The sequence below is a fragment of the Sceloporus occidentalis genome, unplaced genomic scaffold (genome assembly GCF_023333645.1).
Source record: "Sceloporus occidentalis isolate IW3139 unplaced genomic scaffold, rSceOcc1.0.p SCAF_18, whole genome shotgun sequence".
Taxonomy (NCBI): Eukaryota; Metazoa; Chordata; class Lepidosauria; order Squamata; family Phrynosomatidae; genus Sceloporus; species Sceloporus occidentalis.
The window spans coordinates 9,763,163-9,835,251 of NW_028316998.1; the positions used below are offsets into that span (position 1 = coordinate 9,763,163).

Genomic DNA, 72,089 nt, shown 5'->3' on the forward strand with positions numbered 1-72,089 from the left:
GGACATGGCACACAAACTTGTTGGGGCATCAGTGTTCAGTGTACTAGATGCACAGTCTGGGTACTGGCAACTACGTTTAGATGAGAACAGCAGTCGCCTCACCACGTTTAACTCCCCGGTTGGACGATGGAGATTTACAAGAGTACCTTTTGGTGTAGCATCTGCTCAAGAAATGTTCCAGAAAAAATCACACAAGCTAATTTCAGGCCTGCAGGGTGTGGAAGTCATAATTGATGATTTATTGGTCTATGGCAAAGACCGTGCGGAACATGACAAGAACCTGATTGCTTTTCTTAAGAGATGTCGTGAGAAGAATATGAAGCTCAACCCGAACAAACTGCAGATTGGTGTTGAGGAGGTAAGCTACTTTGGGCATATCATCAGTAAAGATGGTTTAAAACCTGATCCCAACAAGATACAAGCAATCATTAAAATGCAAGCACCAACTTCCAGAAAAGAACTAGAAACAGCACTGGGCATTTTCAATTATCTGTCAAAGTTTTCGCAGGGTTTAGCCCAACAAACAGCACCTCTACGAACTCTACTGAAGAAAAATGCATGCTGGTCTTGGGATGCTAATATGCAAACAACGTTTGAGAAAATAAAGGCCACCATAAGCAAACAGCCCGGACCCACCTTGAAATATTTTGATGTAAACTGTGATACTGTTCTTCAAGTAGACGCATCACAATTTGGGTTGGGTGCAGTACTGACACAAAGAGGTCACCCAGTGGCCTATGCCTCGAGGGCACTTACGGCAGCTCAATCCAACTATGCCCAAATTGAAAAGGAAATGCTAGCCATTGTCAACGGATGTGAAAAATTTCATCAATATATCTATGGGCGTCCAGTATTAGTGGAAACGGACCACAAGCCTTTAGAACACATAATGCTGAAACCACTAAACTTAGTCCCTCCACGCCTACAGAGAATGGTAATGAAGCTGCAACCATATGACCTTACTGTCAAATACAGACCAGGGAAAGAAATCCCAATGGCAGACACGCTATCCAGAGTGTTTCCAGCAGGACATGACGCACGGGATGAACCTGATCTGGAGGAACAAGTGCACACAGTCTTAGTCAATGTACCCGTCTCAGATGTCAGATTGGAAAGTATTCAAAAGGAAACGTTACTGGACAAGCAACTAGAAAAACTTTGCCGGGTCATGTGCAATGGTTGGCCGGAGAAGCGCAAAAAACTACCACCAGAATTACAGGAATTCTGGCCTGTGAGACATGAATTGTCAAATAACGAGGGCATTATCTTCATGGGTGAACGTATACTCATTCCTAGAAGTCAACGGAAAGTGGTTTTGGAACAAATTCACCAAGGACACTTAGGCATGGCTCTGTGCAAACGACGGGCACGGGAATTGGTTTATTGGCCTAACATAGACTCTGACATTGAGAGGTTTGTGAAGATTTGTGAAACCTGCAACGAATTTCAACGACGAAACACAAAAGAACCCCTCATCCCCTGGAGTATCCCTTCTCGTGCTTGGCAACGACTGGCTACTGATATTTTTCATACTGAAGGAAATGACTACCTGATTATTGTTGACTATTACAGTAAATACTTTGAAATAGTACAACTGAAGGATCTGAAGTCCTCCTCTGTAATTTCGGCTTTCAAATCAATACTAGCCAGGCATGGTGTATGTGAAGAACTTGTCTCTGACAATGGTCCACAATTCTCCAGCGCTGAATTTCAATCGTTTCTCCACGAATGGGGCATCAAGCACAGTCCCGTTAGTCCACATCTACCACAGGCTAACGGACTAGCTGAAAAATATGTAGGCATTGCCAAATCCATTCTAAGGAAAGCACAATCGTCCGGGCAGGATGTTCATTTGGGTCTTCTGAACTATCGTGCAACACCTCTGGAGGGCTTATGTTCTCCTGCACAGTTACTTATGGGCAGAGCACTGAGAACTACAGTGCCAATTTCTCCAAAGAAACTTCAGCCTCAGAACCTTGCACACGAGCATGTAGCTGCGCAACGAAACAAAATAATTTCCAAACAAAAGCAATATTATAACCAATCAGCCAAATCTCTGACACCACTTGCCACAGGACAAGCTGTAAGACACAGAGTAGATGGAAAAACTTGGGAACCTGCACGTATAGTACGAGTATTGGAAACCCCAAGGTCATATGTAATCGAGAATCGGCTGGGTCAGGAACTCAGACGAAACAGATGTCATCTACGTCGTGACTTTTCAAGTTCTACTACATGTACCTCAAATGATGCTGCAGCTTCCAGCACACCCGCCTTAACAGACAAGCTTGACTCGTATTCTGAGGACAACACTGAACCAAATAAAACTACCGACTCCCTGGGTTTAGCATGTTCTACGGCTCCAGAAAGAGAGAATGCTCTGAACACTCCTATGGAATCAAGGGACACCTACTCGAGTTACGGTCGCAGATTGAAACCTAAAATATGGGAGGACTTTGTTACACATTAAATGAGTAAATGTTTGAGGGGGAAGATGTGATGTAATGTTATGTTGATTTGTGACACTGTTAATGTTGTTAATTTCCAAACTCTAAAGTTCTACCTTAAATACTAATATATGGTCTACCTTAAGTCCTGTTATGCAACTAGGAGGGGGCAGGAGAGAGAGAGGAAGAGAGAGCATGGAATAAAGGAGTTTCTGCCCGATCTGTCTGTCTTTATTGTACATACAACACAACACCCAGACACATACATGCTACTCTGTTACCCTCTGAAACCTCGGTCTGTACTCAATGCAGCTTGCAGTGAGGGATGCCACACTACTACATGCAACGTTATGTGGTGTTTCACAAATATATACTGTACCTAAGGCAGTTTAAGTTTGCTAGCATTGCATTTGAGAACCATATGACTAAATTTTGTTGGTGGGACTTTTATGTGACAGAGCTGTATCTTTTAAAATATAGCACCAGTAAGCAGAAATGCTCTTGGAGCCTATAAGTTCTTAAGTTTAAATCTGGTTTACTTGTCTTGTGAGTAGTTAAATATTTTTTTTTATTGTTTTGTATAAAGGATCTTCTAGGTTCTTTGAAAAATGTCACACATTTTTATTTTATAAGTGATTATTTTGTTTACAGTGGGTAGCTGTGAACCAGAACCGAGGGATCAAAGAAGGGTTTTGTTTCTTATTGTTTTGAGCATTAGATAAAAAAGGTTAATATAGCATTGAAGGAAGCTATTGGAGTCTGAATATACAGAATACTGGGAAGCAAGCCAACATATTTTCAGGAGCATAATGTGTCCAGTCACGCTGTTAGTTAATGTAATTATCACAGACCCTTAGCTCTCGAGAACTTCTACCCAGACTTTTCTTTTTTACCAATGGGATAGAAGGAAGTACCCAAGATAATGCGTCTTCCACATAAAGTTCAAATTATTATTAGAAACACTGTTATTGTGTTCATGATTGATGAAGATATTTGCTTAAGGAGCATATCCCATGGTTGCCAATGCGTTGCTCTGTCTTTCAATTTTTCCCTAATTCTTTCATAGTCTTTCTTTCGACCATCTATTTAGATTTCCTCCACGTTCCCAAAACCCTTATTTCTCCCAGTTTATCCTTTTCCCTCTTCCTCTGTATTTCTCACCCCCCCGTTCCCACCTTTCCAATTTCTTTACAATGTCATTGTTTGTCAGTTTGTCATAGGAGCAGAGAGGAGAAGGTAAATTATATATATATATATATATATATATATATATATCCCGTGGGTGGCTGTATTTCACATGATTTGTAAAATTCACAGTCGTTTAGTCGTATATAAGCAATAACTATTAGGGGATATGCAATTAATACAACTTCATAAACTGTTGAACGATAAAATGTTTACAGTTTACAGTTAAATATATATATATCCAATCCCATGTGAACTATGCTTGGTATTCATAAAGACTAAATAACATCTAAATTACAATCTTTTCTTCTGAAGAATAGATGTCTTATCTTTTGCTATGTTGACTCAAAAGGTATCAACTTCAAATAAAACTTCATTTCTTGTTCGTACAGCACTATTTTCCTTTTCACAATGCAAAACTAAGTATTATGTTTATTAAAGAGTTAACACCTTAACACTCAACCGCAGTGAATGTGTGCATGTGTCATTATCGCATTCCTGTTTAGTTCCCAATGTAAATACTGCATTTTGTTATAAGAAAAAAGATTTCCTTATATGATTATTTTAGTGAAACATTAGTTGTTTAAGTGTGTTCTCAGCCATATTGATGAGTTTAAAACTATTACTGTTGCTTTAATTAAATTCAGTTAGTATTCTCCATTGTACCTTTTGTAACAGACAGGTCTTTAATCTATAATTTATATGGAAGTAGTTAAAGTAGTTGAGCCAAAACTTCTCACGCTGGCATAGAGAATTGTTTCGCTGAGGAAGTACATCAAAACAAGACATAAATAGAAACATTGTGTGGGCGCGAGACAACTTGCTTTTAAATAATACCATCAGTAGAAGGCTTGTATTATAATCTAATACACTTAGGGCTGAGCAAACTGTGACCCTCCAGCTCCAGCTGTCTACAAATCCCAACATTCTGAGCTAGCCATTGGCTCTTTCAGGGCAACGAGGGTTGTGGTCAATATTACCTGGAAAGGTGCTGATTGCACAATTATTCTAGCGTTCTTTTTTTATTTGATCTCACCTACATTTAAGAAGAAAACATTAAAGCAAACCCAAATTTGGAAAAACAAAAATCTGTTCAGGTAGGATGGATCAACTTTCATAGAGAGCCTTTCCCTAAATAATGCTTGGTCTAGATCTTAAAGGGACACTCCAGCCATCATATGCAATTTAATGCATAGGATAGCTGTGTGGTCCCTTTACATTTCCATGGTGTTGCTTTTGGAGATGAATCTCCCCATATAAGTTTGTCCCTTGTGAGTGTTTTTGTTTTGTTTGTTCTTGTGGGATGCATATTCTTCTTCAGCGGGACTTTCAGCGACAGTAAACTGTCCCTTTAAATTTAAAAGGAGAACTTTAAAATATTGGTTTGGGATATTTGTCTTTATTAGTGAGTCATAAATGGGTCTCTATTTCGTGTAGAATGTACCTTGAACAACTGTTTTGCCGCTGGTGCTTGACCCATCGCTGATCAGTTGCTTTCTTAAATATAGTGTTAAAACTTAAAGCAAATCGTAATTTGCTACACATTCCATTACATTTATTTTCCAATCGTTGCCTAAGAATTGAACTAAAATGTTTATTCCCAGTTAGGTCGCTAAAGATCCTTAACTTATTTTTCAATGCCCAATTTAACACATCACTTGAGGGTTCCATGCTATTCTTTTTTTTCCTCTTCTTCTTTCATGGTCACAAGACAACAAGTCCAGTTATATTTAATAAAATGTTATGAAACACAATAGGAGGTTTGTTATAATCATGTAGGACTGAAGGGAAGCTCTTGCTTTGGCCAAATATATAATTTTCTAATTCAGTATACTAAATAAAGGTTTATAAAAAAGATACAATATTATATAGAAAGACTATATTGTGGTTTTATACTAGTATCTCTATAATAGTTTTTTACACATATAATAATATTACTTTTTAATACATATAATATGTTTTATAATATGATGCGGACATTAGGTCAGTATTAAGGATTTGGACGGTTATGCCTTCCTGTTAAATGTTTTCTCCCCTTTTATTATGTTACTATCTCTCATCGCAACCAATTTGCTCTGGCTGCCTTTGTGTAAGGGTGCTAAGAAAAGAAGGGGAGACAATAGAAGGATAGGAAATTCATACTTTTTGATAATATTAAAAATTGTAACTTTTTTTTCCTACACATTGAAAACCAGGGCCATATAATATGGTTTATGAATAGAATAATATATAATATTTTTTTATCTGTGTCAAGAAAGCATTTTTATTTTTTTTTTTAATTCAAACAAAAAGAAATACTAGACTAAGCTTATACCTATTATTATATAAGCATTCACACTATTCTATTGAAATGTGTGAGCTAAAGCAAATTCTTCATTTTGGCACCCATCATAACTTACGGTTTATTATACATTGAACGATAAGATGCGTGATTTTTGACAAGTATAATCAATCAGCCAGGAAGATTCAGTGTTATTTCAACAGTATGTTTGTAAAATTTGAAAATAATTGTGTTCAGAGCTGGTAGAAAATATGAATCAAGTATAAAATTGTGGGGGGTTTTTTATTAATATCTTAAACCACAGACATTTATAAGGCATAGTGTGTAAAATACTGTGTGGATGAATGCAAAGAAGTAATTTTGAAAGTATGAAACATAGAAACATCCGTTAAAATGTGTATATATACTACATCTGTTTTTCTTTTTCCCATACTTGATTATAATTTGCGTTTTACTTACTGGAGTATGTTCACTAAAGTAGGCGTTTGCTGATGAGTCTGTATCTTGCCAACTCCATGATGCATTATATATTGTCAACCATTGTCTATTACAGTGGAAAGACATGGGGTACGCTCACTAAAGTGAGAGTTTGCAGTTGAGTTTGTACCTCACCAGCTTAACTATGCGTTATACAGGGTCAACCAAGCTATTCTTGATAGAAGCAGTACTTTCTTGGGAGCTCTTATATTTATGGGGGCACCACCTTGTTTTGTGCTCCTGTCTCATCGTATACATGTAATGGAGGGACTTGCAGAATAAGTTATGGTCACTTTCATGGTAGAAAGCTATGTAGCCTATGGCCACAGTGATCAAATGGAGAGGTGGCAAAACACTAGACCAAAATAGTTTGGAGGTGGGTAAGGTAGTCCTCTGATTTTTCAGAATACGAAGATGGGTGAGCTTATAGAAGGAGTGATTAGTGTAGGAGACATCATATTTCGATGTGATAGACATGACTAGTAATTTTGTAAAACAGTATGTAACTTAACAACAAAGTTTAATAATGCATGCCTCTGAATTGTTGATTTTTAACAGATAAACTCCAGTACCCCCTATACCCCTGGATGCATTTCTTGAATAAGTGTGTGGAGATCTGTAAGGTTCTTCTAAACGGATATTAACAGAATGGCTTCAGTGATAGATTACATCCTCTCTTAGAATGTTCATGTCCAGTCTTAAATATTAAAACATTTAATTAGATATTATTTTTTGTCTTTAAGTGTAATGTGATTTATGCTTAATATCTGCTAAATGGAAGGGGTTTCGGCTTCGCTATTGCAATCTATGAGTATGAGGTAATTCTTTTTGGCAAGCAAAATCGTTGTTGACCTATATTAGTTGCTTTTTTTGCAATTCAGTAATTTATAATTGATTCATAAGACTTAAATGGGTAGAAGGATAATGCCAATTTATGACATTATTAATTGTATTATTAATCATATTCATGCATCGATTGGAAATAATCAGGTTATGGAATAATAAATATGTGCGTAAGTAAACCTAAGAATTTCAGCTAAACTTATGTTTCTGATAATTGAACCCTTCCGTTGGATTCTAAGGAGATCACTCCAAGATATCACCTGATTGTTATTGACAAAACTATTCTGATATGAAATATATACAACAATCAATAATAATAATGTTTTCCTCCTGATCCATCTTCAGATGTTTTATGTTTACGTATCACATTCTTAAATGGTTCATTATTTTATTTCTCAAATATTACTATTTAAACCGTCAATCATGAAAACACTGCAATGGTATGCGCGTCGTAATATTATTAATGGTTCAGCAGGTTTCCAGGCTTGTTATGCATAAATGCAAATGTTTGAATCACAAATGAGACCTTTCTAGCTGCTAGGCAACCACCCATCACACACGTGTAATTACATGATTAAAAGTGTGTTGAATGACAGGCGTGGGGTTAATTGCACCCTTGAAGCCCCAGTGGTAGCATAAATGGGGGAATTCATGGCAAGGATGGATATTTGGAGTAGGTGATGTGGGTGTTAAAAGGAACCATGTTGTATGGCGTGAGGACATGCAGTGAAATGGATTACAAAAATGCTGTTTGTGAATGGTTAAGACCGTATTATCATCTGACACATTTTCCTCCGTTTCAATGTTGAGATGAAGGTGGTATGAGCTTTCAATTTCCTATATTTATGATCAAGGACCCAAATGTATCACAGGGGTATAAAGTAAATTATTGACTAATTTATATAAAGTGATATAATATATAAAAGGTATTGTAAGGCCTAACTACATATTTAAATTGTTTTTGTATCTATCATTGCTAGTGAATTTTCTTTATGGTTCTGTTTATTGCATTGATGTAGAGATGCATTGGCATTTTCCGCTATCAGAAGATGAAATAGAGTTCCCAGAGTGTTTTTTCCTAAAATGGAATTTTGGTCTAAATGGAATAAACTAAAAACATTCTTAATGTTTTTCATTTCAATAAGAAAGCCCTTTATCATTTTAGGATACTCCATATTCGTTATGAACTCCCGGCTGCGTGCTTTGGGTGGGAGGATAAACAACATACGAGCAAATGAACTTCCAAAGGAGAAAAGTAGATCGGAGGTGGTCTGCAATGTATGCTTCTTGGATGGATCACAGGAGAGCTTCAGAGTTAATGTAAGTGTCATCTCTTTTGTCAAATCGAATTCCACCCCCCCCCCCTTGATATTAACATATTTGAAAAGGTCAAAAATTTTATGAGCAGCTGAACAGAAAAAAAAAAAACCTGGTTCAGGGAGAAATCTAGAAAGTTCTATTTTTTTCTAATGTCTCAGAGATGATTCAGACAAAGTAATAAAAAAACATCTTGTTTCTATGTTGAGGTGTAGAATCTGAGTCACAGATCATTTAAGTACCAGAACCTTATGGAGTACACCCTCCTTGTTTGACTTACTACTGCAATGCGGCAAAAGACATTTGACGAAGATACAATGTACCAAGTTTAGTCTGTAAAATATTGTGTTTTACATAATAACTATTCTGTGTCTGTCTCAGAATTAGAACTAGGAGCCTACCTGTTCACCATACTGTCATACTGACTCATCTTGTGATTTTCTGATCACGCAATGTTTGACTTTGAGGTCAGTTCAATAAATTAGTATTTCTTTTATTGATCATATATTATGTGGTATAAAGATACATTTTATTGTGATGTGTGCTGACAAATGTTTTCCAATTTACATGAACCCACTATTGTCTAAAATAGAAGAAAACTGTGTTCAGGGCGTCTGAGAACATCAGACAACCTTTTTAATTGCTTCACTTAGACCTGGTATCGGTAAGATAGCTGAATGTTCAGAACATTTAGAAATATCACTGTAAATCATTAATCTTGTTCATTAAGGCATGTTCTAGGCAGCCAGTAGAAAACGTGATGTAGTCTCCAGTAACATATGATCTTTCACACATCATAATATCCTTTTATGTACGAATTGAACCTACTTAGTGCCTTTGGTAATCAGCTATAATGGTGAAACCCTTGACACTAGTGATGATCACTATTGAGATGAATTTGCGAATTGAAAGGCATGGGTGTTTTAATGGAAACAACTATTGTGATGAGTAGATCTCTTGCTATACAAAGTTAATTTTATGAATAGACTTTGTAACCAGACTCAGTCAGTTACTGGTCTCGTTAAGTGACCCTATGTTACTAGTCAGTCATTGATCTTGATTATAAACCAATCACTACCTTGCTTTCATCTTAGCTGGAGACATATGAACAGCTTTGGAGGTAGAGTTGCAAGAATATAGGAACATTTGGGTGCTATGCTGCTGGAATATGAAATATGAAATACCACTAACCTAATTATATAGGGCTGCAGTGTACAAATGTGAGTTTAACTAAATCTGCTTATTTTTGCCAGTGAACATTAAGACAGTAAGTACTCAAATCAGGCATGGATACAGCCATCAGATCTAAGTGTAAATACATCACAAATATGTGTCAACTTTAAATACCAAACTGACACTTGAGGATTACATTAACATTAAGAAAAAATGTCAATATTATTCTTCTACTCTCTTTTGGATACAAAACATTGGACATCCTTGTCTGTGTGTGGGTGTGATTGTCTAAACTGGGCCAGTGATTGAGGCTTTTGTAACGTAAGCAGAGGGTGTGCATTTATTATGCAGGTCATGGCCAAGTTGCAGGAAGATGATCTGCTTTGGCTTTGGCACCATGGTGTGAGCAGGTTGAACTTGCGGCTTTCTCCTTCATTTCATTGTATGTGTGCTGGTGAATACATTTCAGATTGCTGCTTTGTTTTTGTTACACATCATAATGTGCTTTTCAGAGGTGGGTAAAGCCATAACATGAACCTAATGTGCTCTGGTTAATGATTAATAAACTATTAATGTACACTTTGCAGGTTTTATTATGTGTACGTGAGGTAGGAACCTGAAGGGTTTTCTTTCAGTAAATTTAAATGAATAGTACAGTAGACTTTGCTGGTCTTTGTCTAGAATTTAGCATTGCTAGATTAGTCTGGATGCTTTAATTGATGCTACTGGTCAACCTTTTACCTTAACAATATTTATCGGCTTTATAGGTAAATATCGAATAGATGCCTTGGGCTCTAATTTCTGCCATAAATCTTCTCTGGATATGCTGGCAAGTCTCTTTTTTATTTAGTCTCTTTTCTACATAGTGGCTTTATGACGGTGTGTTTCTCTCATTTGGCTTTTCATTGTTTTTTTGCCTTCTGTTTGAAGCTACATATGATCTGTTAATGAAGTCCCTTTAATTTGATGAGAGTTGCATATAAGCTAGATTTGGTGGGGTTTTATACATCATATTTATTTGTCTATCATTTGATCTGTCTGTTTTCCATTGTATATTGAACATCTAGTCCCAAAATTTTTTATTTTTAATGAATGTTAGAGTCCCCAATGTATTTTTCTACACAGATCAGCCATAACATTATGACACTTGCCTAATATTGAGTAGGTCCCCCTTTTGCTGCCAAAACAGCGAGGCATGGACTCCACTAGACCTCTGAAGGTGTGCTGTGGTATCTGGCACCAAGATGTTAACAGCAGATTCTTTAAGTCCTATAAGTTGCAAGGTGGGGCCTCCATGGATGCATCCTGGTGCCAAGTGTTCTCCAGGTAAGCGTTGCACACGGCCATTCACGTGATGTAAAAGAAAACATGATTCATCTTACCAGGCCACCGTATTCATTGTAGGCACTTTCGGCAGTGGAGAGGGGTTGGCATGGACACCCTGTCTGGTCTGTGGCTATGCAGCCCCATACACAACAAACTACGATGCACTGTGTGTTCTGACACCTTTCTATCACAACTAGCATTAACATTTTCAGCAATTTGAGCTACAGTGGTATGTCTGTTGGATTTGACCACGCAGGCCAGCCTTCGCCCCCCATGTGCATTAATGAGCCTTGGCTGCCCATGACCCTGTCGCCGGTTCACTGCCAGAACTGACCACTGGAGACTGGAAACACCCCATAAGTGCTGCAGTTTTGGAGATGCTCTGACCGGGTCATCTAGTCATCACAATTTGGCCCTTCTTAAGGTCGCTCAGATCCTTACATTTTTCCTCCTAACACATCTACTTTGAGCACAAATGTTTACTTGGTCATAATATTATGGCTGATTGGTGAACATACAAATAGGTGCATACAGTGTATAGTGATTGGAGTTCTTCCATCTCACAATGCCCAGTAGCACTACTTTTGTCCCTGAAGCAGCAGCCAATCACATTAGCGTGAACGCAAAACATTAGCGTTAAGATAACATGTGTGATTCCCTAGAAGATGCGCACCAGGCCCTACCTTTATCTATTAGTGCATAAGAACTATTTAGCAACTAAAACAAAATGGTGTTGTTGTACAGTTATGCAATATACTTCAAGGTGGTGTTCCATGAACTACCGTATTTGCTCGATTATAAGATGACCCTGATTATAAGATGACCCCCCAAAATATGAATGTTACCGTATTTGCTCGATTTATAAGACGACCCTGATTATAAGACGACCCCCCAAAATCTGAATATTAACTTAGGAAAAAAAGAAAAAGCCTGAATATAAGACGACCCTAAAGGAAAAAAGTTTTACCAGTAAATGTTAATTCATTAACTTTTTTTTTTAAATAAAAGCTATGATTGAGAAAAATATTTTTTTTTGTTTTTATTTCCTTGTATTTTCCAACCTGTCCCCCAGTTACGCACATCTGCCCCCAGGCTTGCCACACCAATATGGCACTGTGGCCCATGATATGCCTTTTAACCCTCTATATGCCACTGTGCCCCATGGTATGCCTTTTGACCCCCTATGTGCCACTCTGCCTCCAGAAATGCCTTATACCCCTATATCCCATTCTGGCATTTAGGGGATTAAAAGGCATATTATGGGGCAGAGTGGCATATAGGGAGGTATAAGGCATTTCAGGACGCAGAGTGCTCTATTAAATGCCCCCTTAACGCCACTCTGCCTCTTGAAATGCCTTATACCTCCCTATATGCCACTCTGCCCCATAATATGCCTTTTAACCCCCTAAGTGCCAGAGTGGCATATAGGGGTATAAGGTGTCACGGTCAGGACTACTTGCCAAGCCGTGACTGTGTGGAGGGCGTGGGCATGAAGGGGTTAATAGCACCAGGCCTCTGGATTTACTAACTTGACCCCTTAACAAGGCATAAGCTATACCAAATTAACCCCCAAATCCTGCCTGTATCCCCCAGGTAGTCTGCCACCACTCACGATTTTGATACCGGATTCGTGAGAAATCAGAATTAGAACCTTTATCTCTATATATATATATCAACCCACCCCGGGCAACCAACATATATATATATCCTGTAAAACTTAACAATATGGTAACGTGTTATCCTCTCTTATGGTTCGTGGATATCGATACTAGAGCCCAAAGACAGACTTGGATTATGAATATTTAAATAACAAAAAGACAAAGATTACACAGTGCCAGAATTACAAAAAACAAGACATACAAAATAAAAATAAAACGGCAAACAGTTCTTAAAAACAATAGGACTTAAACACAGGACCCTCACTCACGAGTTTCTCCAATAAGTAGGCCTGTGGGAACTCCTTAAGTCCAGATGGTTTCTTATGATGTTGTTCTGATCACAGAATATCGTGGAGTTCTGCTTTGAGGTCGCTGCTTTGTCCCTAAATCAGACTTTTGCAAGCAAACGCCCCTCTGACCACATGACTGATTATATGACACCATCCCCAAGAATCGGGTCCCATCTTTGATGTGCCAATAAGTTATGGTGGGGTAAAGGTGATGGAAACCCCCCACTTAAGATAGGAATGGAATTCCTATAACTCAGGGTCCTTATCTGTTAGGCCATGAATCACCACAGGGGTCCTTTGGGAAGATGACACCTCTAGCCAGAACAGATACAGAGGGCATTCACAAAGAAACACATTAAATTAACCTCAGATTAACTCATTGAATGCTTAAACAAAGAAACTAACCACCTCTGCTGGGTTACCCTTCCATGCATCCACTACGTTATATGACATTCCAGAAATGCCCTATGCCCCCATTTAACACACACACACACACACTTACCGGTGCTTCCAATTTCCTGCTGTATTGCCGGGGCAGCGGGTTGACGTCTCCTTCCGCTGCAGCCGGAAGGAGGTGGAGTTGGCAGCAGGGGTTTGTCTGCGTCCGTCGCGGATACCTCTGATCTCTGACAGTCGGGGAAGGTATCCGCGACGGACGCAGACAACCCCCGCTGCTAGCCACACCTTCTTCCGGCTGCAGCGGACGTTGTCTACGCGGATCGCGTAGATGTCAACCTGCTGCCCCGCAATACAGCAGGAAGCACCGGTAAGTGTGTGTGTGGGGGGGGGAGACAGGAGGATCCAGGTCCCCTGCAGCGGTGCGGGGGATCTGGATCTTAGTCTCATTAATCAGACCTCTATTTGAGGTCTGATTATAAGACGACCCCGATTAGAAGACGAGGGGTATTTTTCAGAGCATTTGCTCTGAAAAAAACCTCGTCTTATAATCAAGCAAATACGGTAATCTGAACTGAGCTAAATGGAGTATTAGAAACATCTTTCCTAGTACTGTTGAATGGTGGAACCCTTCTCAGAGAGTTGCCATGTGACACAAAAGCAGGCACTGCCATATATGCTGAAAAAGCATCTTGAAAAGGGTGTTTTTAATGGTTATATGCATGTGCAAATTACAGATTTGCTAAGTTTTATTTGGTTAACATGACAGAGCATAAGCACTGCGTTATCTAAATGTATCAATAACTTGGAAAATGCCATTTGAGAGCTAGTTCCACGCTAATTCCATGTTATACCGTATAGCAGGGGTGTCCAACTAGCGGCCTTCCAGGACTGCATCTCCCATAATACTTAGCTAAGGGGCTGAAAGAGGAGTATAGGAGATGTAGTCCTGCAACAGCTGGAGGGCCGCAGGTTGGACACCCCTACCCTATAGATTTCCATAATTAACATTAGTTTAGATATTAAATTACATATTTTACCATGTTATGTGTGTTTTTTGCATGGGCAAAATACAGTGGCGTCGGCAGGGGGGGGCCAGAGGGGGCCATGGCCCCCCTAAATCATGCTGTGCCCCCCGGTGTGCCCCCCCAATTGAAACGCCGTCTTTTTTTTTTTTTTTTTTTTTATAGATCCGGAGGAGAGAGAGAGGCGCCGAGCGGTCGCTGAGGAATAAGTTCTCAGCGACCGTTCGGCGCCTCTCACTCTTTTCCGCGACCGCGAGGCCTCTGCCTTGGTCGCAGTGCCGGCATTTCAAGCCGAGCGCCGGTATATGATGTCATATCCGGCGCTCAGCAATGAAGCCGCGCACACTGCGGCAGAACCAGGAAGACAGAGACCTCGCGATCCCGCCGCTGGACTTCTACAAGCCCAAGGTAAGTGAACTTCAAAGGGGGGGGAGGAGGGTAGAGAGTGAAAAGAGGGAGAGAGGGGGTAGTTAGGATAGATTGGGAGGGAGAGGGGGTAGTTAGGATAGATTGGGAGGGAGAGGGGGTAGTTAGGATAGTTTGGGAGGGAGAGGGAGATATTAACATATATTGGCAGCAGGGGCTAATATTAATATTAATTGGCAGCGGGGTCTAGTATTTATATTCATATTGGCAGCAGGGTCTAGTATTTATATATATATATCGGCAGCAGGGGCTAATATTAATATATATTGGCTGCAGGGGCTAAGTTTATATATATATTGGCTGCAGGGACTAATAATATATATTGGCAGTAGGGGCTAATATTAATATATACTGGTAGCAGGGTCAAATATTAATATATATCGTCAGCAGGGTATAATTTTTATGTATATCGGCAGCAGGGTATAATATAAGTATATATCCGCAGCAGGGGCTAATATCAATATATATCCGCAGCAGGGGTTAATATTAATATATATCAGAAGCAGGGTGTAATATTTCTATATATTGTCATCAGCAGGGGCTAATATTACAGAATGAGAAATAACTGCCTAACGTGTGTGTGTATATGTGTGTATATATATATATATATATATATATATATATATATATATAGTGTATATGTACCGTTTTATAATTGGCCCCCATACTTTGGTTCCTGGCCCCCCATGTGCCCCCCCTAAATATGAAAGCTGGAGACGCCACTGGCAAAATATTTGACACTTTTTTTGCTGGCTCCATTAGTGGATGCCCAGTGACTCAGCGATGAGACGTGGTAAAGCTTACCCGCCAATGTCTTTTACATGTTGGCAACCAAACTGCATTCCTGAAGAATGTAGCTTTGCAAAGTGACTTCACTTGAGTAGTTTGGATTGGAAGTGTGTTGTATAGAATGAGTGGTGCATATTGCAAGCAGAAATTTCCTTGTGCAAAATATGTAAAATATGCATTTTCAAACAGTTGCAGTAAATTATCTCTGCTATATTATGCGCATCCAGATGGCTATGTTATAAGTGGTTCCCTCTAACATTTTGTGAACTGCTTTTCATTATACCCTATTGATGAATTGCTGGATTCTTAGAACATAAATTAAATTAGAATTTATTTCCTCTATATCCCTATTTTTTCAGTGTTTTTTTTTTCTGCTGTCCCCAGCAAGGTCACCTCTAAAAGATTTATGCTGAACAATCCCAAATAAGCTCTTGCTATAGTAAATCTTTTCTCAGCTTAAATTGTGTTAACAGTTTAGGTGCTGGTGTTTTTTTTTTTTTCTTTTTCATTTTTTTAAGGTAACGGTTCTCAAGAATGATTCATTTTTGATATTCCTGTAAATTTACAACCTTTTCTTACTAGGGATTTTCACTCATCAATACAGCATTGACAAGTGAATGTTTAATCATCTGATAAAATCCTTACCCAATTCCAGCTGCCGACCAAATCCCAGACCAATTCCAGCTGCTACTCCAATGATCTGCCCACACCATGGCCGTGTTGATAAGCCTGTTAGTCTGATCAGCATAAAGATGTAACTGATAACTCAGAAACGTAAGGCTTTTCATTGGAATATTGAGCTGGTCGATTTTAAAAGAATACTATGGGTATATATTCATAGTCTTTTTTTTCACTTCTCCCTGCCAGCTGGATGATGTAAGGGGGCAGCAGGGAATGTTACCCTAAGTCAGGCCTAGATCTGCTCGAAAGGTAAATATGGTATAATTATTTCCCTTTTCTGGGATATCTCTCACAACCTTTAATATTGCTAAATTCATTGAACCCCTTTACATCCAAGATTGACCATTTTTTCAATGTGTACATTAAGCGATGAATTCCCTCCTTATTGTTTTAATGAACCCATACCACTTATATTTTACTGTATATACATTGTGTATGTATGTATAATTTTCTATACAGTACATACAGTAATTAATGCTAAATCCATTGTACTGGGAACCCACCAGTAACGGTGCTTGCCAGAACAGCCTGATTTTTTTAAATCATAATGTTCCATGCCTTCATGAAGAGTAGGTGAGAGAAAACCCAATCTATGAACCGTTGCACACACCCTGAAAAAGGATATTATGATGCCTTCCCTTATGTTATAGAAGGCATGGCGCGCCATGATTTATTGGTGCAAAGCACCTTTTAAAAGTAGACTGTAGTGTAAATGGTCCACTTGCAGAGATCTTCATCAACCATAACTGCCTCTAAATTAACCCTAAAGACCCCACCAAGCATAACTGCCCCTAAATTAACCCTTAACACCCCATTAACCGTAACTGCCCCTAAATTAAACCCCACCTCCCCTAACTTTCAGCAGCCTAAATATAATTTTTTTACTTACTGTTAGGTGAGTTGCTTAGCCATGTGGATACTATCAGGAAAGGGGCGGGGCCAATCATCGGTGTGACTGCAGAGAGGGACTGTTAATCGGAAAGAGGCGGGGCCGATTGTCAGTGTCACTATAGGGAGGGACTGGGAAGTAGTAACTGCAATCAACAACTGTATAAGACGCACATAGTTTTTAGACCCAACATTTTTCGGAAAAAAAAGTGCGTCTTATACATGGGGAAATACGGTAATCGGCTGCAGACTGGACACCCTAAAAATGTCAACTCCTCCGGCACCAACTTTTTATTTTGCATTTGCAGTTGTAATGTGATATAGCACAGCCATAGCTTTAGGCTGTATTTTTACCCTGGTCTAAACGTGTGCTACTTCCTTGTATAAATGGTAGCTAGCCGAAGTTCTACCACAAATGCTTTCCATTTTCCGCTTGTAAACAGCCAAATGCAGACGAAAACTGCTGGTAAATATACTTCTTGGTTCTGTTTACGATAGTTTCTACATAGACAAAAGACATTTATTTGTGTCCCTTAATGCCACTATATCACCAAAAAACCTGGGATTTTATATTTCTATACTTGTCCCTAAACTAGTCGGTTCACCAAAATACCACAAAATATATTAATCTAAGTGTTCTAATTTTGAAAAATCCCACACATGCATAGTTTTTTTAAATGGTTTTTGGAAGTTACAAAGCACAAAATGGAACCATTGTTGTATATCTATACTCTGCCACCTCTCTTCTGAGATGATGCTCTACCATCATAAATCCCAATATTATAAAATATTATTATATAAATCGTAATTAAGAAATGTCATTCTAAAGATAACAGATAAAATAAACTCCCTCCCACTCTTCGGTCTGGTCAGGTCCCCAGTTCCCATCATTAGCTCCCCCATTCCCCTAATTATCTCCCTCCCACCCTCCACTCTGATCCAGTTCCCGTCATTAACTTCCCCGGTCCCCTCCCTAAATTATTTTAAATAAACAACAAAAATTATTTTTTTTTCGGCCAACTAATCGATTATGAAAATAATCATCAGTTGCAGCCCTAGTTGTATCATAAAGGAAAGTAGGGGCAGGTCCTTTACCGAGCTATGTTTCTAAGTATAAAAGTTTTGATTTACGAGTCCATTCAATCTGTATCAAAAAGAGAGCTTTTTTGTGAAACACTTTTATCTGATTCAAAAGATTGCAGTCTGCCATAATCTGCAGTGCTTTACAGTATGTATTGCCACCGCCACAGAATGAGGCTACAAATTAACAGCATTCATATTCTTTATGATATCATTATGAGTCATCTAGCATAAACCTACTACTTTTCAGCTTTGTGTGTTTTTAGCAATAAATGGTCTCTGTGCGTGGTTGCCATATGTTGGTGATGTGAATGGATATTAGCGCTGGCTACTTACTCAAAGGCCTTATTTGGCAGTCTCTCTATAACTTATGTCAAATGTAGGTTTGGCTTGAAACAGAATTGTTCTGCACAAGCACATAATATAAGCACATAGTAGAACAATGCATATTACAAGAAGTATATGTAAAACATACACGTATGGAATATTAAAGTGTTGGTCTTTATAAGAGACAGCTAGATATTCTAGACAGAGCTCATATCAGCCCACTAGGTTTCTATTCCAGTTTCCAGATCCTGAATATTTGATCCCCTGCTGATTTTGTACATTTGCCCACTGACAAATACACGATCAGTCTATAATTTTACTGGTAGGTTTATTTCAACAGTGAGAGACAGAATAACCATACCTGGGAACTCAACGGGTTTGACCCGCACATTGCTGGGTGAGCACTGCTTTTCCGGTTATCCGAATCCTCCGGGTCGCGGGAGCGGGGTCTTGACACACCCTGCTCCCGCCCATTTTTCCTTTAAACGGAGGTGTTTCCCACTGCCCTTCAGCGGGAACTCCCATTAACATAATCAGAACCGCCCACAGACGTCAGCGGGACCGCCCGCTGAAGTCAGTGTGCAGTCCTGGCCATATCCCGCAAGGGAAGGCTCCGGGTAGCTGGAGCCCAGAAGTACCCAGGTATGAGAATAACAACAAAAAATTCAGAATAATGCATTTCAAATAAGTTATAAATTGATTTATTATGGCATAAAAAATCCCCAAAAATATACAGACTAAAATAAAAATGGGAGTGTGGATTTTAATGGATTTATTCTGATGGAGAGCTAATAAGGGACAGCAAATATGGGGTTTTGTTGCACTGAGGTTTGGTTTGATTAGAGATTATCAGTAGATTTTCTGATGTACAAGAAGGGTAATGCCAATAAAATATACACTGCACCTGAAAGGAAATTTATATTTAGTTGCCACCCCAATACTTTCCAATTTAAAGGTAGAATTCTTAGATATATCCCATACTACTGCTGTAATTAATATATTGCCAAGCTATTCCATGAGCACTGTTTCAGAAGTTGCATCTAAGGGTTTGTTAGGAGTCATGAGAGGAGAGGATAGACTAGAAAGAAGATGGGTGGAAAGGAGATAGAGTAAAGAGATAAGAGAAAACAAGGAGCGGGGGGAGAAAGAAGCAAGAGTGGGCCCCTGGACAAGTCGGGGATCATCAAGGTCACATTATATAATATAGCATGTGCATGCTTCCCTGAACTTAAAGTAACTGTGTGTGTCTGTTTATGATGGGGAGGACACTTTGGCAGATGAAATAGACAGGGAAGATCGAGAAAGGAGAGAGTGGGAAATAGTGAAAAAAGACAGGAGGGAAAGGGTAGGAGGCAGAAAGCAGTGACAAGAAATAGAGAGGTATGGAAGAATAAAGAAAAAGAAAAGAGTATATAGAAAAGAGAGAGAAGAGGAAAAGCAGAGTAGAAGATGCATGAAGAGACGGAAGAGAAATTAAGTGGTAGAGAAGAGTTTAAAGAAATAAAGGAGAGAATACATAGAGGGGAAGGAAAAGAAAGATATAATTGTCACCACAGTTTTCAAATCTGCTTGATGCTGTGGCACAAGCATTCAAACATCACCACACCTACGCTGAATGCTGTCTCTCCTGAACCATTTTGCGTGTGTTTCATGGCTCTGCTAAGTGCAGCGATAAGCCACTTTCACTTTTCGGTACATTTCACTTTTTCCCAGTATCTCTGTCCTGCGGAATGAGGACTAAAAAGGCCTAACATTTCCTGCAACAAAAGAGGTGTATCTGCTACCCAGTGCATCTTTGTTGAAGAACTCTGCAGCTGAAACTGTACACTATTATGTGTGCTCACATGCATTATATGCCATGATTTCATTTTCCTTATTCCTTCTCAGTAAATATGAAATGGGAATCTATTCACATAACGGAGTTTAGCATGACTAAGTTCATTTTGTCAGGGACTGGGTCCATACAGACGACTGTAATGACCCAAAGATGGAGTTCAGGGCGACTGCAATCTCCCAGGTGGGCATCTAGGGTTGTGCGGCCACATACCAGGGCCCTGATATAGCAGCGGATGTCCAGAACAAAACAAAGTGATATCCTGCAGGCACCCTGGAGCATGCATGAGACATAGCTCTACAGACGAATGTGTAGGATGCTGCAGGCTGGGAGTATGGAAGCTAAGCATAGTAACAGCTGACACATAGCAAGCAAAGTGGAACAGAGCGAGCAAGGGACAGGTAGACCGAGCAAGAAACATAGCCAGACAGGACACAACAAAGGACAGGGAACAAGGACCACAAGGGATTGAGTGAGGAGCCGAGATCCTCGGACACTTCTCCTTTAAGCAAGGATAGGACATCTTAACTGGGACATGGGGAGGGGAGAGAGAAACCAAAATCCTCAGATGATTCAGGGAAAAGAGGGCAAAGTTACATAAGAGACAGACAAACATGAATACAGGAACTAGCCTAGGACTATGTGATAATAATTGGAGAGTCCGTCCCTTCATATGGCCATAGTATGCTTAGCCCACCACTATGCCAATATTCAATGGGTCCTAGCACTAAACCCTGCCTACTGAATTATTAATAAACTGAAACTAAACATTAAATCTAAACACAAAACCAAGAAGGACATACCTTTAGACTACTGACTGAGACAAACAAAAGGGTGGGGCACACCTTATAAAGGAAACAGAGCTGAAGCAAAGAGCAGAACTTGAATCAAGGAATCAGAAGCACAGAGCAGAGCTTATGGAAATCCAAGAATGGATTTCAGCAAAGGCTGTAGTGAGACAGGGAAAATCAGAGATATGTAGCTCTACAGCCTGGATGGACCCTGACACATTAATTCATACTACCTGCTTTGTGCACATTACGTTTGTCAATAACTGTACTTGGTGTGGAGAGATTTATTTAATATTAGGTTCACATTAAAGCTGAGATGGCCAGCAACCTATGGCAGAGCTAACATTCGTATCTAATGAATGTCCTCACCTTAACTTATCCCCCTCTTGCTTACTAACACTTCCTGAAGAACAACAGTCATCTACTTAATAACAGGATGGATTTAATGCAGGGTTAATCGTGCAGATCCTTTGAGAAGGAGGTACTTTCTTTTCCTGTGGTATAAATATAAGGTGGCTTTTAATATGGATATATTGTATATTTGAATATGTATACACCTTGACCCATTGCCAATACAGTCCCACCTCAAATCATGCCCCCACCCCACCTCATACGAAAATGTGCAATGTTGGTGAGTAAAGAGCTTTTAAGTGTATAGAGCCATAAAATGTAGGATTTGGGGAAGTGACAGATCTGCTTTAAAGATGCCAGTGCCTTCAGCCATAAGAGATGCAGTTGTGTGAAAAGAAAGTACACCCTCTTTGGGACATAATACACTCATCTGTTCCTTAGCAGGCCTAAAAATTAGTTTAGTTTAACCTCAAAAGAACAACAAGACATGATGTATTACACCGTGTCATGATTTATTCAATAAAAATGAAGCCAAAATGGAGAAGCCATTTGTGAAAAACATCTTATGATTTAACAGCTTGTAGAACCACCTTTTGCAGCAATAACATGAAGTCATTTCTTTCTATGTGACTTTCTCAGTCTCTTAAATTCTTGTGGTGGAATTTTCACCCACTCTTCTTTACAATGTTGCTTAAGTTCATTGAGGTTTGTGGGCATTTGTTTATGTACAGCTCTCTTAAGGAAAGCATTTCTATTGGCTTGAGGTCTGGACATTGTAACACCTTGATTTTTCTTAAGCCATTCTGTTGTAGATTTTCTGGTGTGCTTGGGTTCGTTGTCCTGTTCCAATTTCAGCCAAGATTTAGCCTCACATTTGACTTTAGAATACTTTGGTATGCAGAGGAGTTCATGGTCGCCTCAATGACTGCAAGGTCCCTAGGTCCTGTGGCTGAAAAAAAGCACAAATCATCAATCACCCCTCCACCACCTGGCATATCAGTTGGTATGAGGTGTTTGTGCTGATATGCTGTGTTTGTCAAAGATCTCCATTGTTTCAGAAATCTTGTGGTTTGTTCAGATTAAACTTTGCAAACCTAAGCCGTGCTGCCACATTCTTTTTTTTATTTTTATTTTTTTAGAGAGAGAAGAGGCTTTCTCCTGGTAACCCTTCCAAATAAACCATGCTTGTTCAGTCTTTTTTCTAATCGTAGAATGACCTTTAACATGCTAACTGAGGCCTGTAGAGTCTAAGATGTAACTCTTGTTTTTTTGGGGGGGAATTCCTATGAGCATTGCATGGTCTGACCTTAGGGTGAATTTGCTGTGACGTCCACTCCTGGGAAGATTGGCAACCGTCTTGAATGTTTTCCACTTTTGAATAATCTTTCTCACTGTAGAATGATGGACTTTACATTGTTTGGAAAATGCCTTATAACCCTTCCCAGATTGATGGGCAGCAACAATCGTTTCTCTAAGATCATTGCTGATGTATTTGCTCCTTGTCTTTGTGTTAATACACACCTGAATGCTCCAGAACTTTGGCTTTTATAAAGGTGGTCAAACTTGCTGATGATCAATTAATCAAGGGCATTTGATTAGCAGCAACTATCTGCTACTTAACATCTTAATTCCATGGAAGCAGTAGTGCTGTACTTAGTTTTTACACATGGCTTCTCCATGTTGGCTTTATTTTTATTGGATAAATCATGACACGGTGTAATATGTCATGTGTTGTTCATCTGAGGTTGTATGTAATTTTTAGACCTGCAGATGATTGTTATTATATCTTGAAATATAAAACCATAGAATTCAAAGAGGGTGTACTTTATTTTTCAAATGACTGTAGATAGCAGACAACCAGTTCAAATGAGCAGCTATGTATCTCCTACATTGCAGCACTCTGGACCTGGCAGTCAATGATTGCTGTGAGCATTTGTTCAAAATGCTTTTCTGCTAGAAAAAAGTCTGATCTTTGCCAACATGCAGGGATCCCCACCTACAAAACCAAATAATGTAAATGTAAAAAACAAACAAATGAAAAGACAAGAACAAGAAAAATGGGATGAATAACTTTTGTGAACTACATGTCTCATTATGCTCAGCCAGAATAGTTATGGGCGTTTTAGCTCTCAAATGGTTTCTTTAACATGATTAACTCGTGCTTATGTAGGAGCATCCTGTAATATTTTGTGTTTCTTTAAGAGGTGGTAGAAGTTTTTAAGAATATAATAATAGTTACTTTCACTATTTAGTTTGAAATTTATGGGGAAATAAAATTTTTTACTACTATATACATGTTGTGTGATTTATGGGTTGCTTCAAACCAGGTATTCATGGGTAGCGTAACTTGTCCTGTAAAAAATATATATATTTATATATATATGTTTCCTTAGTTAAAGTCTAAGCTGTTTCTATGGTTGTAACTATAACAAAAGTACACAATTTAGCCTAGCCTCCCACGGGGAAAAATGTGTCCCGATCAGCATGCAAAAGATGTATTTTTTTTTCTTTCGGTATATCATTGTGGAACTTTTTTTTTGTCTGATGCAGGTAACTGTCATGCCAGTGAAAAAATAGTAATTTAGAGAGAGTGTTATTTTGTTGTGTTGAGTAATGCCTCATTCTCCATTTTCTAAAGCTTTCTGTGTGTGACAGTGAAGTAAAAGTGTTTGCTCAACATTGCTTGAGCAGGAAAAAATACAGTGTTTTGTGATTTTTTTTAATTAGGTAAGCATAATATATTGTTTGACATGTTAACACTTTTTAGTTATATGCGATTTTTGTTTGTTTTCAAGTGTTTTGACAATGCTTTGAACACTCAATTTACACGTGGTCCTTGTCAATTTGTCAACAAATAAGAGAAGATGAATAATTTATATTTTTTTCAAAATTGGCAAAATAAATTCATATATTCATACCGAACAATGAAAAAATGTAGTTGATATTCAGACATATCTGCCACACATTTCAGCAAAAAATATTGCAATTGTTCAATATTTTAATGGCTAAAGAATTTATATTAGACTCTGCCCAATTCTTAACTGTTTGTTCTTTGTTTTCATAGGGAATTAACCAGTGGGTTCTCCATACCTTCTCCCTATAATGAATGGTGTTGAGTTGTAATGTGAACTTGGACTTGCATGTGAACTTGCATGACATTGAAACAAGGAATTCGAATGGACTATGCTATTACATAAAATATAATTTTCGTTAGTTGGGATTCCTTTGTTGTTAGAGATACCATCCTTCCCAGCTTGCCTGGGACAGTATTGAAATTGGTGCTCTGACTCTTGGACTTACCTCATTATGTTTCGAAAATTCCTGGGCATCCTTTACCAATCCTATTTTGCAAATAGTGTCAGAGGTGTGTGTTAGTGTGAGTGAGTGTGTGATAATAAGTATGTAAGTATACACTCTCCTCTTTTTTTCCCTCTCATTTATATTTTATTTTGAAGCACACATAACAAAAGTTATAGTGTGATAAAGGTAATGGACCCCCAACACACTTAAAATTAAGGGGATAGCAGAGGCATTATTACACACTTGTCTACACCCACCAGACAAGAGTTGTTTTTCCCTCAGAAATCTTGTAGTACTGCCACAAATTCAAGGGATTCTGAGTAAACACGTGCAAACAAGGTTAACAATTATCTCCTTTTGCCTTTAAATCCACTTTATACATCTCCTGGGAACAAATGTCCGTTGTACTAGACAGCCTTTACACAAAGCATGGGACAGAGGTGCACAACCCAGATAACTGCTCTTAGACAGATGTTTCTTCCTTAATGGGACTTAAAAGGATGAGGATGAGGTTGGATATGGGTTTGCTGTGTGAAGCTTGGAGCAATTTGAGAAGCACACACAACAGTTATGGTTGGGTAAAGGTTATGGAAAACTGCTAGCACACATGCACATACCTAGACAACCAAAGTGACACAACTAGACACACACAAATATACCCAAAGACACATACTATATAGACAAATACTAACCTACCCGGACACACATGGTAACATACCCAAAAGAAGACATGTTCACATGCTAACATTCCCCCAAGACAAATGTTCACACACATATGTAGACACACACTAAAATACCCATAGACACACGCTCACACAGCCATACTAACATACCCAAAAACACATGTTTACACACCTAGACACACACTCTAATACACCTAGACATACGCACTAGCATACCCAAACAGATACACCCACACAGAGACGCACACAATAAACTCCCTGATCCTGTGAAGTAGAGGACTGCATTGGGAGGCAGGTCCCGCGGGACCCGTCAAAAAGCTTGCCGGGGCGGTCATTGCGAGAGCGGGCAGGAGCCAGAAAAAAATCAACGGGAGAGGGATTAAAAAAGCCGTCCCGCGCAGGGCTGTACTCTGAAGCATCAGCCATACTTTGAAGCAGATTGGTGACATACTACCACGCTGCTTCTGCGGGGCCACACAATTATGCTACATGACCCTGCTCAACCCTGTCTACTCTTGTAAATTAACGTGATAGAGGTAAGTCCGGGTGTCTGGACTTACCTCTTTTATCCTTAGAACGCCCAGAGAGTACCACGGTCTGTTTTATGTAGTTACTGTCTGAGCTATTGAACTAGAATTAATCTAATGTAATATATAATAAACACCTAATTTGTGGCCTTAGCGTTTACAAGCCGTAAAAGCAGTATCCCATACTATATTTAGTCAAGTGAAATTCCATTTACACCTTTGAGGGGAAAAGGGGCAGCTGCCCTGGGCTTTGGCTTACCTTAGGGGACCATGGCAGCAGTTGCTTAGGTCCCCTCAACAGCAGCCAGGCTGTGCAGCCGTTGACAAACACCTTTCCACTAGTGATTTCTTATTTTTGGTCTATGCATCTCCTAAATATGCAGAGTGCATGGCCATGACATGATATCCCAGAGCCTGGCATCAAGCAGGGGCACAGAGTACAAAGAAACAATGGCTAGTAGAGAAGTCACATCTGTTGTATCTAGGATGAAGGGGTCTATGTCGTAGATATGTGTTTTGTGGGGGGGCATATTTGGGGAGTCTTGCCCTTGATCCCATTTTTATAATTATTTAAAGACAACCCTGACAATGGGCCGTATAGGATTTAGAGATTACCTGAAAGTATTCTCACAGGTACATTAATTAAAAATGGACTTTAGTGGTCTGGTCTGTAGTGTGAAATTGAGTTAAAAGTCCTGATATAATTTATGTTGCTTTCATTACCAATTCTGTAACATTTGCACCTGAACACGTGCGACCATTAATCTGTAAATAAAATGCAGGATTCATATTTTAAACTATATATTAAAAATGTATTTTACTATTGCATGGCAACTGTCTATCAGGACCATTGCTTGTTTCACATGACAATTAAGAATTTCCTTTACAAATAGGGAGTGTCCCAATAAAGGGAACTATTTTATGAGACTGATCACTCTTTGCAATAGTGACATAACCCCTTTTAGGGATGTATTAAAACGGAATATTTTATTTGTCAATATAGTAAGCCCCTTTGTGCAGAAGACCTGCTGTTTCATTTGACCATCCACATCCTAAAATCAACTATGACTACAATCTTAAAGCATTTCTTGGTAACCACGAGTTCATTACATTTATCTCTGCATGTTTATAACATGCCTCTTAAGTGGAAGAAGTTCTAAGGCAGGGAAAGACTGGGGATGATTTGGCAGGCCAAGTACAGCGGCTACCAAATGAAAGCTAGGTAACTGTGTGCAGTGGGGCATATTCAGCTGGCCCATTAGACATTTGCTCAACTATCCAAAGATTAATGGGAAAGGGATCCAACACCACAAATCACTCTCACACTGATATAAAGGGTAGCTGGCCTAGCAGTGGGAAGCACCAGCACGCTTAACTTTTTTTGAGACTAGGATCAGTGCTATAATTTTAAGACCCCCCACTTTTCAAGCTCATTTCAGGCCGGGATGGGCACATTTAAGCTACAGCGTATTATAATTATCTCATGTATTAAAAGTACAAATGACAATGTCTGACTGAATGAATGGGGAATGTATTATTATGGTGCATTTCAAATATAGTGAGAGAGATATACTGTATACAGTCATGTGAAAAAGAAAATACACCCTCTTTGAATACTATGATTTTAAATATCAGGAACGATCCATCATCTTTTCCTTAGCAGGTTTAAATATTAGGTAAATACAAGCAACCTCAGATAAACAATACGTGACATATTACTCAGTGTCAAGATTTATTCAACAAAAATAATGCCAAAATGGAGAAGCCATAGCATTTAAAGAAGGTGTACTTGCTTTTTCACATGGTGTATATATACACACACACAGTACTGTGTGACCTGCCTAATACTGTATACACAGTACTATATATAATATTGGTATAACCTAGTCAGCTAAGCACATAGTGGGAGTCCTTATGTTCTCAGTTTTTGAACCTCTTTTCTTATTTTCTTTATCTCTGAGTTGTTATACCTAATTGCCACCCAATTAGAGATTTTTTTTCTTCTGTTGTTTTAAAATGCTCTGTCAGTCATTGAAACCTTATAAATTAACAGCAGAAAACATAGCCAGATTTGTTTTGCCTTAATAGCTCATTCAAATAAGCAACCTGCATTTACTTGTAAGCACGAAATTAATTACCAGTGGTGAGCCACACTGTCATATAACATACCACCAGTTCTATGTGCTAAAGTCCATGACACATTTCCCATGACGGCTAATGTGACCATTAATTACACATTAAGGATTACACATAAGAAGTTATTCTAGGGCTATCTGATGAAATAAGTGCAATCATAACAATTTGCCAAATATTACTACTACCTACTTAGCTTTTTCATCTTCATCTACCTTGATCCTATTTGTTTATTTAGGAACAAGTTTGTTTATTAAATTGTGTTTGTCCTAGAAACAAGATAATGGGCAAGCTCTACTGGACATGGTCTACAACCACTTAAGCGTGAAAGAGCGAGAATATTTTGGATTACAGAACACCGAAGATTCAATGGACTCGCATGTAAGTGTGCCTTGCAACCATTTGAGAAGTAACTACCCAGTGTGTCCAGTTTATCTACCGATGCTACTTTTCATGCGCAGTAGGCATGTATTGAAACAGCTAATTTACCATAGGGGGATCTGTTAAAATCAACCTTTTATATTATTGAATTTATGTTTGTTTCCTATTTCATGAATTAACATATCCATTTGTCTGTAATTTCTGTATTACACAAAAAAATTTTTACTACTCTTACTTTATGGTTTATATTAGTTGTATAAAATACAAAGCATACATACTGCCTTCATAATGGAGAAAAGCCGAGTAAGAAGTCAATAAACCGTAAATACTTTAAATTGTCTTTTTGCAAAATTTGTCTTCAACCATTTTTTCTATAATATGTTTTTTTGCTTGTATTAATAGCAAGCAGAATTTTTGTTTGAAATCATATTTATATTTTTAACACAATATTTACTAGTAATAAAATATAAAAAAAAGCCCTACTTTTTGCAAGTATTTTCGACTGCTAAAAAACAAAACAAAAAACACATGTTCATCGACAGCCCCCATGTTGATTAATAACAAATACTTAGCTTTCTAAGGGCAAGATACCTTTTAGCTTGATGGGCAGTGTTCATTTCGTTAAATATTATTTTATGTTTCTATTGGAAGAGGTGGAAATGGTTTTGAACCCTTTTCAAAAAAAATTAGTTCTAGTTTTTAAAAAAATATATATATTTTTAATATTTTAATAATTTTTGTTTTTATTTATTTGTTTTCTCACTGCTGTTGGTCATAAAGAATTCAAGGATTATACCACTGTAAAGTTTAAATGTAGTTTTGATTAAAGAAAATGGAGCTCATGATGACTATACGAAAATACGTGTCACGCCTTAATCTCCCTTAATAAACCTACTTTCTAACAGGCTTTCCTGCTAGTGGCACAAACAGGGTACAGTTGGGTTCATTGGTTGACCTGGCCATAAGGAGAAAAATTATTGTGAGTGAATTGCTGAACTTTCTGACTGAATGGATGTATTATTTGTTTTCTGGTTATATAGTTGAATACCGCCGCTTTTCCGCTGGTATGATAAATTAGGTCTTTTGACATATTTCAGTACCACTTCCTTGCTTTGTCTTTTAAATGTGTGGGTTCTTTTTTATTGACCGCAGCCGAAGTGTATTGTATGAACTATTAGTCTGATATAGAAAAAGGGAACATAAAAACAAAGAAAAATGTATTACAGCTAATGGAGTTCAATATGCCAGCAGATTGCAGTACTAATAAAATTATTAGAAACCAGAACACCTAACATGGTCCAGAATCCTCAATGCTGCTCTTTTGTTATTATATATATATATACACGCATCCAACTTTAGTTTTTGTTGTTTTCTTTATATAGAGATGGCTTGAACCAAATAAACCTATTCGGAAACAACTGAAAGGTATGTCTTTCTACTTACAAATGATACGAGTAAAATAATGCATGGCTAGCATGAAGCTATTCTGCCAGAAGAGGAGAGAGCTCCAAGTAGCCTGACTTGGGAAGTTCCCAGGTATGTCAGTACCTTCTACACTGGGACATCAGTGTCCATCTACCATAAATGAGATTGGCTTCTATTATTTCTGCTGGATGGGGGGCTCCTTTGTCCAAAGCCCTTCACACAACTAATCACTTCATATAAAAGTTAGCCTCAATGAATATTTAATTGACACAAAGGCACACAGGTTCCTGTGGGGTTTAATGCATAATAATAATACAAGTTATGATAGGTGAGGTCCCTTTAAATTTTTCTTTGCTGCCTCTGTGAATGCTGCTGGTTGTGTAGGTCCATGTGTGTGTCTGTGTGGGTGTATTATTTTTATAAATTATCTTTGTTAATTTACTGTGGTTTTTTTTATTACATGTTTTATTTTCCCTTACCATTAAAGGAGGATTTCCTTGCTCCCTTGTCTTTCGAGTTCGTTTCTTCATACCTGACCCCAACACATTACAGCAAGATCAAACCAGGTACTGTAATGTCTATTTAGTGTGTATATAATATATATTTATGTGAACCCATATCCTATTACTATAAGATCCAAAATAAATGTTAAAGTCCTGAGGTGTCCATCTCAAGGTTGGAATCCCTAACATGGCCCCGACGCGGTCATCTTCATTAATAATAATGAAGCCTTGGACCAGCTTCTGCGGTGGGCCCATAGCTCAGTTGTACATGAGACAAGTCATGGACCCAAGTAAAAATTGAAGCACAGCTGTTAATGGGACCCAGGGGACAGCTGCTATGGGCAAAGTAAGCAAGGGCTCTGGATTTTTGGTGAATTGAGGTGGATAACAGATGGAGAGAATCTGGTTTACCATGTAAGTTAGGTCTGAGCAGAGCATGGGATCTCACCACTATTGCCAATTATATCTCAGCCAAATTTAGATCCAGCTGTGCAAGTCAGTTAGGAAACTATGAAACGTATTAGCCTTTTTAGTAGAAAAATAAATTGTAGACCTAAATGTACAACTATGAGAATGAGAGCTTAAGGGATGCAAAGTATTCACTGGCAAGTTGATCTTCTGCAGGCTGCAGTAAGGTAATAGGGGGCCACTGATAATTCCGAGCATTCTGACTACATTTTTGTACAGCCAAGGGCTGAGATAGATGACTTTGCATCTCTTTAGAAGTACTGTTTCACATACTCTGCAATATTAAACACTTTTATAACTTAATGTAAGTCTTTAAAAGTGTGAATTTTTAGTCATAATTTTTGCTGGAACTCTTACTTGTCAAGTGATTGGTTGCTGCTGTAACAACTGAAAAAGAGCTTCTTAAATGTTTTCTGTGTTTTGTGTGATTAAACCTTTATCTGTTAGGGTTTATTTGCTTAATATATTGGCGTGCGCATTTGATGGTTTCCTTTAGTGGAACAGCATCCTTAGTGCAGATTATTTTAAAAACTGGATATACAACATTTTATTTAAAGAACTATATAACGCATGTGCTAATAAGCTTTATGGTTATATGTTTCCGGCTTCTACATTTAAAGCAGCTCCTATATTTTTTCTTCTTAATATGTATGATTTTTGTGTTTATATGTTTTTATTTTCTCTTGCAGGCATTTATACTTCTTGCAGCTAAAAAGTGATATTCTTGATGGGAGGTGAGAACTTTTTGTTCTTTGTTTTTATATGTGAATTCAACAGGTTAGAAACACACAGTTTTTCCACTTCCCTTTTCCTGTGATGACCCGTGGAACATGAATGTGCTTCAAATGATTTGTATTGTTAAAAATTTGAACTAAAGCATAAGAAATTCCATCCCAAATATACATATTCTGAATCTTATATATACGTATAATTATGATACAACCTAGCTAGTTTTGAACAGATGGTCCTTCAGAGACTAAATATTGACTTTATGCATAAGGTTTGCTTCCTTCAAATTCAAATATAGATATTTTCTATAACTGGAACAGTAGATTAGATGACATGTTATATCTGCCTATTTGATTCATCAATGAACAGAACATTTTAATTTTTTTTTATTACTACTGGTGTTGTTATTTCTAATTAACACTGATAAAAAATTGTAACTAGCAACACGACAAGCTTAATTTTATATGTATGTATGTATATATAAAAAGTATTACCGTATTGGCTCGGATATAGACCGCCCCTGTATATAGGCCGCACCCTAAAAGTTTGGTGCTTTTTTAAAGAAAAAGGGTTTTTTTCTTTAAAAAAGCACCAAAAAAACTGTCTCCCCGCCCCTGAGATATGCTGCCACTGTCCTCCCCCCCCGAGATATGCTGCCACTGTCCTCCTCCCCCCCGAGATATGCTGCCACTGTCCTCCTCCCCCCGAGATATGCTGCCACTGTCCTCCTCCCCCCCCCGAGATATGCTGCCACTGTCCTCCTCCCCCCCCCCCGAGATATGCTGCCACTGTCCCCCCCCGAGATATGCTGCCACTCTGCCCCCCCGACTTACGCGTAAACAACATCCGCTGAGTGCCGGCACCGGAAGTTGTATACGCGTATTGCGTAGATGTCCCCTGCCGGCCCCGCAAGACACCCGGGAGTCTGCTCTGGTAAGTCTTGGGGGAGAGGTAAAACGCATCGTGCGGACGGTCACCGGCTGCAGCGATGCGGGTAAACAACCTCCGCAGCCGGTGACCGTCCGCACGATGCGCTTAGACAACCTCCCGTGCCGGCACCCCCCCCCCCCCGTGGAAAGTGCTGGCAGGGGAGGCTGTCTGAGCATATCGGAGAGTAGGATGCAGGTCCCCTGCACCGCTGCGGGGGATCTGTATCCTAACCCCGCTGGACTGCATGTCCCGGGCATCGGGCGCTAGACCGCAAATATAGGCCGCACCCCCACTTTAAAGACTTAAAGTGGGGGAAAAAAGTGCGGCTTATATTCGAGCCAATACGGTATATGTGAAGTTAAATTCATCTTTTGAAATGATACATGTGATTTTGATGTAAAATATGAAATATTTATTGTCACTTAGGTTAGCGTGCCCGCTGAACTCTGCTGTTGTGCTGGCCTCCTATGCTGTACAATGTAAGTAGTTTTATAGTGGTAAATTGGGAAGCCTTGATTTTTTTAAAGTGACTTTTGCACCTTAGGCGGAACACAGGGAAGCACCACCAGCTGCCCCCTCAACACCATCCTTTAATGGTGCGTGGCTCTGGGCAGAATTGAGTCAGTAAGGGAGTCCTGACCCTGGGTTGGCTCGGGTGATTAGTGATCTCCCTATTAGCAGGCCCGCTGAACAGGGATGCTACAGAAAACATTTTTTAAGTAAATTTATGTCTCAGAGACATGAGCAAACAATCTTATCATATTTTTGTTGATTTTCCATGTGCCAAAAGATAACATTCTGGCAATCTCAACAGTAGGGTGGAGAAGTGGCCACCAATTTTGGGTAATGACAATTGCCCTGACTCATTTTTTAATGTTGGCAGACACTGTCAAAGTAACTTTTTTTACTTATATATCTCACTTAAGAAAAGAGTGAGTGTGCTTAGCATGGCTTGTTAGGTTAGCATGAGATATGAGTAAAAGCTGTAACGTCACAAAAGGAAAGTGTTTGTTTTGTTGTGTTGGGAATATGTTAATAGTGACATAAAGCTTTTGCAATAGATTGCAATTATATACACCTCGATGTGCGGCCGCACATATCCAGGAGGTGGCCTCACGTCGGTTAAATGTAACAAACTGTCTGCTACCTCTGTGTAACCTTACTACATGGGCAGATAATCAATGGTTGTTTTCAGATAGTAACCACAAATAATAACAAAACAGGGTTTAATAGTTAGTATGTTGCTATTGGTTCTTGTAATGTAGCCTTTCTAGCTATCCCGGATTTTGGGAGATCATGAACATAAAAATACATCTTAAAGTAGGATGGAAAATTATGTATGGGATACCTAATGAGTGACAACTGCTTGCCAGTGATGCATATAGATGTTGGCTACAGTTTTAGTGATATGCTATCTTAGTTACATAACAAAGACAATCTACATCCAGTCCAAGCAGGAGAACACCAGTTGGCCAACGTTATACAATGTTTTGATGCTCTGTCAGATCTCACTGTATTCATTTGAAAGGGTTCCTTCATAAGCACATTTGACAATAACATTTTTGACCCATGATTATGATTTTTTCATATCAATAGCAAACATAATTTCTGATGTGTATTCTTCCTGTTTAGATTTTCAACATGTTTTTCTTTTCTTTTAACAGCTGAACTTGGAGATTATAATTCCTCAGTACATCTTCCAGGACACCTATCAAGTCGAAATTTTATTCCAGGTCAAGACAATGAATTCATAAACAAAGTAGAAACACTGCATGAACAACACAGGTGAACATTTTAAATGGCTTGGCAGGATTTAGGATATTTTTAAGAACTTTATGCATGACATCAGATCAAGCCAAGGTGCCAATTTTTTTTAATAATCCAATGTATGTTTTTGTATTTTGATGTAGAGAGGATAGGGATATTAAAAAAAAAAGTACATGGAAAAGGGAGGACTATTGCCTGTCTTAATATTAGTAAGAGAAAGCTGTATAACTGGACGCTAAAATAAAAATTGCCATTATATGCTATGTATGAGTGAGGGTTCAGCCAGCCAACATCATCCCGTGGACTAAAGAACTTGTACCACAATTTACAATAGCCCTTCAGGTCAAAAGATATATGTTAAAGCATAGAATTTAGCAGCACATAAGACCCACTGGGCCTATCTAGTCTGCTCATTTTTCCTGATCTAGATACCCAGACTTCAATCAGTCCTTGGTCTTGTCTTAGATTCAGAATATATTTATGCCTATCCAAGGCGTTGTTAAATTCCCCTACTGTATTAGCTTCTACCACATCTGATGGGAGGCCATCAGACGACCCTCCAGTTTTAAACTATGACCTCTTGTTCGAACATCTCTCCTCTGAAATAAACATACCACCTGTACTTTTTTAATTCATTTTTCTATTTAAATGTTTCTATCATAGCTCTCCACTCTCTCTTCTGTCCTCCAAGATATAAATTTTAAGATCTTAAAAACTTAAGCCTTTCCTGATGATATGTTTTATCCTACAAACCATTTTAGTAGCCCTATGAACTTTCTTCAATGTGTCAGTATCTACATGGTCTGTAGTAGTAGGTGTTACATTTCCAACAAGCCCATTTGGGCATTCATGCACTGTAGATAAGTTGTAGGGGTAGTGTAAATTGTTGTGTCATTGAAACAAATGGTGAGGTTTGGACACATCCTTCCAAATCTTCCAGACCAGTATACAAAGTCAAATTGCCTTGTCGGTGTCCTTTTTACAGTTCCAACCATTCGACAGGTCAGGTGGCACCCATGAAAGGTGCTTTGATAATACAGAAGTGACATTTTCATGACTCTTAGAATAATAATTAGATACATTACATTATCACCATAGCAATGAGTAGAATGCACTAATCAGTTGTACCGTTTTATTGATTGCTATAGTGATCAGTTTTAAAGCTGTAACACCAGAACAACTATTCATTTAAAAAATCCAGCATTTTATACATACTGACTTCATTCTGGTTTATTGTCCACAATCTATTGTTCTAAACATTTAACATACCTCATAACTGGTACAAAAATCAAGAATGAGGAGGAGGTTAGCATACGGAGGTTGAAAAGAAATATTTAAATCCCTGAACCATTGTAAAGCGATTAGCACAAAATAGTCTATATCTTGTGCTAATCGCTTTACAATGGTTTGTAAATGTAATTGTTTTCATTAAGAATAGTTGAGAATGCTGCTGTTACAATGACTCTGCTGAACATAATTATTGCAATACACAATATACTTAGCAATTCTGCACCTAAATAATTAGGTTAGTGAAATACCGCAGAATTTTATTCTGCAGTGATATTCTAAAAGGGAATTAACTGATGGACTAAGAAGCTTCATTGCCATAACAGCAGAAAAAAAAGACTTGTTACTTTTATTTTATTGGAAAAGTACCTCCAATATGTAGATTACTCTTACAGTGTATTAGCGGCAAGTACACAGAGAGTCCATTCAGTCTATCAATATATTAATTAAATTTACAGCTCATGTTTGCTTGTTTATAGGTTTTTTTGTAGACTTGTAGTTTAGTAGGAATACAAATAAAAGATAAGAATTTTGATAACCTTTCCTCTTCTTTTCCAGTGGTCTTGGACAAACAGAGGCTGAATCATGCTACATCAACATTGCGAGAACGCTTGAATTCTACGGAGTTGAAATGCACAGTGGTAGAGTATGTTTGATTTATATGTATTTAACATTTAGGAAATACAGGAAAATTGGTTGGCGAACTTGATTTGGAAATATAACACTGTTAGGATGCACTCTCGCTCCTTAAACACCATTCATAGAATTATCTCCTTTGTTTGCAATTATATATATCAAGCCTCAGCAAAAAACTGTGATTTAAAAAAAAAATACATGCATTGTTTTTTCCCTTTCTCTACATAAACTACATCAACTACTATCTTTTCTTTTTGTTAAAATTAATTGTAGAAAGATTTCTATGTATAATTTGTGCACAATATTATTTAGAATCCAGTAATCCTGTGTCTTAATGACAGTTTCTGACCACTTGTCTTGATTGTTTGGAGACAGTCACAGTATTGCTGTTTAAGTGATATATCACAAATAATTGGATATGTGCAATCCATATAAAAAAAACAAAACATTATGGAAATTTCACACTTATTCTATGCATGTTTAAAATGGTATGATATAGGCATTTTTTAATTCCAATAATTTTATTGAGTCTCAAACACAAGTCAAAGATGAAGAGTAATATATCATCAATAAGACGGGTATAGAGAAAAAACGTAATAATGATTTAAAGGACACATGAGCAAAGGACATGATATCCACATTTGTACTTAAACAAAATAAGAAATCCTCTCCAGATAGGCATATAGAATTTATATACATTGACCCATGTGTGATTAAAAGGGTGTTCTTGTGATTCCTTGAACCATTACTATTATGTGGAATATTTTTTAATTTATTTTTTTGCTTTCTAGCTAAATGTTGCATGCCAAATAATGTGTAGACAAAAAGCGATCTCTTCCATGGGCAAGAAACTAGGATGGCCCAACATTTCCTACAGATTTACAAACCAGCCTCTTCCATGGAGCAGGCACTTGCTCACCCTCCCTACAGTTCAATGCCAAAATCCTACATATATTAATTACGGACATGCTTTCCATACTCACTCGAAATTCTTATCAATCTTCCCTCAAAACGTGCTCCTCACAGCTATTTAACAATACCAGGGTTACTGCTTTTATTGTCATCCACTGCATATCTACTGCAAAAATACCTTAATCCACAAACTGAATGTTGTTTACAGAACATTCTCCATCACTATTATAGCCAGTCTATCGATTTTATTTGATATATTTAATACAGACACGTTTTGTACTAGCGCTTTCTTCCACTTCTTTAATACTTATCCTCTCCTTTTATTTTCTTCTTCTTTCTTCCTCTCTTTTCCAGTTTCTTGTGAATTGATAACATTAAATACGAAATACATATTTATATATCTACATCTGTCTATTATTCATCTATGTTTTTAAGACATTGAGGGTTATATAGAAAAATTCACCATCTTATCGCCATAACAGCCAATGGTGATTCTGCTCATGGGACCATACCATTGGTTGATCGTGAAAAGATCACTTTTCAGGCACCGTAATCAAGTGTTAACGCGTAACCTTATAGCGTCAGATTTAAACATGAACCAGACCACCTTTCTTTTTTGTTCACTGTTCTCATTCTTCAGCAATGAATGGAAACAGATAACACCAGAATTTCTGACATGGTTAAATTGCACCATCTAGAGTTCATGTTATTTTTGTTTGCTAAACTTTGTGGTGTGCATGAGACATTTCTGTGGGGTCTTTTTATTAGGCTGAAAACATACCAACACCCCCTTCCAAACCATGTACTTTACATTGCCTTAATGTTATGGCTTTATGACTAGGACTTGCTTGATTAAATTAATTCTGCGTTGCTCTGAATCATGTTGGTGTTTGGTGTATGCCTTTTCTATGCTCGTTTTGACCTAGATTACTTCTTCGGCTTGGGTATTTAATGTATACCTTGCTTGCATGCTGCTATTGGCTCATGAACCTTTATGTTATGTAATTTAGTTGGGTATTACACACGCACAGCTGTAGTTTCATAGTGAATATTGGTTCATCTTGGTAATAAAAAATGATACAGCATGCACTGCAGCATTTATCTTTGTGCTAAAGCTGTATAAAATAGAATTATCATGTATGCGGTGGGTCAGAGAAGATCGCATCTCGTAGCTGTGTTTAGGTTGACTGCCTCGTCCTGAAGCATTTCGATATGTTAGCTACCTTCAATACTTTATGCTTGACTTTAGTTTGCCACTGATGTATATAATTATGAATTGTTTATAGAGATGCTGTTGTTTAATTTCATTGGGTCAAAATATATGTTGCTGTAGCAGTAAAGAATAGATGATTCTAATATATATATTTAAAAATATGTATTCCTTTTTATTGTAGGATCTCCACAATTTAGATCTGCTAATTGGAATTGCTTCTGGAGGTATAGCTGTATACAGAAAACTAATTTGCACCAGTTTCTACCCCTGGTTAGTATTTGTTTTTTATATATATATATATATATATATATTTCCTGTGTTATGAATGCTGTAATTCAGTGGTAGCTGAGATTTAAAAATATCATACAATCACACACAGAGTATATCTGTTAAGATTCCTATGGAACACAAGATGTTATATATTGTTTTAACAAAATACTCTTTACAAAGAGCCACAATCCACTGGTTCTAAGAAACTACGGTGCCTTTATTTTCCTAAGCTTAATAATAATTTACATCCTGCATGTCTGTATTGTATGCCAACTAGATGTATACATTTACGATACTGCCTACAGTAGCATAAATTAGCTTAGCTCTTGTATTTATTAAAGCATTTTATTAATAGTATATTTTTATTTTATTTAGGGTAAATATTCTGAAAATCTCTTTCAAAAGAAAAAGGTTTTTCTTACAGCAGCACACAAAAAATGTAAGTATCTCTTCTCTTCTTATCTTTTAATCTTAACATTCATGATACTATTTATTACCAGGGCCAGATGGTTAATGAGCGGGACGGCCCTGGCACTTTAAGGCCAGTGGCCACCTGATGACAGAAAGGTGCCCGTTGGCTGGAAATGCACAATGGCACGGTTCATGTTTATGCTCATGTAGCATGCAACCAGGCATATCCAGACGCTTCATATATTTTAACCTTGTGGAAACCCATGGTGTGCTTCTGCCCACTTGCCATAGAAACAAATAATGCAGCAACAGAAATCAAGAAATCATTATGGCGTTACCTGTTATGCCTAAACTGCAGAGTGACCACCGACTCAGTTCTGGCAGATTTTGCATGTTCAGCTGGACCCAACTGATGTATATCTTTAGTTCAGTAGTTAAATTTGATTGTTAGTGAATAAACTTGGTTTGTTTAATAAACGAATACTCTGAAAAGCAGGTTATTCTATAAAAATTAGTTTAAGATATACAATGTGTTTTGTCTCATAAAATATGTTTCAACATTTTTAATGTTAGGAATTATTTATTGTATAGTGGTGGAAGAACCATATGAGAAATCTTCATTATATATATTTTTTTTAAATTTTAGAATATTGAAAGTGTGTGATGTTTGCTATTTATTTATTTTACATTTCTTTATTTCAGAATGAATGCAGAGATCAGATTATTGCCTTCAATATGTTAAATTACCGGTCGTGCAAGAACCTCTGGAAATCTTGTGTGGAGCATCATACGTTTTTTCAGACAAAGAGATCACTACATTACGAAAAGAAGCTTGTGTCTAATTACTGGACGTTGGGCACATTTAATCAAGCAAAGTATGAACTATTTTTGTTCTCCCTTTCTTTGGCAGATATTTCTTAGACATGTAAAATAGTTACATAGTTAATGAGTTTAAAAAAAAAGACATGTCTGTCACGTTCAGTCTTCCGATGATGATCCAGATGAAGGCAAAAAGTAAAAACATATCCATTTTGACCCCAACAGGCAGCCTTCAGGGTAAACAAAAAACCCTGTTTCGCCATGGGCTCATAATTAAATACTGCCATTTATAACCCAATTTATAACCCTGCATAACTTGCTGTTGTCTTACAGACAGACAGAGATGCATGTACATTATTGTGTTATATATTTTTTAAGATTCTGGTACTTTATCATCAATTCATTATTTTTTCATATAAATCACATATAAATGATATAAAAGCTTTCATATATAGACCCAGATTCCTCTTTATTATATATATATATATATATATATATATATATATATATATATACTTTCTTTCTTTCTTTTTTCTTTCTTTCTCCATGAACGCATAAAAGGAAGCACTCATGGGTCATAAATCCACCAAAATGTTTGAAATAATATCATATATACAAACATTCAAGCATCCTTTTGTTTACCAATATATCCTGCTTTCTGCTCACTGTTCTCACATTTGCCTAATCCACCATTCCGTCCATAGTGATTTTGTTTGGATGAGTGCTCATCCAATTCACTGTTACATTTATAAACATTAAACTGCATTTTCCAAACGCTTGCATTTTCTTCCAGTTGATCTAAATGATTTGCCATTTGGATTATCCCATCTGTTCCAGCAATTGTACACCATATTGCAGATATTTGTGTTATCAGCAAAACAGAGTACCCTCCCTTCAAGACATAAACATATTGCAAAGAACATATTTTTCTGCGTCACTGCAAAAATGTTGTAATTTTGGTGTATTTTATCAACATATATTTATTTGATATGTCTGTATCAAAGTGTTTTTTTTTTCTTTCTTTCTATATTTTTTCCAGGCTCTAAACTTCTCACAAAACACTTTAGATAACATTAATTGAAATTAGGAATAACACCGTGAATAAAGCAAAAAATACGTGCTTCTATGGTGAAGTGTAATTAATAAAAATAAAAAAGTGATAAATGAATCAGTATACAAAATGATACTTCCCAAAAAGCGACCGTAGCTGCCCAAACGACACTCTTCCTCAAAGTGTAAAAATATGAACAAACCAAAAATGGATGGGGCGCAGGTACATATAAGAGGGAAGAAAAAAACACAATATAGTGTAGATGGTATGTTCAATATGGTGATAAAGTGATATGTTGCACTCACAAATAAAGAAGGTGATTCAAACCCATCAGCATGGAATATGTAAAGTTCTTTAATAGTTCTTCATATAAAAAACCAACTAAAAATGGTGCAATATCGTAAGGTAAAATATAGATGTAACAATAAGGATGCACTCACAAATTTTCATGCACAAAAGTGCATATGCAGGCGTTTGGTATAAAAGTCCACCACATGAAGAACTATTAAAGAACTTTACATATTCCATGCTGATGGGTTTGAATCACCTTTTCTTTCACCATATTGAACATACCATCTACACTATATTGTGTTGTTTTTTTCTTCCCTCTTATATGTACCTGCGCCCCATCCATTTTTGGTTTGTTCATAACATTAATTGAGTCAGATGTGCTAGTTCACTAGAATGGAGTTGATGTTTTAATTTCCAACTGTTAATTCCTCTATTGTATTACGAGTATTCCGGTAGCAGTTTCTGTGCATCGTGAGACATTAGGTTAGGTAAGAAAAAACTGTACTATAGTCTTAAAATGTAACCATTAATTTACAGTCTCCTGAAAGCTTTAACCCTCTTTAGATATTTGATTTCTTGTTAAACATTTGTTTATGCATATGGCAAGGGACTTTGTTTCTACTTGGGTTATTTCACTTTTTCTCATTACAATATCAGGTGTGCCAGCAGCCAACTGTGTAGAAAAGTGATTGGCGGAATGGTATGGAACACTGATTTAAGAAGGTCTGTGTCTGCGGAGCATCTGGAGACCAAAAGCTTACCTTCCCGATCGCCACCAATAACCCCAAACTGGTAAATAGTTTGTTCTTTATTTTTCGATGTTGTCTCTGTTAGTCAAATTGTTAGGTTACATACTACTTGTTTGGTTCTGTCCACCCATTGTACAGCGCTACGGACTTTGATGGTGCTATATAAAACAATAAATAATAATAAAAAGGAAGAGATTTTTTTAAAACATGCAATTCTCTTAATTTTTTTTGCTATTTGTGTGTGTTTGTTGAGTTCTCCTCTACAAAGTCCTACAAATGTTTTTTTTTTTTTTCATTTTCACAAATTTCTTCAGGCGGAGTCCAAGGTTACGCCATGTTATTAGGAGGCCACAGCATTCCTCTGCTGATAATCTCGCCAATGAAATGACGTATGTAACGGAAACAGAGGACGTGTTCTATACATACAAAGGTTCCCCAACATCAAAAGACAGTGATTCTGAGTTCTTTCAAAATCGCAGTCCTCATAGTAGGTATGGGAATTTTTTGTCTACATTTTTAATAAAGTAGTTGCAATGCGTATCGTACAGGTTATGTTAAAAATATAGGGATATAGTGATGTAAATATGTATAGAATATACAGAAGTCAATGTAATACTTTATTCATGAGTAGTTGTTTAATATATTTGTGTGTATTTCTTTTTTAAATGTATACCCTTAGCATAAATATTTGTTTAATATTGTTCCCAAACTTCAGTGTTGTTTGATGAATAGTGAAATTTGAATTTTGGTGAACAGTGTCCTTGGTCTTGAATGTCTTTTTTTTTTATTTATTTATTATTATTTTTTTTTTAAAGAAAATATACATATACTGTACAACACAGCACTGTGGAATATAATGGCACTATATAAATCTAATGCATATTAATAATGCTTAAGCATGTTTATCACAAATAACATTTATTTATGTTTCCTTTTTTTCTTTCACTTGCTTAATGATTCTTTTAACTTTTTAGGTCATCAGATCAAGATTCTCCAAAGTAGGTTACTCTTTGAATGATATCAAATGTCTTACTATAATATGATTTACTAGTTTGAATAATATCAAGTGTCTTACTAAACCATGATAGTTTGAATGTCACAATATCGTTTTCCTCTCAAATGGCTGTATAGTTAGTTTTGTAATGATGTAATTTAATACTCAAAGGTACACATTAATGCAAATGATAGCTCTATGGTCCCTATAAATGTATGTGTTGTCCCTTTTGCAAATACATTGGGGGTTCCTCCAAATCCTTCCATATTGATTTGCTCATTCCTCCACCCCTCCAGCTTATATGCTTTGCAGGCGATATGTTCAGTCGAACACATCTCTGTGCGTGTGATAATCTTTCACTTTCTTCCATTAATTTCAATGAGGACACCTTGCTGCCACTGATTGACTGCTTGAAGCAACCAATCATGGGCAATAACTGTCGGACCACCGTAGAAGAGGGCAGCTGCAGGACTCCAACTTTTACCTCCGCTAAGTCCTGACAAATGCAGATTAAAGTACTCACAAAGTAATCACTTTAATGTGCATTCTTCTTTTAGTCCCTGTACAATGCTGACTGAAGAAGAAATCAATGTACCTTAATATTCTGATAATTTAATTGTACATGAAATAAACAGATCAAATGCCTTGTATGACTACAACCACAAGTATTGTAGCTGGTGACAAGATGCAAATAAAATATATAGTAAGTTTAATTTTATTGTATTGCAATTATGTATTTATTCAGGAATATTTTGGATCACAGCCCAAAAGAAAACACACTGACCCTCACTCATCAAGCCCCTTTCCCTAATTCTCCTAATGGACTTTCAAGCCGTATGCCATCCTCGCATCCACTTGAAGGTGTGGATAAGACATTTTTGGAAACCTATGATAATATCAAGAAAGGAGGCTCCACGGATGATTCCAACCAGTACTACTGCGATAAGGTATACTTTATAAATGTATATAATGAACCATATTGTAGTCTGTCCTTCTTACTTAATTTTTAAACTGCATAAAAATATCTATGATTGGTGAACATTTTTAACTTTGATTGGCTTGGTATACAGACAGTTTAACGTTAAGCATACATTCACTCACTGGCCACTTTACTAGGCACACCTGTTCAATTACTTAATACAAATAGCTAATTAGCCAATCACACGGCAGCAACTCAATGCATTTAGGCATGTAGACGTGGTCAAGACAACTTGCTGAAGTTCAAACAGAGCATCAGAATAGGGAAGAAAGGGGATTTAAGTGACTTTGAACATGGCATTGTTGTTGGTGCCAGACAGGCTGGTCTGAGTATTTCAGAAACTGCTGATCTACTGGAATTTTCACGCACAACTACCTCTAGGGTTTACAGAAAATGGTCTGAAAAAGAGAAAATATCCACTGAGCGGCAGTTGTGTGGACAAAAATTCATTGTTGATGTCAGAGGAGAATGGGCAGACTGATTCGAGATGACAGAAAGGCAACAGTAATTCAAATAACTACAGCAGCAGAAGACCACACCGCGTGCCAGTCCTGTCAGCTAAGAACAGGAAACTGAGACTACAATTTGCACAGGCTCACCAAAATTGGACAATGGAAGACTGGAGGATCGTTGCCTGGTCTGATAAATCTCGATTCCAGCTATGACATTCAGATGGCAGGGTCAGACTTTGGTGTAAACAACATGAAAGCATGGATTCATCCTGCCTTGTATCAACGGTTCAGGCTGGTGGTGTAATGGCATGGGGCACATTTTCTTGGCACACTTTGGGCCCCTTAGTACCAATTGAGCATCGTTTAAACGCTACAGCCTACCTGAGTATTGTTGCTGACCAGCAGGATAATGCACCATGTCACAAAGGTCACACCCTCTCCAATTGATTTCTTGAACATGACAATGAGTTCACTGTACTCCAATAGCCTCCACAGTCACCAGATCTCAATCGTTTGGGATGTGGTGGAACGGGAGATTGGCATCATGGATGTGCAGCCGACAAATCTGCAGCAACTGCATAATGCCATCATGTCCATATAGACCAAAATCTCTGAGAAATGTTTCCAGCACCTTGTAGAAAGAATGCCATGAAGAATGAAGGCAGTTCTGAAGGCAAAAGGGGGTCCAACCCAGTACTAGCAAGGTGTACCTAATAAAGTGGCCAGTAAGTGTATTCTCTAATTTTACATGGAACTCATCCCCATTGATGCCCCATGTATTGTCTTTATATTCCATTAGGGACATCATGTGCCCCATCTATGATTGCAGGTACAGTGGAAAATGTAAAGCACAGAAACACCAGCTGTATCTTGTCTTCGAATTTTTACACCCCAAATGCATTATTTTACATTTATCAACATTAAACTGCAACTACCACATTCTCTGCCGTTCTTCTAATTTATTGTAATCATGAGACATTTTGGATTTTTTACACCCTGAATGTCTACCCTGCAGAACTTTGTATTATCTGCAGAAAGACATACCTTACCTTTGAGATCCTTTAAAATATAGCTATTAAAAGCATTCAAAAAGTACAGGCCCCCAGTACCAATCCCTGAGGTATCCCACTTGTAACAAGGACTTCTTCTGAATGTACACCATTAACTTTAACTTTCTGTCTCCTGTCACTTAACCGCTGTGTTATCCATTCAACTATTTTATCATCCAAACTCTGCAATTTATATACAAGGGACAGTGTCCAATGCCTTACTGAAATCTAGATATGCTTTGTCTATTGGTCCTCCCTGGTCTATTGGTGTAAATCATTAAAACATGTGCATTTGTGAGCATGTCAGTATAATGCCAATCATCTTTTTGTAAAGGCAAATGATATACAATGTGACAATTTGGCATTTTTTCTGACTTGTGGAGAAGACAGTAGAGTTTCTTTAATTTACTTTCCACCCATTTCAGTTTCATGTTTGCAATTAAAACCATGAATGACATTCTCAGATATTTTCTCCAATGAAACATGAGAATTAAATGTAATTAAAAAGGCCCTTTTGGGACTAAACTACCATAGGTCCTTGGTAACTGCATTAACAGTTAGCATTTTATGTGCACACACAGAATGAAGTTGGAAATGGAGAGCTGCTTTTGGTCCGTATCACACCAGATGAAGATGGGAAATTTGGATTCAACCTGAAGGTAAAGTTTCAATAGTCATATTAAATGTGAGTGGTTAAAATTATTTGTACTTCGATCAATCCAAGTATCTTCAGGGATTGTGATGTGTCAAAACGTGTTGGCCAAGCCAAAAAAACGTCAATAAGCATACACTTTTAGCTATTTGTTCTTGCTTGCACGTGTATTATTTTATTTTGTGTTAAATCTAATGTGGAGCTATTTCTATTAATTTACAGGGTGGTGTGGATCAGAAAATGCAATTAGTAGTATCTAGAATAACACCTGGATCACCTGTAAGTTTATTTTTTTGCACAAACAACTATAGCACACTGAGCACTTTAATAGTCCCAGGCCAGGACACGATACCAAGGGGAGCATCACATAACATTATATCCACGATACGTGGGTAGCAAGGTATCACATCATGTTCTGTCATGTTCAGGCACCTTGCATGCAAAAGCTTTCTGATTAATGAGGCGTCTCTCACCCCTCAAGTTCTCACTGTTCCAGAATTACCATATGCTCTACTCCACATGTGAAGAATAAGACCGCAGCGGCACAATCTGGATAGCAGTATAAATTAATTAAAGTAACATCTTATCACAGAGACAGACCGGGAGGCTTGCACTACAAAAAAACATGAACATAATGTGATTGTAATATTTACAGAAGTATCGGCAACGTGTCATTATTGCCATCTTAAAATGGCCCACTATTACACCAAGGAGCCTTGGACTTACTTTAGTAGACTGTGGTTTGATGATAAAAAAAATCAATTTCACATGGATTTAAGAATGTGGGCCAATACAGTATTTTGAAATGACAGAAATAAATTATGAACATTATTATATAAATATCTGTCTTTTTAACACATATAGTCTGCCCATTCCAGTATCTCAGAAAGGCATATTAAAAGAATAACTCGTATGTTCCATACTGTCTAACTTGACCCCTAACATTAGATGGTAAATACAACAGCTATTTGTTGTCCAATTACAAAAAATGTATTGTAATAAAAGTGAAATTTAATTAATCAATAAAAAGGAATGTTTGTCATTTAGTCCGTTTCTAGATTACCAATAAAACAGTTGACAAATATATTTATGTATTTCTTTGTTTGTTTATTTATATTAATAGGCTGATAAGTGCACTCCAAAACTTAATGAAGGCGATCAGATTGTGCTGATCAACGGCCGTGATATCTCAGAGCACACGCATGACCAAGTAGTGATGTTCATAAAAGCAAGTCGAGAGTCTCACACACGGGAACTTGCTCTGCTGGTTAGGCGTAAAGGTAATCTTTGTACTATAGTTAATTTTGTAATGGGCACTTGCTTATGTTGGCTATAAGGAGTTGAAGTCACACATGTGGAAGAAAGCCATGCATCAGGGAAATCAGGAATAGGGTAGTATATATTATGGACCAATAAAAGATGCTGTCACAGTATGTTATCCAGTTTGTTTGTTTGCCAAGTGTGTATGGAAAACGCCATTATTGTTCTATGTGGTCCTCATAATGCTTATGAGGGTAGTGACATCCCCTATAAAAAGTGTTACCGTATTTGCTCGATTATAAGACGAGGTTTTTTTCAGAGCAAATGCTCTGAAAAATACCCCTCGTCTTCTAATCGGGGTCGTCTTCTAATCAGACCTCAAATAGAGGTCTGATTAGGAGACTAAGATCCAGATCCCCCGCACCGCTGCAGGGGACCTGGATCCTCCTGTCTCATCCGACTCCCCCCCCCCCCTCATCATACACACACTTACCGGTGCTTCCTGCTGTGTTGCCGGGGCAGCGGGTTGACGTCTACGCGATCCGCGTAGACAACGTCCGCTGCAGCCGGAAGGAGGTGTGGCTAGCAGCGGGGGTTGTCTGCGTCCGTCGCATAGACCTTCCCCGACTGTCAGAGATCAGAGTTCCCCGCACCGGTGCGGGGAACTCTGATCTCTGACAGCCGGGGAAAGTATACGCGACGGACGCATACAAACCCCCGCTGCTAGCCACACCTCCTTCTGGCTGCAGCAGAAGGCGACGTCAACCCGCTGCCCCTGCTGGAAGCACCGGTAAGAGAGGGGGGAGAGCGGGGGAAGGGGGGGGAGAGAGTGTGTGTGTGTGTGTGTGTGTGTGTTAGTTAGTTAGTTAAATGGGGGTATAGGGTGTGTGTGTGTGTTAAATGGGGGCATAGGGCATTTCTGGAGTGGCGTTAAGGGGGCATTTAATAGAGCACTCTGCCTCCTGAAATGCCTTATACCTCCCTATATGCCACTCTGCCCCATAATATGCCTTTTAACCCCCTAAATGGCAGAGTGGCATATGGTGGTATAAGGCATTTCTGGAGGCAGAGTGCTCTATACAATGCCTTTTAACTCCCTTAATGCCACTCTGCCTCCTGAAATGCCTTATACCTCCCTATATGCCACTCTGCCCCATAATATGCATTTTAACCCCCTAAATGCCAGAATGGGATATAGGGGTATAAGGCATTTCTGGAGGCAGAGTGGCACATAGGGGGTCAAAAGGCATACCATGGGGCACAGTGGCATATAGAGGGTTAAAAGGCATATCATGGGCCACAGTGCCATATTGGAGTGGCAAGCCTGGGGGCAGATGTGCGTAACTGGGGGACAGGTTGGAAAATACAAGAAATAAAAACAAAAATCTTTTTCTCAATCATAGCTTTTATTAAAAAAAATAGTTTACATGAATTAACATTTACTGGTAAAACTTTTTTCCTTTGGGGTCGTCTTATATTCAGGCTTTTTCTTTTTTTCCTAAGTTAATATTCAGATTTTGGGGGGTCGTCTTATAATCAGGGTCGTCTTATAATCGAGCAAATACGGTACTTAGGAATCAGATTAGTTACTTCAACATTGGAGACAAACATGCTGGTCTCTAGTCTTGTACATAATGCTGTTTAGTGATTAAAATTCTATCTATTTGTAACTATTACAGTTGTCAAGCCACTTGGGGACACAAAGCCCGGAGATGAGACAGATTTGCAACTTTTCCCAGCTTTGATTCTTCCGACTTGCTCGGAATATGGTGACACATTGCAAGGATCGATGGAGCAACTTGCAAAAGGCTTGGAAACTGGGGTTGTGCTCATTCAGTTTGAGGTAGGCCTTAATATTGAATTACATTTCATAATTGCTTAAGCTGTAACCTTATATATTTGTAAACATATTAACAACGTTACTTCCTGGCCAGAGATAAAAGGTTTTAGTTTAATATATTCTATGGTCCATCAACTAATGTGCTATTTCGGCTAATTTATCATATCACCGTCTAAAGTCTCTTCCTTTACATGTCTTCTCATCTCTTTTCATAGTACAATAAGATTTTTTTTTACCAATAATTATTGTAAAGTTATTAATCAATTTGAAAAAAAAAATTTAATTGCACACATTTACTGTACATATGAATATGAACTACAATCACTTTAGTGTGTTTAATACATTTTTGTCTTTATATAATCTTTTTGAAAATATCCAAAATGCAAAACCCACCTAAGCTATATCCATTCTCTCCCATTCTAATTATGTATATATTCTAAGTATTTGTGATGGGTATTGCATGACTTGAATGAAGAGGCACATCACATTATGTGTAGAAACAGCTTTTAACTTCATGATGGGTATTTTTTTTTAAACTTATGCAACAAACTAGAAAACATCTCTCTCCAGAGTTGACACCTATTGGAAGGTCTTCTTATTAGCATCATCACCTTTAGAGTACATTTTTTGAGTAATCTTAAGACCTGTAAACAATTTAGCTTGACATGGATACACTCCACCAAGCACAGTCAAAGCTAATTTATTTTTGGTAGCTGTTTGGCTTTTCCTTTAAGCCTTTGGGCTTATTTGTTCTGACCTCATACAGAACAAATCAACTTGACATTTTGAGAAAATCCCCCTGTTGGTAGGATCTGCACATTCACTTCATAACCAACAGCCACAGAAATGCATTTTCTAGTGATTAAAAATCTGACAATGAAAAGATCTGGAAAACTACATTATTCGTCATTGTATATTAAGAATCTTTTCAACCCACAGGAAAATGATTATGAGTGTACTTAAGTGTCACGATGTGATGCTGAGGGCTACATTCAGAATATGAACATATTGAACATATGAACAAGCCATCATTAAAAATTATCACTACCATGTTTGGTAGAAGCGGTTATTACATTTTTATTGATATCGTAGGTGCTTATTTTGCTGATTGTATACTATATCACCCTTTTTGTTTGTATTTCAGCAACTTTATCGGAAAAAACCCGGGCTTGCTATTAGCTGTGCAAAAACGGGCCAAAATATGGACAAAAACAGATACAAAGATGTCCTGCCTTGTGAGTGTTTTCCATTTTTTTCAGTTCTCTTTTTGTTTATTTTTTAACATAGTGTGATACTATCCCAGGAATGGTGCTGGATACTAAAGACTATTACATAGTTTGTGGTGCTACATATTTCCACATTCCAGTACCATTCCTGGGATTCCATCACAGTATCATCTCTCTAAAATTATTATTGTCCTAATAACAGAAAACATTGCAACAGTATTGTTTAAAACATTTTATATGATAAAGAGTAGAATGCTAGAAAGTATAGAGTACACTATATGGAGAAGTAGATAAGGTATGAATGAGAAAACTGGTAGAACAAGCGATTGCACATGGACAAAGTAAAATTACATGGCGAAAACTACATTGTAGCACAAATTCATTTTGACTATTATGTACAAACGTTATAAACAGTGTGAGACTTTTGGCTGGTCTAACTATATGTATGTATGTGTGTATGCATGTATATATATATATATATATATATATATATATATATATATATATATATTATGATTTATCACCACTGGCCACATGTTCATTGTAGTATAACATTTATTATTGAATTAGATGCAATTGCCTTATCTCATGTATTCCCTTAAACCTAAACGGTAAATAATGCAGTGTGATTTCATTTGGCATGTTTATGATCTTTCAACAGATGTTAAATAGTTTTCTGTGGGTATAAAATATGTATTTTATTTACTTAAATGTGCATAAGACAGTTGGTCCCAAGAAATCTAGTATATCAAACACTGTATTTTAGGGCAAATCACAGGGAAAAAAAAGGATAGATAAGTATAGAAAAAAATTCCATCACAGAAAATATGAAACTGTTAAAACAATATTTAAAGGCTATTTACTTTAAATATTTACTAATAATTAACACATTTAATTTCCCTTCCATCCTATTTTTCCTCACCTTTTCCGATTCATCAACCAGACAGATGGTCAACATTTTCTATTCTCTTTTATTGTGTGCTTTGAACAAACTAGTTGAAGCAGCTGTCTCTTTCCTTAAAGGCACTAATTACACAAAAACCTTTTGTTACCATCGCCACATCTGTACAGATAATTGAAAACTCATCTAGATTTCCTTTTTCTGCAGATGATGCCACTCGGGTGGTGCTGGAGGGGAATGAAGACTACATCAATGCAAGCTATGTCAATGTAAGCCAATGTCAATTTTTTTTCTGTCATCTCAATGTTTTACCTTACACGTCTCCTGTGACACACCCAACAGCACCCTCACAAACTAAATTGAAGGTTGTGGTATACAATGACCATTATTATGCTTACATTATTAATGCAATTGCTTGCTTCATCTACTACGTAAAGCGATCTTGCACTTGGTTAATGTATTTAATACTAATATTAAAGAGAGATCCTAGACCCTTTTTTTGTGTGTGTGTGGGTCAACATTAAAAAGCATTTTGTAAGGAGCCTAAACAGCATACAAATCACTGCATGTGTGATTTCTTTCTATCTACTATAGTACTAAAAGTGTACTTAAGTATCCTCCCCGTACATGCACAATAGCACATGTCCACTTAACTCACACATATATATATATATAGATAGATATATATCTATATATATAGATATCTATCTATATATATATATATACAAGCTGAATTGTAGAATGACATGACATTTAAATATGCTATGGTGCCAGATTCTTTTGTCTCTTTGCTATTGGTACAAGAGATATTGATTCCCCCAAGTGACACTTTAACAAGACAGATATTATAAATGATGATTGCTGATGTTTATATGTTTGTATTTTTTTTTATTAATTTTTTTTACAGATGGAAATTCCTTCATCTAATATTGTAAACAAATATGTTGCCACTCAAGGACCTCTCCCTCACACCTGTGCACATTTCTGGCAGATGGTCTGGGACAACAAATTATCTTTGATCATCATGTTAACAACTCTTACAGAACGAGGAAGAGTATGTGCAAAAACTGCATTAATATTATAATTTGTGCCTCCCACTCTCCATATGTTTTAAAATTGTAATGGTGGGAATTTCTGCTTATTCAGCCAAAAGAAAATTTGTGAGGTCAGGCATTGACGTTGAAGAAGGGCTGGTTCCCAATCAGTGTTATTTATTTAAACATGTTCTGTGAGATCACGGCCAGGGATCTGTGCCGGCGACTCAAGTTCCTCATCATCAGGCTCGTCAAACCATATCTGTATGGAACAGGAAAGGGCTTTCCTCAACTTGGTGCCACAAAGTGTAAAGCATACAATTATCTAAAATGTATTTTTATGTTGTGGCATTAATATTTCCCTTCGCTAGAATTAAGGGACCAGCCCCAAATCGTGAAAAACAGAACCAGACCATTATGTACTCTGATAGGTAGCAGTCTACTGGTTTCCGCCAAACCCAGATTCATCCATCAGACTTTCTGTGAAACATGATTTATCACTCCAGAGATCACGCTTATATCCAATGGAGGTGTGCTTTACACCGCTTTGCCTGACTCTTGGCATTACGCATAGTGATCTTCAGCTTGTGTTCAGCTGCTCGGCCATGGTAACCCATTTTATGAAGCTTGCTTTCAGAGGCAGTTTTGAACTCTGTAGTGAGTGATCCTACAAAGGACAGGCAATTTATTGTGCCACACGTGACAGCACTTGGCAGCCCCAGTCTGTGAGTGTATGTGGTCTACCACTTCGTAGCTGAGCTGTTTATTACTCCTAGATGCTTCCACTTTACAATAATAGCACTTACAGTGGACTGGGGAAGATCTAGAAGGGCAGAAATTTCACAAACTGAAAGGTGGCATTCTATGTGCCACATTTAAAGTCACTGGGCTCTTCAGTACCACCTCAAGTAAATAATTAGGAGGGGCATCCACGTACTTTTGGTTATATAGGTTATATGTGTATGTATGTATGTATGTATATTCATTGCCTGTCTGCTTAGCCTTGATGATGCGTGGGAAGTGATTGTCTTGCCTGATACACCCATTAGCCAGTCAGGGCCTCTACTGTACTATAAAATACTATAGTATTTTCTAAATGCCCATTTTCTCTTCCGACAGACGAAATGCCAGCAGTACTGGCCTGATCCTCCAGACGTGTTGGAATATGGGAATTTTCGGGTAAAATGCCTCTCAGAAGATTGTACGATAGCTTTTGTCTTTAGAGAAATGATCATTTCAAATGCTGAGGTAAGTGCTAATGCAAAAGATGTGTTAGAACTAATTTTGGAACTTTAAACAGTTTCCTGAATAATGTAACAGTTGGTCCCCACGTATAATGAAATCTTGCATTCCCTTGGTACACACCATACATTTATATGTATGCAATAATTCCCAGTGGCCTAACAGACATGTTGTCATCCCATCTTTCTGTTAGTCCACAAGGGTTTGCAATGTCTAATATATATTTACTAAAAAGATATTATTCAGTGGACAAAAAGGACAATTTTTGACCTTTAAAATTACAGTAAAGCTTATATTGAAAAGTAATGGCATATAAACCAGTCTATTCTCTAATTTTCTAATGAGGCCTATTAAATATATAACAATATATAATTCTCTGAACAGGTAATAATGACATCGATAATTCATAATGTGTAAAATATATTCACGGGGCTTTTCTATGTTTTTCTGTAGTCTTGAGTACCGTATTTGCTCGATTATAAGACAAGTTTTTTTTCCAGAGCAAATGCTCTGAAAAATACCCCTTGTCTTATATTCAAGGTCTTCTTCTAATCAGACCTATTCATAGTGTGGGTTGGAAAAAAGTATGTAAACCCCTAGGCTAATCACTTCAGCAAAAGCTAATTGGAGTCAGGAGTTTGCAAACCTGGAGACTAATCAATGAAATGAGATTGAAGGTGTGTTTTAGAGTTACTCCGACATTAAAGAAAAAAACAACACATTTTTAGTTTGCTATGCTTAAGAAGCATTTGCTCATGTGAACCAAGCCTCACAAAAAGGAAATCTCAGAAGACCTACAATCAAGAATTGTTGATTTGCATAAAGCTGGAAAGGATTACAAAGTAATCTCAAAGTTTAGATATTCATCAGTATACAGTTAGACAAATTGTTTATAAATGGAAACGATTAAGTACTGTGGCTTCCTAGATGTGCTCAGTGAGTTGAAAAGAACCCTAGATGTGCTCAGTGAGGTGAGTAACAGCTAAAGGCTTGAAGAAATAATTGGAACTGGTAAACCTCTCTCTTCATGAGACAACCGTATGCAAATCATTGAACATGCATGGAATTCATGGCAGGTTGCCGCTGCTCTCCAATTTAACATCGCTGTTCACCTGAAGAAAATACCCCTTTTGGAGTGTCCCAGTCAGAGCCCAGATCATAACCCATTAGAGATGCTGTGGAATGACCTCAAGAGATCTGTTCACCCCAGACATTCTAAGAACATCCTCCTACAGACATTATATTCTGGTGCTCAGCATCAATAGCTGGCTCACTTCATGACGGAGGAGTGAAACAGAGGTCTCGGGCTCTCCATATTTTGGGCCGATTAAAAAGATTTAACCAGTCAGTCATCAACCTGGCCGCTTGCATCCCAGTTGTGGCATGCCAGTTTTAGCACAATTTCCCATTTCCACCCCATACTTTACAAAGTTTTACCACAGTTGAGTTTTCAGGTCTGTGTTTATTGACACAGATATTTTTTTATGTGAAATGAATCATGTTTACATTTGGACATTGACAATATGAAATCTTTTCAGACAGGTGAAGAGCTTACTGTATCACATTTGCAATATGTTGCGTGGCCGGATCATGGAGTACCAGATGATTCATCTGATTTCCTGGAGTTTGTAACTTGTGTGAGGCAAAAGAGGCTGGATAATCAACCTGTCCTTGTTCACTGCAGGTAAATTATCTAAAAATTAGAATATAGCAGAATAATTTTACTCTGGGTGGGTTCTCTGCACATGTCTGTGTATGTAAATATGTACAGTCATGTGAAAAACACACATGGTTTTACATATAAGAACATTATAACAATCATGTTCCTTAGCGGGTCTAAAAATTAGCCAAATACAACCTCTAATGAACAAAAATCCATGATATATTACACGTCATGAGTTAGTCAACAAAAATAAAAGCAAAATGGAGAACCCATGTGTAAAAATCTAAGTACGCTTTATGATTCAAAAATATGGTTCAATAAAACCACCTTTAGCAACAATAAGTAATTCTTTTCTGTATGACTATCAGTCTCTCACATCATTTTGGAGGAATTTGGGCCTATTCTTCTTTACATGAGAAATTCTTCGAATAGCAAAACTCTTACCCGTATGGGCAGTTTACTGCAAGACCTCAAACGGGTAAAGCCACTCCGGTTCCCCTCCGGCGCCATATCAAAGAATGTGAGCAGTTTATGCAGCACACTCGAAAATGAAAATGACATAAAGACGCCAATACGTCTATTAAAACCATAAAGCTTTATTGTTCTTTTATACATTATTATTATTTATTATTATTATTTATTATTATACATCCATAAGAACAAGACAGAGAATCCGTGACTTACACGTTTTGCCCATATGGGCTTAATCATAGACAAATGATTCTTCCATTCTTCTTTACAACGTTGCTTCAGTTGATTGAGGTTTGCAGGCATTTGTTTATGCACAGTTCTCACCACAGGTCCCACCACAGCATTTCAATCATGTTGAGGTCTGGACTTTGACTCGGCCATATCAACACCTTGATTCTTTTCTTTTTCTTTGCAATTTTTCTGAGCATTGCATGGTCTGATCTTGAGGTGAATTTGCTGGGATGTCCACTCCTGGAAAGGTTGTCAACTGTCTTGAATGTTTTCCACTTTTGAATAATCTTTCTCACTGTAGAATGATGGACTTGAGCTTGTTTGGAAATTACCTTATAACCCTTCCCAGATTGATGGGCAGCAACAATTGCTGATGTCTTTTCTCCCTAGCATTGTGTTAACACAAACAAATGGCTCATTTATAGACGTGGTCAGACTTGCTGATGATCAATTAATCAAGATCATTTGATTAGCAGAACCTGTCTCCTAATTAATATCTTAATTATGATGGAAGCAGTAAGGGTGTACTTATTTGGCTTTTTTTTTCTTGAATAAATCATGACATTGTATAATTTGTCATGTGTTGTTGTTCATCTGGGGTTGTAACTACCTAAATTTTAAGGAACAGATGATTGTTATTATGTCCTGAAATGTAAAACCATAGAATTCAAACAGGATGTACTTTCTTTTTTCACACGAATGTACATATACATTTTTTACTTGAATGTTGATGGGTTTTCATAAGTGATTGTGGAACTGTTTGATAAATAACACAGAACTGTTCATTTATAGTGCTGGAATTGGTCGAACAGGTGTTCTTATAACCATGGAAACAGCCATGTGTCTGATCGAACAAAATCAACCAGTTTATCCTCTGGACATTGTGAGGCAAATGCGAGACCAACGAGCTATGATGGTTCAGACATCGGTATGTTCCAGAAACTTACCATACTTGTGTGTGTAATATATGCACCCATAGCTTATGCTGATTTTTTTCTAGTTACATGGCCTACATTCCTTTTTCTAACGAATAGATTAATGTAATTTGATCATTGTACGAATAAGGTCCTCATTGACTAAAACATTGCCTTAATTGTGATGTTAGTACTTGCATATCCCTTGGTTGTATGGTTGGTGGTCACCAGCATGATCTGATTTTCTGAATTATTTTTTTCAAATTTCCCAAATAGTGTGTTATCTTTTAAAAAAGCACATTTTGATAAATATTGCTTCCTTTTACAGTGCATGTGACTGAAGTTTGTTCATTTTAATAGTTTATTAATATACTTTTCCTCATGATAAAAAGCGTATGCAAAGAACATTGTTTAAGAAGCGTTACCTAAACTGAATGTTTTAGTTGGTATCACCTTGTACTACTTTTCCTTCTTTATACTACTTCCACAGAGCCAGTATAAGTTTGTTTGCGAAGCTATCCTCCGAGTTTATAAAGATCGATTAGTTCAACCACTACTTTGCAGCTGATGGCGTCAAGCTCCGTAGACTGAACCGGTCTTCCACAGAATAATATGAGAATTTTTTAAACGTCCACAACGCAGAGATGAGCACATCGGTGGCACTTTAAATTTCTGTAAACGATTTTAAACTATGTACATATGGATGTGTATATATTGTGTTATGTATATGTGTCTAGAGATGTGTATAAAATCATTTTGCACATATTGTACACACAATAAGAATCACAGAAACACTACGTGATACCTTATTTTGCCTTAGACAAGACTTCCTTGGGAATAATATAATGTTTCACGTTTCATGTTTCAGTAGTATCGAGAATGTTCACTATATTTTTAGAATGTATGTCTTAGTAAAAACCAGGACAACACAGACATATAAATATATCACATATTCATTATATTTTTTCAAAAAGTGTGCCAAGAAATAACATATCTTAAAAATAAATTAGACACTTGTACACTTGGAAGTACATATTTTAACTTTTTTAATTATGCGTTGCTTAAAATCAAATGAAGTCATGTATAGAAAAATGTTGATAGCACAAACTTCGGTACAGCAATAGCTTGCGTCACATTTCCTTTGTCTCTAACTGAATATACAAGAAACACAATTGAGCAAATTAGTCCATGTATTAATTGACATGAGATTTGATGTATGCCAGTAACAATTGTTACATAAACCTTCTTGTCGGCATTCTCACTGGGATTGATAAAAGGCTAACAACATTTATTAGTTGAATCTCACAACTGATTAGTTAATACAGATTCTGGGTGCTTCTAGGTCACCAAAATCTAATCGCAAAATAGTAAGAGAAAGAACTTTTGATACATAATTTGTAAGATGTGCGCTAAATTTACAAAGAAGCTAATACTTAATCACCAACTTACATCTTTAAAAGAACAACGAGGCACTTCTTTATTTAATATTTAAATAGTAATGATATTACATGTATTTAATTTTAGCGGCAACATGTTGTTAGACTTACCAAAGAAGCATTTTTTTTTATACTTTCCACATTGATGTAGAAAAGAAGCAGAAATACGATGGTCAAGAAATCAAAACAAATGTCACGTTCATATTTAATATGCTGTGGAAAACTATGTGAAGTGTTTTTATTTAAATTGAAACGAATACATTCATTGTTTTTGGTTCTGACACGTTCCAACAATATGATGGAAATATGTGCTTCAAGACTTATATGCAGACCATTTAAAATCTTGTTTAAAAACTCATTGAATCCAGGTCTCAACTGCTGTTTTTATGCCTTATAACCATATCATAATTCACTGGCTAGTCAATTGCCTTTAATTGTGCATACTCACCAAGTGTCTTGGCTGTAAAATCAACGGAGGTTTGTGCTGTTGCAGACTTCCATTGCAGCTGCCACATGGCCGGCTTGGGATCTTCTTGGGGTATGGCGGATAGAAGGTCCAATCTACTAAGGCCATTCACACCCCTTTCCTGACTCTAACCCATACCCTCAACCGTTGACGGCACCGATCTCTGTGTTATAAGAAGAAGCAACTTCATTTGCAGCTAATATTCTACAGTAATCATGGCAATTATGTAAAATTCTAAATCACTGGAATGTAAACATTGTGATGCTGCTTTCATAAAAATACATTTAATGTTCAGTATTAGGCCGAGTATAACAGGTTACGTCACCAGAAATATCTTATGTTTCTATATTATCACACTGGAAAGGTTTTACAGTATAATAATCTGAATTTTGATTTCAGGACGCTTTTACAAATAGGGACAAGCTTTAACATCAGGCCGGCAAAATACATTTTTACGCAATACAAAAAACAAACTAGATTTCATTTTCTTTTCCTTTGCTAAATATAATTCTAGGTCTGTAGTAAAAGAGACTGTATCACTCTAGACTGACAAAGATTCATCTACATTACTTGACTTATAAAAAAATAATTGTGACTAGAATCAGATGAAAACACCAAAACAGCTGGCACAATTTGGACTTTGGCAGGAATTTTTTATAAGCAGATAAAAATGAGTATTCACTTACTAACATATAAAACATGGGAGTAAAACTGAGTGAGAGGTTATAACATTAGGAAAGGTATCTGCTTTTTTTTTTAAAAAGATTTAAATTTGCTATATAAAAAAGAAAGAAAAGGAAAGAAGGATTAAAAATGAAATGGAAGAGCTAAAAAGAAAGAACAGAAGAAAAGGGAGAGAGATAAAGAATAAAAAGAGAAAGGCAGAGGGAGAAATAGATGAAAAGTTAAAGAAAAAATGCATGTCCTGTATGTATAAAATTTACAAAATGTTTACAAATGTTTTGGACAGAGGAGTTTTAAAGATAAAATATTTAAAAATATAGATTATTGGCCAAAAATATACTATTTATAAATGAGACACAATTTACAAATAAGAAACAACTACTGTAGATAGTCCTTGTCTAAGGGATCTGAAAAGTGACCATATTTTCTCTTAATCCTCTGTCCACTTCAAACTTCACACACGAAATTCCAAGTATTATTTCCTAATTGTGTTTTTTTTAATTCCTCTAGTTGGAAATATACCTTCTGGTAAATAGTTGCTTCTTTAAAAGATTTACCAAAGTGATTTACTGATATAGGAAAATGTATAGAAAATGTTGCCACACGTGTAAATCTTGACTTTTCTTTTTATCCCATGCCAGCTAAAGAAGTATTTTTTAATAGTACTGAAGCATGTAAAAACTTCAAGGTTGTCTTTGATGCTTCTACCAGGGCAAAACAAAGAAAATTGTTTCCGTCCTTAACCAGCTTTTTTGATTTCTCATCGTTATTTAGGCAGGTTATTGAAAGCTGGTCTCTGAGTCCTTTAGAGTTTGACGGCAGTATAGGTACCCCTCAAGAAACAACCTTAGGGTTCACGTTAAAGGTTGTGACTAAGATGGTAATTCATTATTGTTTGCGCACAACTCTGTACGTTTTATACGACTGCATTTATTGTACTTCTTCAAAGCACTAAGTACATCTGTTAGTGCTATATAAATACATGCATATTCAAAAAGCATTTCCTTCTCTAGACTGCAGCCTCCCTGCTCATCATTTTCCCTATTTGGCTGATTTCAGCCCTTTTTTTATTTCTTCAACACCATGTTGTTATAGCTTCTGGACAGTAGTATAGTAAGTGCGGTAATGAAAAGGTACCATAGATCACCACAATGTACTACCTAATTAATGATCACTAATATATATATATATACATATTGGTAAATCTTTGATAAATATGATGATCTAGGTACATTATGAGATGTAATAAAGATTACCTATATCCAGTAGTACTGGATGTACCTAAAATACGTGTTGCAGTTAAAATAGAAACGTGGCTCTTCTTAGATGACTTTCTTTTGTTGATTTTGTATTATTTAATGAGTTAGACTAAGCTTAAGTTTACATAACACAGGGATGATTCGCATCTGTACTACCATTCAGCCATGACCTTGACCTTCGTTGTCATGAATGTAGCACGCTGTACAATGTCATGTGGGTTAAATGATTGTACCAAAGGTACGTAAGAAATGTATGTATGAATAGAATTCGCCTTTTTTAAGTCACTCAGCTGGAAACCATCTTTTTTTCCTTTACTTGACCAGGATATATTTCAGACCTGCTAATGTTGGTAAGTACAATTAGTCACAAGTGTTGTTTTCCTGTACCATGTGTCAGGCATGGATTAAGCACATATTATAATGGTGCAATCCATGTGAGCTGGGCTGATACATGGCCAGCTCAGCATGAGTTACAAGAGAACCTCAAGATTGACCCTATGTAAGATGGAAATTCAGGTTTAGTTAATGCACCTCTATATGTGACCTAATGGCCCCTCACCTAAATTTATTGCCACTTGTGCAGCTGATCCATCTTTGCTGGATACACAAAGGACAGGTGTCAGCCACATGCATTTGATTTGTTTGCCATTTGCCACTGGCCTTAATTTTTATTGATTTTTATCCCCTGGTCTTTTCCTTTTTGTTGATTTACGTGAAGAACAAAGCAATAAAGAGCTCCCCTTTGTGGTGCTCAAATTCATGAGTTTATCTGCTGTCAGAGATTCTTGTTCTATTCTCACATGCCAATATTGTCAACCTCCCTACAATGTTCTCCCATCAGACCAAAGTTTTTTGTTTTCTTCTTCAAATGGCATTAAACATTATCACAAATATGGATGAAATATTCAAAATATAAGTGATGGTTTTCACATTTTTTTATATCACATCGACCACTGCCAATAGTTATCTGCTTATTCCCCATGGCTTTACATCATCTGTAAGTGATCTTGCTATTCGATCATCCTTTTACGTACCAAACTTTAGAAATAATGAATTGAGTTTGAATGTGCTTCATATGTCACCAGTGCCTAAAGTGTTAATGTGCCACCGGCCTGCTTTATTATATACTTGGTTCATAAGAAAATTGGTAAAAACTCTTTAATGTAAACGTAGACTTTCCGTTGTCATGCAGAGAAATGTAATTATCATTTTCCTGTTACAGGCAATAAGCTTTGACTTGATGAAAAGACTTTCAACTGGTATCAGGAGATGTATTTCATAATAACATTATGTTAATAGATTGGGAATTGACATTACTGTCATATTGGTTTTTCCTATTGGAAGCTAATGTAAAGGTTAATACTTTACTGCTTATCTTTTGACAACATTTTTTAACATTTTGTTAAGTGAAACTGTACATTGTGGCCAAAACGCATTATCGTCAACAACGCATTATTAGTACGTCCTTTTTTTTTTTTACATATATTGAACACTGAATTGTAAATTGGTGTAATATTTGCAGAGTTAATTTATACTTGTTCCCTCTGAAATTTAATTTTCTTCTGATTTATTTTATAGTTCTAAATATTGATTCTGATGTGTAATTTTTTGGGTATTACTACAGTATTGGACATAGAAGCTGCAATTGATTGACATTTACACCAGTGGTCTGAAGCTGCTAATAAACTATTTGTCATATTAACAGAGAGATGTGTCTGTATTATTGCAATTACAGTCTACTTGAATTTTTATATTTAACTTTTATGATGAATAAAATTTAATATAAAATAAATATATTTATAAAAAAATAATAACTTTTCAATCCTTTAAACAATATACACACATGTCATTCAGAAATTCCAAAAACAGATCTTCATCCTTTCTTTCCACTTTCCAGCAAATGCGATCAAGGTGTGATTCAAAAAGCTCATTGAGACTGCCTGTTTTCTTCAAAATGTATATTTTGCCGTCCAGCAATGGCCATTCAATCACTTGCATGTTTATTCCTGTCACTGGATCCACATCATTTTCTTGATGGTTCACTGTAAAATGGCCGTAACCATGGGCGTAGGAACCCCTAAAAATCTGGGAGAAAATATGGCCTTTAATAAAATATGCAGATTAAAATAAAGTAAATGACACAAAACCTTTACTTTTCCTCTCACTGATTTCTGGGCCTAGAAAGTTTTGTGACTACAAATTCAGGACTCAGGATAATTAAAAATGAAATAGTTCTACTTATTCTAGGGATGCACCAAAATGAAAATTCTGGACCAAAACATTCACTTAGCCAAAACCGAAAATGACCCCCCACCTTTAAAAATAATAATAAAAACTCACATTTTTTATAAAAGTAGGTAACACACCACAATTGGACAAAAAAAAATAGCAATATGACTTGGCATGATAGGAGTGTGATTGCTAACAGCAACCACACTTCTATCATACCCAGGCAGCCAGTACATGCTGGTACAGGGTGGCTGTAAGTGATGTGCAGAACCCCATATTGCTGGCAGCATCAATACACAAGGGGGGCAGCTAGCTAGGTTTCAGCATGTACTGGCTGACTTGGCATGATAGGAGTGTGATTGCTAACAGCAATCACAGTCCCATCATGCCTAGGTTCCAGCACCTACACATCCAACCAGTAAATGCTGGAACCTAGGCATGATGGGACTGTGATTACTGTTAGCAATCACACTCCTATCATGCCAAGTCAGCTAGTACATGCTGGTACAGGGTGGCTGTAAGTGATGTGCAGACCCCATACTGCTGGCAGCATCAATAGACAAGGGGGGCAGCTAGCTAGGTTTTCAGCATGTACTGGCTGACTTGGCATGATAGGAGTGTGGTTGCTAACAGCAATCACAGTCCCATCATGCCTATGTTCCAGCACTTACACATCCATGCTATCACACACACAATCATTCATTCATATACTCATTCATTCACAGATTCATTCCCACAATCATGCATACTCATTCAAAGACCCCCCCACCCCCTTACCTGCACTGCAGCTCCTCGATGCCGCTCACAGACTTCAGCAGAGGGCGCGGCCTCCCTCTGCGTTCTCTGGTACTGCGCAGAGGAAGCAGGATGTGATGTGATGTCATGTGAACTCTGCTGGGTTCCGCTTCCTCTGTGCAGTACAGAAGACCCTCCCACAGGTAAGTAGCAGAGCTCGAGGTGCGGACCGCGTAAGATCTATTGGGGGGGGTTCCTATGGCCCTGGGGGGGATTTCTTCATTATCTGTCCCCCCCGCATGAGTTACTGGGGGGGGATCTGCCCCCCCCCCGGTTCCTACGCCCATGGCCGTAACCAATGGCATTTAGATTTCCATAGGCAGGCCGTTCGTCGTAATGAGTCACTGAACCTGTTAAGCATTCACACTGATTGATTGCTATAAGAGTGTTTCTGTTAAGGCACATAAAAATATCGACAATCAGAGCCTTGCTCCACACTGAAAACCCAAGGCCCGTTATTTTTACGTGCACGGGTTCTGTTGTTTTTTAAATCTGCATTGCTATCTTCAGTGTCCGTCGACCAGTAAATCTTGCCTCATCAATTTGGATGGGGTTAACATCTGTGCCAACCATCTTACCTCGTGCACGATGAAAAACTATGGCTCCACACACCTGTCGGCACATATTAAACCAGTAGGTTACAGTACTTCTAGATTTTCCTGTAAGAGTCACAAAAAAACACTGGTTCAAAAATTGTGCAGTAATGCAGGTTGCGGTGTAATTTGCCGTTTATATCCCTATAATTGAAAAATGTGTTTTCTTTTCGTACAGAATGTGACGTTTGGCTCCCTTTAGGGCCCTATCGAAGTACATGTCTGGATTCCCTGACTGAACTGAACTTCTTGTGCTTAGACAGAATGCACAGCAGTTTAGCAGTAGAGCACAGATTACTGGTAGACTGTGTGCTGTCCTCTGTACTGTTCTCATATTTATTTAACTGTCCACCATATTATCGGTTCTTCCATCACCATGTTGTTTCTATGTATGGTTGTTTTGCTGCCATCTGCTGGCCAGAATTTGTATGCTGCACGCCTCTGCTCTTGTTAATAAAGCTTTCCTTTTCTGGGCGTGTTTTCAGGAGCCTGGGTCCATGTCACTTCCTGCAACCCTTCAGTTTTGAGGGATCTGCTTGCTGTGTGACTGGATGTTCATCACTGGGCTCGTAAGGCATCAGTTTTTTGACCAGCAGTTAGCCTCAGGAAAGATATCAACAGACAACACCAAGGTCATTTCAGTATTAAATCATTGTTTGTGTTTGACTTGGGTCAAATAAACCCACATTGATTCAAATCACCGTGTCTACGTGTATCCGTCTAACCTGAGCTTTTGCCGGTCCTGTCTGCTCCATTGTTTGGACACGAAGGTAGGAAAGTCACACAGCCACTACCAGTTACACCTTCATTATCCTTCATGTGGGGACAGAACAGACTGCACGCTAAAGTAGCATTACCCACACCCTACTAGGAGCCCGCTGAAGGAGACTACCCCCACTACCAGGCCCGGACTGGGACAAAAAATAGGCCCGGGCATTTAAGCCTGAGCAGCCCATATTTATTTATTTATTGTTAAAGCCCACCCTTCATGTACCATCTTTGCATTTAATCATTCACACAAATCATTAACACATTCATTAATGCAGTCTCACAAATCATTCAAGCAATTCATCCACACATGAATTCATTAATTGTCATATGCATTCACACAATTCATCCACACATTTATTCATTCATTCTCATACGCATTCACATTACCCCCTCTCATCATCTTATCTGCCCCTTCTCACTATGTTCCCCCTTTTCACTATGTAACCCCCTTCCCCACTTCTCAATATGTACCGCCTCTATCTATCCCCTCTCCCCCTTTCTCACTACCTAACCCCCCTCTGCCCCTTCTCACTGCAGCCCCTTCCCTCACCCTATTTACCTTGTTGCCAGAGCAAGCAGCAACTGCGACCGCGCCTGTGGCAGGGCAGGATTGACTTAGGGGCTGATGGAGCTGCAGCTCCAGGCTCCTACCTTAAAATAGGCCCAGTCAGGACCGGACTGACTGGGCCTATATGGCCGCATTAAGGCAGAGCCCCTTAAGCCCGCCGCAACTGCAACCGGGTCCGCCACTCTAAGGCAGAGCCGGCCTTAGGTGTTCTGGCGCCCTGTGCGGACTATTCCTCTGGTGCCCCCCCATCCCAAAAAAAGAAAGGAATAAAAACTTGTAACAAAACTCCCCCTTCTCACTATCTATCCCCCTGTATCACTATCTACCACCTCTGCCTCTTCTCACTGTTATCATTATATACTGAGGCAGACATTGACGGTGGTACAGCATAATACTTATCACTATATACTGAGGCAGAAATTGACGGTGGTACAGCGTAATCCCTATCACTATGCATTGAGCCAGACATTGACAATAGTGCAGCATAACCCCAATCACTATATACTACGCCAAACATTGTTGTGGTGTAGGCCTACCACTTCATTGTCTGGCTTAGTAGTAGGGATGCACCGAAACGAATTCTGGACTGAAACCGAAAATGCAGCATTTACCTGTCCGAAACCGAATATGACCTCCCAACACCATAAAAAAACCCCTTTTATTTAAAGTAAGTAACACACCAAAATAGGACAAAACAATTAAAAAACAATATTATATGTATATATATATATGATTGTTAACAGCAATCACATTCCTATCATGCCCAGGCATACCCAGATTCCAGGATGTACTCGCAGACTTGGCATGATAGGAGTATGATTGCCCTATCTACCCCTTCTCACTCCCTTCTGCCCCATCTACCCCTTCTCACTCCCTTCTCCCCTATCTACCCCCTTTCCCCCTATCTACCCCCTTTCCCCTGTCTCACGCCCTTCTCCCTATCTACCCCCTCCTAACTATCTACCCTCTCCCTCTTTGAAGTTCACTTACCTTTCAGGAGTCCTGCGGTGAGGGTGCAAGGCCTCTGCCTCCCAGCTCTGCCACTGTATGGAACAGTATAGAGTGACGGGAGTTATGATGTACTTTTAGAGCATAATTAGATCATGAAAAAGACATTGGAAATGGTACAGCATAACACCCATCACTCTCACACACTTACCAATCCACACATATATACCAATCCACACATATATACCAATCCACACCTATACCAATCCACACCTATATACCAATCCACACGTATATACCAATCCACACGTATATACCAATCCACACGTATATACCAATCCACACGTATATACCAATCCACACGTATACCAATCCACACGTATATACCAATCCACACATATATACCAATCCACACATATATACCAATCCACACATACACCAATCCACACATATATACCAATCCACACATATATACCAATCCACACATATATACCAATCCACACATATATACTAATCCACTCTCACTGAATATTTTCCTACCTTTCCTCTTTTCTCCTTACAGCTCCTTTTCCTCCTCTTCGCTCCTCTTCTTCAGTTCTTCTGTCTTCTCTGTCTTCTTCCGGTTCAGAGGGCACGGACAGCGGTGGGCGCGGCTTCAGTGTTGTGCGCCGGGATCTAACAACAAACCCCGGCGCACAGCAGCTGTTGCCGTGCGGATCACAAGGGAGCGGTATCGGAGGTCTTTAGCAGACCTCCGGCTCCCTTGAGTGATTTTAAGCTGGGTTGAACCCGGCTTAAAATCACTCAAGGGAACCGGAGGTCTGTTAAAGACCTCCGATACCGCTCCCTTGCGAGCCTGCTCCTCCAGCGGCGGACATTACTGTCCGTCTCTGGAGGGGTGCCGGGTGCCGCAAGTTGGCACCCGCTGATGAGCGGCACCCGGTGCGGACCGCCCCCTAGAGTGTGACGCCCTGTGCGGTCGCACACCCCAAAGGCCGGTCCTGCTCTAAGGGGCCGGGAAGCCCCCACCAGGGCCGGCCTTAGGGGTTTGCGGCCGCACAGGGTTTAAATTAAAACATCGGGGGTTTTTTTCAACTTTATTTAACATCCTCCATGTTAAATAAAGTTAAAAAAACTTTATTTAACATGGAGGATGTTAAATAAAGTTAAAAAAACCCCGATGTTTTAATTTAAACCCTGTGCGGCTGCAGACCCGTAAGGCCGGCCTTGGTGGGGACTTCCCGGCCCCTTAGAGTGGCGGACCCGGTCGCAGTTGCGGCGGGCTTAAGGGGCAGGTGCCCCTTATGCCCTGCGTTAATGCGGCCGTAGGTAGGATAGGGGCCTGGAGCTGCAGCTCCATCAGCCCCTAAGTCAATGCGGCCCTGCCGTGGCCCGGCCCACCGGGCAAACGCCCGGTGTGCCCGATGGCCAGTCCGGGCCTGCCCACTACCATAATCGAGGCTACTGCATTGCTGGGGGCCCCCTATCAAGTAATATAAGGCAGTGCAAATGAAAATGGATGACAATACGGTGGCTGAGAGAACGCATGATTAGGGGGTGCGGGTTATGTTACAAGTCTAGGGAAAGAGCATATGACAGAGTAGGGGATCTGAAAGCTGACTAGGGTTATTACATGGGCACTAGGTATATGTCAGGGGCAAGGGATATGATAGGAGACAAGGAATCTGACAGGGTGGGAATATGACATGAGGGAGATGTAATGGTGGCGTTAAACCAAGACGAGAGACGAGCAGTTTCATAAAAAAAAATGGGGAAACATAAATGATGGGAATAATAAAAAAGAGAGAAACGTAGTAATGCAAGTTTAATAAAAAAAAAAAAAAGAAATGAGGGAAAAAGTAAATTGTGGGGATTAATAGAATTGTAGGAGAATTCAAATTTTTTGGCTAAAAAGCTTAGTTAAAGTTAGTTATATATATAATATTTTTTAAAGTGGATGAGGTCTTTAATTGAACCAACTCCTCAAATTTACATAGATGCATCAGGAGGTCAGGTGCTGTAGCTTCGGGTTCAAACGCTGTCCAAATCAAATACCGTATTTGCTCGATTATAAGACGACCCCCCAACATCTGAATATTAATTTAGGAAAAAAGAAAAAGCCTGAATATTAGACTACCCTATAGGAAAAGTTTTACTAGTAAATATTAATTCATGTAAACTATTTTTTCTTAATAATTTTTATTTAATAAAAGCTATGATTGAGAAAAATATATATTTTTTTATTTCCTTTTATTTGTCAACCTGCCCCCCTCCAGTTATGCACATCTGCCCCCAGGCTTGCCACTCTGCCTCCAGAACTGTCTTATACCCTCCTATATGCCACTGTGCCCCATGATATGCCTTTTAACCCCCTATATGCCCCTCTGCCCCATGATATGCCTTATACCCCTATATGCCACTCTGGCATATAGGGGTTAAAAGGCATATCATGGGGCTGAGTGGCATATAGGGGGGTTAAAATGCATTTCTGGAGGTATATATATATATTACTGCTAACAGCAATCACACTCCTATCAAGCCAAGGCACATGCTGGAACCTGGGGATGATAGTAGTGGGATTACAGCCTCCCTATGCCATGCTACCACCACCACCCCCCTTACACATCCATGCTATCACACACACACTCATTCACAAACATTTAAATACACATTCATTCCATTAATCACACATACTTCACACATTAATCACAAAAACCCTCCCCCACCCCCTTACCTGAATTGCAGATCTCTCCCTCGAAGACTTCTGCAGGGGCCCTGCTGTGCAAGCAACTTCTCTGGCCCCCTATCAATTATACCCCGTTTTAAGAGAATTTCAAATGGAAAACATAACGCCCAATACATGATGGCCAAGAATAAAAATGGATTCACTCAGTGTACAAACATGAATCCACTAAATATAATGTGAGTTCTTATTCAGACACTAGAAGGAGCCCTTGCATAGCAATTTATATTTACAGTTGGATTTATGAAAGGGCTTGAAAACACATTTATTATGAGACAGCGATTGTGTTAAGAACAGAAAGGGCTATTTAGACAGAATAAAAAGATGTGAAATCATGATATACCGTATTTGCTCGATTATAAGACGACCCTAATTATAAGACGACCCCCCAAAATCTGAATATTAATTTAGGAAAAAAAGAAAAAGCCTGAATATAAGACGACCCTATAGGAAAAAAGTTTTACCAGTAAATGTTAATTCATGTAAACTATTAAATTTTTTAATAAAAGCTATGATTGAGAAAAATATTTTTTTGTTTTTATTTCCTTGTATTTTCCAACCCAGTTACGCACATCTGCCCCCAGGCTTGCCACTCCAATATGGCACTGTGGCCCATGATATGCCTTTTAACCCTCTATATGCCACTGTGCCCCATGATATGCCTTTTAACCCCCTATGTGCCACTCTGCCTCCAGAAATGCCTTATACCCCTATATGCCACTCTGGCATTTAGGGGGTTAAAAGGCATATTATGGGGCAGAGTGGCATATAGGGAGGTATAAGGCATTTCAGGAGGCAGAGTGGCATTCAGGGGGTTAAAAGGCATTTCATAGAGCACTCTGCCTCTAGAAATGCCCTATCCCCCCATTTAACACCCCCCCACACACACACTTACCGGGGCTTCCAATTTCCTGCTGTATACCGGGGCAGCAGTCTTCCTTCTGTCTCCCCCCCATTTAACACTCCCCCCTCACCCCACACACACTTACCGGTGCTTCCAATTTCCTGCTGTATACCGGGGCAGCAGTCTTCCTTCTGTCTCCCGCTGCAGCCAGAAGGAGGTGTGGCTAGCAGCGGGGGTTGTCTGCATCCATCGCACAGACCTTCCCCGGCTGTCAGAGATCAGAGTTCCCCGCACCGATGGACGCAGACAACCCCCGCTGCTAGCCACACCTCCTTCCGGCTGCAGCGTAAGTTGTCTACGCGGATCACGTGGACGTCAACCCGCTGCCCTGGTATACAGCAGGAAATTGGAAGCACCGGTAAGTGTGTGTGGTGTGGGGGGGGGTGTTAAATGGGGGGTGGGAGAGACAGAAGGATCCAGGTCCCCTGCAGTGGTGCGGGGGATCTGGATCTTAGTCTCTTAGTCAGACCTCTATTTGAGGTCTGATTATAAGACGACCCCGATTAGAAGACGAGGGGCATTTGCTCTGAAAAAAACCTCGTCTTATAATCGAGCAAATACGGTAGTTAAATTTTTTTAACACTAGATTCATTTAGGTAAAGGATGGTTTGTCTTAGTCTGTCAATTCTAGTTTTGCCATACCCCTTGAATATATGTATAGTAAAAAAGTGCTAATATAATACAAGCGCTACATAAATAAGATATAATAATATCCACAATGCACCAGAAGACTTACATGATATTGAATAAGTGCTTATATAATATAAGCACTACATAAATAAAATATAATAATAATCTCTATAATGCACCAGAAGACTTGAGATGATACTGAATATTGGGAATATTAAATTATGTGTAGTAATTATGTTCAATCTCAATGGCCCTAATCACTGGAGTGAATATATAACATTGTACCAAGCTGCAAAGTACTATTAAGACTTTATTTCATTGTTAGCCAACACAGTTATTTGCAATGAATAAAAGAAGCTTCACAGTGAAAGGTTATACATGTCGATATATAATCTATTTTTATTTTCAAATTTAGGAATGAAAATATCAGACTCTTAGTATGTCTAGTGGGTCTAAGGTCAAGTGAAGGTGATGCATATTGCCAATTTGTGTTTACAGCATTCATCTTTACTTGCATCAACATGCTCATCAAAAAGATGTTCCTTTTAATGCCATCCAGAGTTGTCAATCGATGCCCTTGAGCACATGAAAAGAGGCCTTCCGAAAAATTAAAATGAAAAGCTTGATGATTAAACTTCAGAAGACGAGATGCAAAAAAAACCCCCTCCACACTCAAATGGCTTCTAGTTGCAAGGTAATATGCACTATATGATCAAAAGTATGAGGAGACACCCCTCCTAATTACTGAGTTTAGTTTCAGCTACAAAGATGAAAGTCCTATGATTCTAATGTGGGTGTTGGGCATATCCTGTGGATGCAATCAGGATGTCAGGGCTGACATGATACTAAAGAGGGGGGCATTAATTCACAGGGGGGGGCTGGCTGGTGGGATAAATATACAATGTGGGGCTAGCTGGGGGCAATACACAAGGATGTGGGGGCATTAGGGTGACCACATCGGTTATGTTTTCCAGGACACATATAACTTTTACACTCTGCTGAACAGAGCAGGTAAAATGCTGCCCTGCAGTATGGGGGATGTATAGACTCATGGAAGGGAACAAACTAGTCAGATATACATCCCC

The 72,089-nt window shown here is 38.1% G+C and overlaps 1 protein-coding gene across 2 annotated transcripts; it reads left to right on the plus strand.

Moving 5' to 3' along the window:
* The first annotated feature begins 8,415 nt into the window (after positions 1-8,415).
* On the plus strand, positions 8,416-57,546 carry LOC149302589 (tyrosine-protein phosphatase non-receptor type 3-like). Of its 2 annotated transcripts, XM_089482247.1 has the most exons (25): positions 8,416-8,553; positions 28,502-28,609; positions 29,992-30,034; positions 30,522-30,600; positions 31,695-31,739; positions 33,091-33,143; positions 34,329-34,449; positions 36,277-36,364; positions 38,661-38,749; positions 39,125-39,188; positions 39,863-40,035; positions 41,979-42,113; positions 42,385-42,561; positions 43,810-44,011; positions 46,126-46,203; positions 46,419-46,475; positions 47,320-47,476; positions 49,136-49,299; positions 50,441-50,531; positions 51,631-51,692; positions 52,331-52,477; positions 53,577-53,705; positions 55,238-55,383; positions 56,857-56,992; positions 57,469-57,546. In XM_089482247.1, exons 1-25 carry the CDS (start codon positions 8,416-8,418, stop codon positions 57,544-57,546), a joined length of 2,760 nt encoding a protein of 919 aa, XP_089338373.1. The 2 variants fall into 2 exon arrangements, with proteins under 2 accessions (XP_089338373.1, XP_089338374.1); XM_089482248.1 differs by lacking the exon at positions 41,979-42,113.
* Positions 57,547-72,089: the final 14,543 nt, after the last annotated feature.

Coding starts and splice junctions, on each gene's coding strand:
- LOC149302589 (XM_089482247.1), top strand. CDS start 8,416: ATGAACTCCCGGCTGCGTGCTTTGGGTGGGAGGATAAACAACATACGA. Junction 30,035..30,521: donor TATTCGGAAACAACTGAAAG/GTATGTCTTTCT, acceptor TTACCATTAAAG/GAGGATTTCCTTGCTCCCTT. Junction 30,601..31,694: donor TTACAGCAAGATCAAACCAG/GTACTGTAATGT, acceptor TTTCTCTTGCAG/GCATTTATACTTCTTGCAGC.